Source organism: Bombina bombina, chromosome 5 (assembly GCF_027579735.1).
Source record: "Bombina bombina isolate aBomBom1 chromosome 5, aBomBom1.pri, whole genome shotgun sequence".
Lineage (NCBI taxonomy): Eukaryota > Metazoa > Chordata > Amphibia > Anura > Bombinatoridae > Bombina > Bombina bombina.
Window position 1 is genome coordinate 62,518,193 of NC_069503.1, and position 72,089 is coordinate 62,590,281.

Genomic DNA, 72,089 nt, shown 5'->3' on the forward strand with positions numbered 1-72,089 from the left:
CACAAAGGTTCTGGGTGCCCTTCTGGCGGTTCTAAGACCGCGAGGGATTTCGGTAGCTCCGTACCTAGACGACATTCTAATACAGGCTTCAAGCTTCCAAACTGCCAAGTCTCATACAGAGTTAGTTCTGGCATTTCTAAGGTCGCATGGATGGAAAGTGAACGAAAAGAAAAGTTCTCTTTTTCCTCTCACAAGAGTTCCATTCTTGGGGACTCTTATAGATTCTGTAGAAATGAAGATTTACCTGACAGAAGACAGGTTAACAAGGCTTCAGGATGCATGCCGTGTCCTTCATTCCATTCAACACCCGTCAGTGGCTCAATGCATGGAGGTGATCGGCTTAATGGTAGCGGCAATGGACATAGTACCTTTTGCACGCCTACACCTCAGACCGCTGCAATTGTGCATGCTAAGTCAGTGGAATGGGGATTACTCAGATTTGTCCCCTACCCTGAATCTGAATCAAGAGACCAGAAATTCTCTTCTATGGTGGCTTTATCGGCCACACCTGTCCAGGGGGATGCCATTCAGCAGGCCAGACTGGACAATTGTAACAACAGACGCCAGCCTACTAGGTTGGGGCGCTGTCTGGAATTCTCTGAAGGCTCAGGGATTATGGAATCAGGAGGAGAGTCTCCTTCCAATAAACATTCTGGAATTGAGAGCAGTTCTCAATGCCCTTCTGGCTTGGCCCCAATTAACAACTCAGGGGTTCATCAGGTTTCAGTCGGACAATATCACGACTGTAGCTTACATCAACCATCAGGGAGGGACAAGAAGCTCCCTAGCAATGATGGAAGTATCAAAGATAATTCGCTGGGCAGAGTCTCACTCTTGCCACCTGTCAGCAATCCACATCCCGGGAGTGGAGAACTGGGAGGCGGATTTCTTGAGTCGCCAGACTTTTCATCCGGGAGAGTGGGAACTTCATCCGGAGATTTTTGCCCAAATACTTCGACGTTGGGGCAAACCAGAGATAGATCTCATGGCGTCTCGCCAGAACGCCAAACTTCCTCACTACGGGTCCAGATCCAGGGATCCGGGAGCGGTTCTGATAGATGCTTTGACAGCACCTTGGAACTTCGGGATGGCTTATGTGTTTCCACCCTTCCCGCTGCTTCCTCGATTGATTGCGAAAATCAAACAAGAGAGAGCATCTGTGATTCTAATAGCGCCTGCATGGCCACGCAGGACTTGGTATGCAGATCTAGTGGACATGTCATCCTGTCCACCTTGGTCTCTACCTCTAAGACAGGACCTTCTGATACAGGGTCCATTCAAACATCAAAATCTAACTTCTCTGAAACTGACTGCTTGGAAATTGAACGCTTGATTTTATCAAAGCGTGGTTTTTCTGAGTCGGTTATTGATACCCTGATCCAGGCTAGGAAGCCTGTTACCAGAAAGATTTACCATAAAATATGGCGCAAATACCTATACTGGTGCGAATCCAAACGTTACTCCTGGAGTAAGGTTAGGATCCCTAGGATATTGTCTTTTCTACAAGAAGGTTTAGAAAAGGGTTTATCGGCTAGTTCATTAAAGGGACAGATTTCAGCTCTGTCCATCTTGTTACACAGGCGTCTGTCAGAAAATCCAGACGTCCAGGCTTTTTGTCAAGCTTTAGCTAGGATCAAGCCTGTGTTTAAAGCCGTTGCTCCGCCATGGAGTTTAAACTTAGTTCTTAACGTTTTACAAGGTGTTCCATTTGAACCCCTTCATTCCATTGATATAAAATTTTTATCTTGGAAAGTTCTGTTTTTAATGGCTATTTCCTCGGCTCGAAGAGTCTCTGAGTTATCAGCATTACATTGTGATTCTCCTTATCTGATTTTTCACACAGATAAGGTAGTTCTGCGTACTAAACCTGGGTTCTTACCTAAGGTAGTTACTAACAGGAATATCAATCAAGAGATTGTTGTTCCATCCTTGTGTCCAAATCCTTCTTCAAAGAAGGAACGTCTTCTACACAATCTGGATGTAGTTCGTGCCCTCAAGTTCTACTTGCAGGCAACTAAAAATTTTCGCCAAACTTCTTCCCTGTTTGTCGTTTATTCTGGACAGAGGAGAGGTCAAAAAGCTTCTGCTACCTCTCTCTCTTTTTGGCTTCGTAGCATAATACGTTTAGCCTATGAGACTGCTGGACAGCAGCCTCCTGAAAGAATTACAGCTCATTCCACTAGAGCTGTGGCTTCCACTTGGGCCTTTAAGAATGAGGCCTCTGTTGAACAGATTTGCAAGGCTGCAACTTGGTCTTCGCTTCATACTTTTTCCAAATTTTACAAATTTGACACTTTTGCTTCTTCGGAGGCTATTTTTGGGAGAAAGGTTCTTCAGGCAGTGGTTCCTTCTGTATAATGAGCCTGCCTATCCCTCCCGTCATCCGTGTACTTTTGCTTTGGTATTGGTATCCCAGAAGTAATGATGACCCGTGGACTGATCGCACATAACAGAAGAAAACATAATTTATGCTTACCTGATAAATTCCTTTCTTCTGTTGTGCGATCAGTCCACGGCCCGCCCTGTTTTTTAAGGCAGGTAAATATCTTTTAAATTATACTCCAGTCACCACTTCACCCTTGGTTACTCCTTTCTCGTTGATTCTTGGTCGAATGACTGGGACTGACGTAGAGGGGAGGAGCTATATCAGCTCTGCTGGGTGAATCCTCTTGCATTTCCTGTTGGGGAGGAGTTATATCCCAGAAGTAATGATGACCCGTGGACTGATCGCACAACAGAAGAAAGGAATTTATCAGGTAAGCATAAATTATGTTTTTTTCCACATGGCTGGCTTAAATTTTGCTTAGAAACAGTTAACTGAAGCTTCCCACTGTTGTAATATGAGTGGGAGGGGCCTAATTTAGCGCTTTTTTGCGCAGTTAAAATTACAAAATGAATTATCCAGATTCCCTCAGCAGTCCCATGAATACTACAGGACATTTCTAAAGGGCTAAAAAGACTTCCAAAATCGTTTATAGGGAAGGTAATCCACAGCTCTGCTGTGGCAGTTTTGTTGTGTCTGTTTTTAAAAACGTCTGTCGTTTTTTTTATCTGTTTTTTGCATTAAGGGGTTAATCATCCATTTGCAAGTGGGTGCAATGCTCTGTTACCTTATTACATGTACTGTAAAAATTTCGTTTGTTTTACTGCCTTTTTTCACTGTTTTTCAAATTTTGACAAAATTTGTTTCTCTTAAAGGCACAGTAACGTTTTATATATTTGCTTGTTAACTTGATTTGAAGTGTTTTCCAAGCTTATTAGTCTCATTATTAGTCTGTTCTAACATGTCTGACATAGAGGAAGCTCTGTGTTCATTATGTTTTAAAGCCATGGTAGAACCCCATCTTAGAATGTGTACCAGATGTACTGATTTCATGTTAAACAATAAAGATAATTTTTTGTCTTTAAAAACATTATCACCAGAGGATTCTGTCGTGGGGGTAGTTATGCCGACTAACTCTCCCCACGTGTCAGACCTTTTGACTCCCGCTTTAGGGACTCACGCTCAAATGGCGCCAAGTACATCAAGGGCACCCATAGCGTTTATTTTACCAGGGGATTCTGTAAAGGGGAAAGTTATGCCGATTAACTCTCCCCACGTGTCAGACCCTTCGACTCCCGCTTCAGGGACTCACGCTCAAATGGCGCCAAGTACATCAAGGGCGTCCATAGCGTTTATTTTACAAGACATGGCAAAGGTGGTGAATAATACTCTGGCAGCAGTATTAGTCAGACTACCTGAAATTAAAGGAAAGCAGATAGCTCTGGGGGTAGATACAGAGCATACAGACGCTTTAAGAACCATGTATGATACTACCTCACAATATGCTTAGTCTGTGGGTGATTTTTTTTTTGACTCAGGGAAGATGATTTAACCTGATTCTGATATTTCTACATTTAAAATTTATGCTTGAGAACCTCCACTTGTTGCTCAGGGGGGCTTTGGCTGCTCTGAATGAATGTGTACAATCGCAGGGCCAGAGAAATTGTGTAGACTGGATAAATAATATGCAGTGCCGGTGTGTACTGATGTTTTTCCAATACCTAAAGAGGTTTACTAAAAAATTTAGACCAGGTGTGCCGTTCTCTTCCCCTCCTATTTTTTAGAAGAATGTTTTCTAATAGTTACCACCACACGGGACTTCTAGCAGACAGTTCCTAAGGTGGAGAGAAGAGTTTCTACTCTAGCTAAGCGTACCACTACCTCTGGCGAGGACAGTTGTGCTTTTTAGATCCAATGGATAAAAAATGTTTATTCAACAGGGTTTTATCCTGCAGCCCCTTGCATACATTGCTTCTGTCACTGCTGCTGCGGCGTTCTGGGTTGAGTCTCTTGATGAGGCTTTACAGTTAGCGACTCCATTGGATGAATATATTTGACAAGCTTATGCTAGCCAATTCCTTTGTTTTCTGATGCCTTTGTTTATTTGACTAAACTAACGGCTAAGAATTCTGTTTTTTACTATACTGGCACGCAGAGCGCTATGGCTTATATCATGGTCAGCTGTCGTGACTTTAATAAATAAGCTACTTAACTTCCCTTCAAGGGGCAGACCCTATTCGGGCCTGGTTTGAAGGAGATTATTGCTTATATCACTGGAGGAAAAGGTCATGCCCTTCCTCAGGATAGGAATCAAGGGCCAAAAAAGGTCTATTTTTCGTGCCTTTTAAAACTTCAGGGCAGGTGTGGCATCCACTTCCTCTAAGGCAAAGCAAGAGGGAATTTTTGCTCAGTCCAAGGCGGTCTGGAGACAATTGGACCTGGAACAAAGATAAGCAGGCCAAGGAGCCTGCTGCTGCCTCTAAGGCAGCATGAAGGAACGGTCCCCTATCCGGTAACGGATCCTATAGGGGGCAGACTTTCATTCTTCGCCCGGGCGTGGGCAAGAGATGCCCAGGATCCCTAGGCATTGGAATTTATATCCCAGAGATATCTTCTGGATTTCAAAGATTCCCCCCCCAAAAAAGGGGAGATTTCGCCTTTCACAATTATCTGCAAACCAGATAAAGAAGGAGGCATTCTTACATTGTGTACGAGATCCATCCAGTTCCAAGAGAGGAACAGGGACAGAGTTTTTACTCAAATCTGTTTGTGGTTCCCAAGGTGAGGGAACCTTCAGACCTATTTTGGATCTAAAGATCTTAAACAAATTCCTCAGAATTCCGTCATTTCAGATGGAAACTATTTGTACCATCTTAACTATGATCCAGGAGAGTCAATAGAGGACTACAATGGATTTGAAGGATGCTTATCCTCACATTGTGATGCATAAAGATCACCTTCGTTTTTCAGGTTTGCCTTTCTAGACAGGCATTACCAGTTTGTAGCTCTTTCCTTTGGGATATCTACAGCCCCAAGAATCTTTATGGAGGTTCTGGGGTCGCTTTGGCGGTCCTTAGGCCGCGGGGCATAGAAGTGGCCCCTTAGTTAGACGACATCCTGATACAGGCGTCAAACATCCAAATTGCCAAGTCTCATACGGACGTAGTACTGGCATTTCTGAGATCACATGGGTGGAAAGTGAACAAGGAAAGAGTTCTCTATCCCCAATCTCAAGGGTTTCCCTCCTAGGGACCCTGATAGATTCTGTAGAAATGAAAATTTACCTGACGGAGTCCAGGTTGTCAAAGTTTCTAAATTTCTGCTGTGTTTTTCATCCCATCCGCGCCCTTCGGTGGCTCAGTACATTAATGAAATCGGCTTAATAGGTAGCGGCAAGGGACATAGTACCGTTTGCACATCTACATTTCAGACCGCTGCAACTATGCATGCTCAGTCAGAGGAACGGGGATTACACAGATTTGTCCCCCTGTTGAACCTGGACCAAGAGACCAGAGATTCTCTTCTCTGGTGACTATGTCGGGTCCATCTGTCCAAGGGTATGACCTTCCGCAGGTCAGATGGGACAATTGTTACAATGGATGCCAGCCTTTTAGGTTGGGATGCAGTCTGGAACTCCCTGAAGGCTCAGGGATAGTGGACTTAGGAGGAGACCCTCCTTCTAATAAATATTCTGGGAGTGATATTCCATGCTCTTCAGACTTGGCCTCAGTTAGCAACTCTGAGGTACATCATACTCAGTCGGACAATATACACGACTGTGGCTTACATCAGCCATCAAGGGGGAACAGAAGTTCCCTAGTGATGTTAGAAGTCTTACAATAATTCACTGGACAGAGACTCACTCTTGTCTATCAGCTATCCATATCCCAGGTGTTGAGAACTGGAAGGTGGATTTTCTAAGTCGTCAGACTTTTTTCTTCCGGGGGAGTGGGATTTCCTCCGGAGGTCAAGACCAAGCAGGAGAGGGCTTTGGTGTTTTTGACAGCGCCTGCGTAGCCACGCAGGACCTGGTATGCAGATCTGGTGGACATGTCATCCTTTCCATCACGGTCTCTGCTTCTGAGACAGGTCCCTCTACCTCAGGGTCCTTTCAACCATCTAAATAGAATAAATCTGAGATGGACTGCCTGGAGACTGAACGCTTGATGTTATCAAAGCATGGCTTCTCCGAGTCAGTCATTGATACCTTAATACAGACATGAAAGCCTGTCTCTAGGAAAATTGAACATAGATATGGTGTAAATATCTGATTGTTATGAATCCAAGGGTTACTCATGGAGTAAAGCCTGGATTCCCAGGATATTATCTTTTCTCCAAGATGTTTTTGAGAAAAGGGTTGTCAGCTAATTCCTTAAAAGGGACAGATTTTTACTCTGTCTATTTTTTTGCACCAGCGTCTGGCAGGTATTCTAGACGTTCAGGCATTTGGTCAGGCTTTGGTTAGATCCAAGCCTGTGTTTAAAACTGTTGCTCCACCATGGAGCTTAAACCTGGTTCTTAAGGCTCTTCAAGAAGTTCCGTTTGAACCTTTTTTTGTTCCATAGATATCAATCTTTATCTTGGAAAGTTCCTTTTGGGTAGCTATTTCCTCGACTCGTAGAGTCTCCAAGTTATCTGTGTTACAATGTGATTCTCCTTATCTGGTCCTTCGTACGGATAAGGTAGTCCTGCGTACCAACCTGGGTTTTTTCCTAAGGTGGTATCTAACAAGAACATCACTCAAGAGATAGTTGTTCCATGCTTGTATCCTAATCCTTCATCAAAGAAGGAACGTCTATTACACAATATTGGACGTGGTTTGTGCTTTAAAGTTTTACTTACAAGTTACTACAGTTTTCATCAAACGTTCACCTTGTTTGTTGTCTATTCTGGACAGAGGAGAGGTCAAAAGACTTCAGCAGCCTCTCTGTCTTTTTGGTTAAAAAGCATAATTCATTTAGCTTATGAGACTGCTGGACAGCAGCCTCCTGAAGGGATTGCAGCTCATTCTACTAGAGCTGTGGTTTTCACTTGGGCCTTTTTTAAATGTGGTTTCTGTTGAACAGATTTACAAGACGGAGTCTTGGTCTGCGCTTCATACTTTTTCAAATTTAACAAATTTGATACCTTGCTTCTTCGGAGGCTATTTTTGGGAGAAAGGGTTTTTTTACAGGCAGTGGTAACTTCCGTTTAAGTACCTGCCTTGTCCCTCCCATCATCCGTGTACTTTAGCTTTGGTATTGGTTTTCCATAAGTAATGGATAATCCGTGGACTGGATACACTTAACAAGAGAAAACATAATTTATGCTTACCTGATAAATTTATTTCTCTTGTGGTGTATCCAGTCCACGGCCCGCCCTGTCGCTTTAAGGCAGGTAATTTTTTCATTTGAACTACAGTCACCACTGCACCCTATGTTTTTTCCTTTCTCTGCATGTTTTCGGTCTAATTACTGAATATGGCAGTTAGGGGAGGAGCTATATGGCAGCTTTGCTGTGGGTGGACTCTTGCAACTTCCTGTTGGGAAGGAAAATATATTTCATAAGTAATGGATGATCTGTGGACTGGATACACCACAAGAGAAATAAATTTATCAGGTAAGCATAAATTATGTTTCTATCAAAGCGTGGGTTTTCAGATTCTGTGATAGATACTCTAGTTCAAGCCAGAAAACCGGTAACTAGAAAAATTTACCATAAAATATGGAAAAGATATATCTGCTGGTGTGAATCCAAGGGATTCTTATGGAATAAGATCAAAATTCCTAAGATCCTTTCCTTTCTACAAGAAGGTTTGGATAAAGGATTATCAGCGAGTTCTCTAAAGGGACAGATTTCTGCTTTATCTGTCTTATTACACAAACGACTGGCAGCTGTGCCAGATGTTCAAGCATTTGTTCAGGCTCTGGTTAGGATCAAGCCTGTTTACAGACCTTTGACTCCTCCCTGGAGTTTAAATCTAGTTCTTTCAGTTCTTCAAGGGGTTCCGTTTGAACCTCTACATTCCATAGATATTAAGTTGTTATCTTGGAAAGTTTTATTTTTGGTTGCTATTTCTTCTGCTAGAAGAGTTTCTGAGTTATCTGCTCTGCAGTGTTCTCCGCCCTATCTGATGTTCAATGCAGATAAGGTGGTTTTGCGTACTAAGCCTGGTTTTCTTCCAAAGGTTGTTTCTAACAAAAATATTAACCAGGAGATAGTTGTACCTTCTTTGTGTCCGAATCCAGTTTCAAAGAAGGAACGTTTGTTACACAATTTGGACGTAGTCCGTGCTCTAAAATCTACAAAAGATTTGAGACAAACATCTTCTCTGTTTTGTCGTCTATTCTGGTAAAATTCCTGAAAGAATCACAGCTCACTCCACTAGGGCTGTGGCTTCCACATGGGCCTTCAAGAACGAGGCTTCTGTTCAGATCTGTGATCAGATATGTAAGGCAGCGACTTGGTCTTCACTGCACACTTTTGCCAAATTTTACAAATTTGATACTTTTGCTTCTTCGGAGGCTATTTTTGGGAGAAAGGTTTTGCAAACCGTGGTGCCTTCCGTTTAGGTAACCTGATTTGCTCCCTCCCTTCATCCGTGTCCTAAAGCTTTGGTATTGGTTCCCACAAGTAAGGATGACACCGTGGACCGGACACACCAATGTTGGAGAAAACAGAATTTATGCTTACCTGATAAATTACTTTCTCCAACGGTGTGTCCGGTCCACGGCCCGCCCTGGTTTTTTAATCAGGTTTGATGAATTATTTTCTCTAACTACAGTCACCACGGCACCCTATAGTTTCTCCTGTTTTTTCCTCCTGTCCGTCGGTCGAATGACTGGGGTGGGCGGAGCCTAGGAGGGACTATATGGCCAGCTTTTGCTGGGACTCTTTGCCATTTCCTGTTGGGGAAGAGATATTTCCCACAAGTAAGGATGACGCCATGGACCAGACACACCGTTGGAGAAAGTAATTTATCAGGTAAGCATAAATTCTGTTTTCCAATAGACGCCACCACACGGGACTTATGGCAGGCGGTTCCTAAGGTGGAGGGAGCAGTTTCTACTTTAGCAAAGCGTACCACTATACCTGTCGAGGACAGTTGTGCTTTTTCAGATCCAATGGATAAAAAATTAGGTTACCTTAAGAAAATGTTTATTCAACAAGGTTTTATCCTGCAGCCCCTTGCATGCATTGCGCCTGTCACTGCTGCTGCGGCGTTCTGGTTTGAGTCTCTGGAAGAGGCCTTTCAGACAGCTACTCCATTGACTGAAATACTTGACAAGCTTAGAACACTTAAGCTAGCTAATTCTTTTGTTTCTGATGCCATTGTTCATTTGACTAAACTAACGGCTAAGAATTCTGGATTCGCCATCCAGGCGCGTAGGGCGCTATGGCTTAAATCTTGGTCAGCTGACGTGACTTCAAAGTCTAAATTACTTAACATTCCCTTCAAGGGGCAGACCCTATTCGGGCCTGGTTTGAAGGAAATTATTGCTGACATTACTGGAGGTAAGGGTCATACCCTTCCTCAGGACAGGGCCAAATCAAGGGCCAAACAGTCTAATTTTCGTGCCTTTCGAAATTTCAAGGCAGGTTCAGCATCAACTTCCTCTGCTACAAAACAAGAGGGAACTTTTGCTCAATCCAAGCCGGGCTGGAAACCTAACCAGTCCTGGAACAAAGGCAAGCAGGCCAGAAAGCCTGCTGCTGCCTCTAAGACAGCATGAAGAAACGGCCCCCTATCCGGTAATGGATCTAGTAGGGGGCAGACTTTCTCTTTTCGCCCAGGCGTGGGCAAGAGATGTTCAGGATCCCTGGGCGTTGGAGATCATATCTCAGGGATATCTTCTGGACTTCAAAGCTTCCCCTCCTCAAGGGAGATTTCACCTTTCAAGATTATCTGTAAACCAGATAAAGAAAGAGGCATTCTTACGCTGTGTGCAAGACCTCCTAGTTATGGGAGTGATCTGTCCAGTTCCACAGACGGAACAGGGACAGGGCTTTTATTCAAATCTGTTTGTGGTTCCCAAAAAAGAGGGAACCTTCAGACCCATTTTGGTTCTAAAGATCTTAAACAAATTCCTCAGAGTTCCATCGCTCAAAATGGAAACTATTCAGACCATCCTACCTATGATCCAGGAGGGTCAGTACATGACCACAGTGGATTTGAAGGATGCTTACCTTCACATACCGATTCGCAAAGATCATCATCGGTTCCTAAGGTTTGCCTTTCTGGACAGGCATTACCAATTTGTGGCTCTTCCCTTCGGGTTAGCTACAGCTCCAACAATCTTTACAAAGGTTCTGGGATCGCTTCTGGCGGTCCTAAGACCGCGAGGTATATCAGTGGCCCCTTATCTGGACGACATCCTGATACAGGCGTCAAGCTTTCAGATTGCCAAGTCACATACGGACATAGTTCTGGCATTTCTCAGGTCACATGGGTGGAAGGTGAACGAGGAAAAGATTTCTCTATCCCCACTCACAAGAGTCTCCTTCCTAGGGACTCTGATAGATTCTGTAGAAATGAAGATTTTCCTGACAGAATCCAGGTTATCAAAGCTTCTAAAATCTTGCCGTGTTCTTCATTCTATTCCGCACCCTTCGGTGGCTCAGTATATGGAAGTAATCGGCTTGATGGTAGCGGCGATGGACATAGTGCCATTTGCGCGCCTACATCTCAGACCGCTGCAACTATGCATGCTCAGTCAGTGGAATGGGGATTACACAGATTTGTCCCCTCTGCTAAATCTGGATCAAGAGACCAGAGATTCTCTTCTCTGGTGGCTTTCTCGGGTCCATCTGTCCAAGGGCATGACCTTTCGCAGGCCAGATTGGACAATTGTAACAACAGATGCCAGCCTTCTAGGTTGGGGTGCAGCCTGGAATTCCCTGAAGGCTCAGGGATTGTGGACTCAGGAGGAGAAACTCCTCCCAATAAATATTCTGGAGTTAAGAGCAATATTCAATGCTCTTCTAGCTTGGCCTCAGTTAGCAACCCTGAGGTTCATCAGATTTCAGTCGGACAACATCACGACTGTGGCTTACATCAACCATCAAGGGGGAACCAGGAGTTCCCTAGCGATGTTAGAAGTCTCCAAGATAATTCGCTGGGCAGAGACTCACTCTTGCCACCTATCAGCAATCCATATCCCAGGTGTAGAGAACTGGGAGGCGGATTTTCTAAGTCGTCAGACTTTTCATCCGGGGGAGTGGGAACTCCATCCGGAGGTGTTTGCTCAATTGGTTCATCGTTGGGGCAAACCAGAACTGGATCTCATGGCGTCTCGCCAGAATGCCAAGCTTCCTTGTTACGGATCCAGGTCCAGGGACCCAGAAGCGGCACTGATAGATGCTCTAGCAGCGCCTTGGTTCTTCAACCTGGCTTATGTGTTTCCACCGTTTCCTCTGCTCCCTCGACTGATTGCCAAAATCAAACAGGAGAGAGCATCGGTGATCTTGATAGCGCCTGCGTGGCCACGCAGGACCTGGTATGCAGACCTAGTGGACATGTCATCCTTTCCACCATGGACCCTGCCTCTGAGATAAGACCTTCTACTACAAGGTCCTTTCAATCATCCGAATATAATTTCTCTGAGACTGACTGCATGGAGATTGAACGCTTGATTTTATCAATGCGTGGCTTCTCCGAGTCAGTCATTGATACCCTTATACAGGCACGAAAGCCTGTCACCAGGAAAATATACCATAAGATATGGCGTAAATACCTTTATTGGTGTGAATCCAAGAATTACTCATGGAGTAAGGTTAGGATTCCTAGGATATTGTCCTTTCTCCAAGAGGGTTTGGAAAAAGGATTATCAGCTAGTTCTTTAAAGGGACAGATTTCTGCTCTGTCTATTCTTTTGCACAAGCGTCTGGCAGAAGTTCCAGACGTTCAAGCTTTTTGTCAGGCTTTGGTTAGAATTAAGCCTGTGTTTAAACCTGTTGCTCCCCCATGGAGCTTAAACTTGGTTCTTAAAGTTCTTCAAGGGGTTCCGTTTGAACCCCTTCATTCCATTGATATTAAACTTTTATCTTGGAAAGTTCTGTTTTTGATGGCTATTTCCTCGGCTCGGAGAGTCTCTGAGTTATCTGCCTTACAATGTGATTCTCCTTATCTGATTTTCCATTCAGATAAAGTAGTTCTGCATACAAAACCTGGGTTTTTACCTAAGGTAGTTTCTAACAAGAATATCAATCAAGAGATTGTTGTTCCATCATTGTGTCCTAATCCTTCTTCAAAGAAGGAACGTCTTTTACATAATCTGGACGTGGTCCGTGCTTTGAAGTTTTACTTACAAGCTACTAAAGATTTTCGCCAAACATCTACAATGTTTGTTGTTTACTCTGGACAGAGGAGAGGTCAAAAAGCTTCGGCAACCTCTCTTTCTTTTTGGCTTCGGAGCGTAATACGCTTAGCCTATGAGACTGCTGGACAGAAGCCCCCTGAAAGAATTACAGCTCATTCTACTAGAGCTGTGGCTTCCACCTGGGCCTTTAAGAATGAGGCTTCTGTTGAACAGATTTGCAAGGCGGTCTTCGCTTCATACCTTTTCAAAATTTTGCAAATTTTATACTTTTGCTTCTTCGGAGGCAGTGGTTCCTTCCATTTAAGCCTGCCTTGTCCCTCCCTTCATCCGTGTACTTTGGTATTGGTATCCCACAAGTAATGGATGATCCGTGGGCTGGATACACCTTACAAGAGAAAACATAATTTATGCTTACCTGATAAATTTATTTCTCTTGTGGTGTATCCAGTCCACGGCCCGCCCTGTCTTTTTAAGGCAGGTCTAAATTTTAATTTAAACTACAGTCACCACTGCACCCTATGGTTTCTCCTTTCTCAGCTTGTTTCGGTCGAATGACTGGATATGGCAGTTAGGGGAGGAGCTATATAGCAGCTCTGCTGTGGGTGATCCTCTTGCAACTTCCTGTTGGGAAGGAGAATATCCCGCAAGTAATGGATGATCCGTGGACTGGATACACCACAAGAGAAATACATTTATCAGGTAAGCATAAATTATGTTTTTTTTGGCCTACAAAGAGATAAAGTGCTTCCTAATGTGCTTCTGATTTTATTTTTTATTTTATGCGTTTCCTTTTATCCTAACTAACCCAGACAAAAAGAGGCATTTACAAATTGCTTCCTATAGTGCTATCAACACACACATATGATTCTATTATATTTGCCAATTTAATTTTTAGCTGATAAAAAAAAAAGTGCTTCCTATCATACTTCTAATTCTATTATTTGTGCTCCCTTTTGTCCTAGCTAACCCAAACAGGCAGAAGCATCAACTAAATGCTTCCTATAGTGCTCTCACCAATCAAGAAATCTTCTTTTCTTTATGCCGATATATTTATAACTAGCAAAGGAATCAAATACTTCCTATCGTGCTTCTAATTCTTGTGTTTCTTTTTATCTTAGCGAGCCAAGACAAACAGAGGCAATAACAAAGTGCTCTCTGTATCGCTGCCTAAAATCACAGAGAAAAAGTGCTTCTAATCAAGCTTATCTTTTAAACGTGTGTGCAAATTTTTACTTTATAACTTTAATGACAGTTCCGCCCTTTAAATGGGTTCTATAACAATTACTATAAGCTTTCTGCAATATTAATGACAGCTTATTTAGTGCTTTGTAGCTTAAGTATACACTACAATGTAACCTCTGTGTATTCTGTGTTAGTCAAACACCTTATATAGAAAAAAACAGTACTATAGTTATACCACAGTTCTTATGCTTCTAATAATTGTGCAAATTGTAAACCCTATCAGACTGTCAAACTATATCATACTGTGTCTCACTGTATCAAGCAGTTTCAAAAGCAGGCTTAACTATCTATATAAATATATAAATAATTACTTATAGTTTACATAGAGCTAAAAAAAAAGCACTTGCATACTCTAATAAGTTATATCTGGGCCACAGTTACTAATACACATCTCCCTATATATAACTGTTAGCTACTTATTACTACAACTGAACACAGCAATATAGTCCATATATATCTTCATACTTCTCCATTAAAGGAACCCACAGTAGCTATAGTCCATAGTCAGATCGTTGGATATGCGCTGGCTCAGGAGCAAACAGATCAGAATATTTAACTGCTCAAGTACCGTAAGGCTAACTGCAGATCGATTTCTGGTGAAACAGTCTGTTAAAGGACCATAATCTGGGGGGAACTTCCGGGAGGCGGCCATGATAGGTCGCACTTTACCATTCTGCTCCAGTCTTTTCAACATTTTCATTTAAAATAACTTTTCAGACGGCTCATCTACTTGTCACCCAGCTTGATTCCCAAAGCGCTAGAGATCCTGCATTAGATGAGCCTAAATACTCTGAGTTGGACGTAACTTTGAGCGCCCGGAGCACACTTTAAGGCAGAGGCCTTTCATTTACCCCCCGGCGAGGAGACTCGTCGTTAAGCAGCACATAGTGCTGAATACAAAGCACCAGGAACAGATTGCAAGCTGATTGTCCCCTAAAACTGAGTTAGTGGATATGGAACCTACTTGTTTATTAAGGGAAATTGGCCGTCTGCTTCTTCAATATCGGGAGGTCTTCTTGGAGCCACCCCGCGAAATATCCGATACCCCCTATATGGATGTGACCCTACACACCCCTATGGTTGAACTGAAGTGTAAATCGGGTGACGGAGGCACAGTAATTACACCTGTAGGGCGACCGGCATCTCCTCAGGCAACTGCACAGGCGGACCTCACACCTCTACCAGATGCGGAGCTTATTCCAGTGGTGGACAACACTACAGAACTTAGAAGGCCCCCTACAATACTTGCCTACCACCATGTTGGGACCATGAAACATGCGGATGTAGATTCTGGGGCCCTTACCCTACAGGCGATCAGTACAGAGACTCAACTATCCCGGGTCCCGATCATGAGAACAGCCCTGCAGAACTTGAGCGCTTCAACAAACAGTCCGGTCTCAGATACCCAGAATAGGAGTGTCTCCCTGCTGTGTATGCAGCTTCACCTGCTCCCGACACCGCTCTGTGCTAATAACCTGCATATGTCAATTCTTCCAAAGCCGCAGCTTCCTGACCTAGCTAGATTGGAGAGCAGTAGGTGGAAGGGAAAAAAGAACTTACCGAGCATAACACTTCTACGGACTGCGTTAAAACAGCAGCGTTTCGCATTGTGTTCTCATCGGCAGCTGCTGGGCTGTGTTTGCAGGGCGGCTTCTGTTGTTACCATGACTAACACCCGGCTCATGCGGACAGGGGTAGGTTGATGAGGCTTCTTGACCACAAGTACAAATCTGCAGCGGGTATGTTATAGAGCCCACTGCCTATCTATCATTAGACTGCCAAGTCCGTGGACATATTTTATTAAGCATGATTTCCCTCCCCTACAATTGTCTACGAACTGCAACCATGGCCTTATGTGAACAATAGAACTTGCAATACAGAGACACTTCATCTTGCCTTTTGAATATCTGTTTGCTAGATGTTTATGTTGTTTTTACCATTTTCAATAGGACTGCTATATTCAGTTACCTAGTAGGAGCCTGATGGGTGTTGGGCTTGATGTTTAGACGGTTTGTGTGCAATTCTATATTTTATATTCAGTTTGTCAATTGCCAATTGTAAAAATGATCCTATCACTCTATCATACAGGATTTATAATAACGCTTTGAGTTTGTGTATCATTTTACTGTGTAGCCCTTCCTTGTGGCTCTAGGTCAGTTTTAAACATAAGTATACTTGCCCTTGTGCCTTCACCCTGTTCCCATGTGGAGGTACCTATCTTGAGGAATGATGTTGTTTAACCACCCAGATACCTCATTAAGAGCCAGCACAAGACTTCATATGTACCTTCTTATGTGAATATATGTGGTAATATGATTGATGTGCTTTCAAATGTAATAACCTCGCTAATCTATTGGTAAAGTATCCCTCCCTCTCTAGTACATATAGGCTAATTGTATCGTGTAGTCAATATTGATTTTACCGAGTTCTTTGAGATGTTGGCTAGTGCTCTGACCATCATAAAATTAGTAGCATTGGGTCTGACGGAATGCTATGTCTAGGCTTGCTTTTACTAGAATTGTATTTTATTTTATTTTATTGTCTGTAGAGTCTCAGCGCCAGCATGTGGCGTTGCCAATATACATATTTTGCTTCAAGTTTACCCTAAAACAATGATCCTTGGGCTTTTTTTTTTTCTTAGTCTTTGGGGGGCGCCGCCTGCGGCCGGGGCGGTGCGCTCTAGCATTTATTGCCATCTGGGGATCCCTTTTTTACAAGCAATTGCATAATAGTATGTCTGGGTAGCTCTATATGACTGGCTTACAATATAAATCTTTGGAGCAAGGAATTAGCTCACTACAATCCACCAATATGAGTGACTTAGCATATAGGACCTTCATAGTTTATAGACTTAGCGCTTAATGACTACCACCAATGCACATTATGGAAAGTTGAGCTCAATATACTCCATAATTAGGCTATGGTTATATGTTACCTCGTCTATTGCACTCCTCTAGTCTTACTGTTTTTAATCTTCATCTTTTAATATGAGGTGTTTGCATAACATTAGTAGAGCCACTAGCTAATTATCACACGGTTGTCAAGGGGTCTGGTACTGCTTTGACACTGAAAAATGATACTCCCTTGTAATTCATACTATATATTCAGATTCCCGTATAATCTACATATCCCAGACTCCGTCTTATTTCCCTTGGTTCTAATGGGGGGTTATTGAACTAGGTCTTGTTCCACATGTCAGGCGTTTATCTCACAGTTATGGTTCCTGTTTATATTCAATTAGGGGATAGTCGGCTATCTTTCACATAAATAAATATATCATTACCATGTTATTTTTTCCATAATGTGTAAAGTGTGCATAACCTACGTTACCTATTTAAAAAAAAAAAAAAAAGAGGTTTGTTTGGGGGCCCAAAAGTGGTCTCCCTTATTTCATAGTAACCTTCTCTAACTGGCTTATATTACTTAGTTGTGAGGTCCAAGAGTGGCCTCCTGAGTTCAATAGAAGGTTCACACTTAATTTGGCAACTTAACATTATGCATCAGAGTGGTTTACTAATGCCTATTTTCTTGTCTTTGGATTACCTGTATACACTCGCTATTGTATAGTACTTGAAACCCTTTGTATTTACTAACTGTGAATGATGTACTCTCTTTTTTATCTTGTGAGTTGTCTGTTGAAACCTCAATAAAAACATATTAAAAAAAAAAAAAAAAGGACCATAATCTTGCACTCAGATATATCTTATATTTAGCACATTATCGGTCTCATGGATATCATAGCAGTAATCAGTCTTATTTACCGATCCTAAGACTCTGTTATCATCACAGTTAGTTCACATATCCACTCGAATATACTTAGAACAAAAACTTGTGCTCCATGTACATATCCCACCGGCTGTCCGTGGCCACCCTCAAACAATTCCCGCCTGCTGTACCTAGGCGCTATATGCCACTTTAAAGGGACCCCTTGTTAGACATCCAAAGGCACAGCGCACCCGGTTGTAGGATTCCCTGAAAACTGATGCCTCTTTAAGTTCTCACCTGGGGAGATGCTGCACTGCGCCTCCTTAGACCTATCCTGCAGTGGCATTTCTTTCATGTAATTAACAAGAGTCCATGAGCTAGTGACGTATGGGATATACATTCCTACCAGGAGGGGCAAAGTTTCCCAAACCTTAAAATGCCTATAAATACACCCCTCACCACACCCACAAATCAGTTTTACAAACTTTGCCTCCAAGGGAGGTGGTGAAGTAAGTTTGTGCTAGATTCTACGTTGATATGCGCTCCGCAGCAAGTTGGAGCCCGGTTTTCCTCTCAGCGTGCAGTGAATGTCAGAGGGATGTGAGGAGAGTATTGCCTATTGAATGCAGTGATCTCCTTCTACGGGGTCTATTTCATAAGGTTCTCTGTTATCGGTCGTAGAGATTCATCTCTTACCTCCCTTTTCAGATCGACGATATACTCTTATATTTACCATTTCCTCTACTGATTCTCGTTTCAGTACTGGTTTGGCTTTCTACAAACATGTAGATGAGTGTCCTGGGGTAAGTAAGTCTTATTTTCTGTGACACTCTAAGCTATGGTTGGGCACTTTATTTATAAAGTTCTAAATATATGTATTCAAACATTTATTTGCCTTGACTCAGAATGTTCAACTTTCCTTATTTCCAGACAGTCAGTTTCATATTTGGGATTATGCTTTAAATTATCATATTTTGTCTTACCTCAAAAATTTGACTTTTTTCCCTGTGGGCTGTTAGGCTCGCGGGGGCTGAAAATGCTTCATTTTATTGCGTCATTTTTGGCGCGGACTTTTTTGGCGCAAAAATTCTTTTCCGTTTCCGGCGTCATACGTGTCGCCGGAAGTTGCGTCATTTTTTGACGTTATTTTGCGCCAAAAATGTCGGCGTTCCGGATGTGGCGTCATTTTTGGCGCCAAAAGCATTTAGGCGCAAAATAATGTGGGCGTCTTATTTGGCGCCAAAAAATATGGGCGTCGCTTTTGTCTCCACATTATTTCAGTCTCATTTTTTATTTGCTTCTGGTTGCTAGAAGCTTGATGTTTGGCATTTTTTTCCCATTCCTGAAACTGTCTTATAAGGAATTTGATCTATTTTGCTTTATATGTTGTTTTTTCTCTTACATATTGCAAGATGTCTCACGTTGCATCTGAGCCAGAAGATACTACAGGAAAACCACTGCCTGCTGGATCTACCAAAGCTAAGTGTATCTGCTGTAAACTTTTGGTAGCTATTCCTCCAGCTGTTGTTTGTAATAATTGTCATGACAAACTTGTTAAAGCAGATAATATTTCCTTTAGTGATGTACCATTGCCTGTTGCAGTTCCCTCAACATCTAAGGTGCAGAATGTTCCTGATAACATAAGAGATTTTGTTTCTGAATCCATAAAGAAGGCTTTGTCTGTTATTTCTCCTTCTAGTAAACGTAAAAAGTCTTTTAAATCTTCTCTCTCTACAGATGAATTTTTAAATGAACACCATCATTCTGATTCTTTGGACTCTTCTGGTTCAGAGGATTCTGTCTCAGAGATTGATGCTGATAAATCTTCATATTTATTTAAGATGGAATTTATTCGCTCTTTACTTAAAGAAGTACTAATTGCTTTAGAAATAGAGGATTCTAGTCCTCTTGATACTAATTCTATACGTTTGGATAAGGTTTTTAAAGCTCCTGCGGTTATTCCAGAAGTCTTTCCTGTTCCTAATGCTATTTCTGCAGTAATTGCTAAGGAATGGGATAAATTGGGTAATTCATTTACTCCTTCTAAACGTTTTAAGCAATTATATCCTGTTCCGCCTGACAGGTTAGAATTTTGGGACAAAATCCCTAAAGTTGATGGGGCTATTTCTACCCTTGCTAAACGTACTACCATTCCTACGTCAGATGGTACCTCGTTTAAGGATCCTTTAGATAGAAAAATTGAATCTTTTCTAAGAAAAGCTTATCTATGTTCAGGTAATCTTCTTAGACCTGCTATATCATTGGCTGATGTTGCTGCAGCTTCAACTTTTTGGTTGGAAACTCTAGCGCAACAAGTAACAAATCGTGATTCTCATGATATTATTATTCTTCTCCAGCATGCTAATAATTTCATCTGTGATGCCATTTTTGATATTATTAGAGTTGATGTTAGATTTATGTCTCTGGCTATCTTAGCCAGAAGAGCTTTATGGCTTAAGACTTGGAATGCTGATATGGCTTCTAAATCAACTCTACTTTCCATTTCTTTCCAGGGAAACAAATTATTTGGTTCTCAGTTGGATTCTATTATTTCAACTGTTACTGGTGGGAAAGGAACTTTTTTACCACAGGATAAAAAGTCTAAAGGTAAAAACAGGGCTAACAATCGTTTTCGTTCCTTTCGTTTCAACAAAGAACAAAAGCCTGATCCTTCATCCTCAGGAGCAGTTTCAGTTTGGAAACCATCTCCAGTCTGGAATAAATCCAAGCCTGCTAGAAAGGCAAAGCCTGCTTCTAAGTTCACATGAAGGTACGGCCCTCATTCCAGTTCAGCTGGTAGGGGGCAGGTTACGTTTTTTCAAAGAAATTTGGATCAAATCTGTTCACAATCTTTGGATTCAGAACATTGTTTCAGAAGGGTACAGAATTGGTTTCAAGATGAGACCTCCTGCAAAGAGATTTTTTCTTTCCCATGTCCCAGTAAATCCAGTGAAAGCTCAAGCATTTCTGAATTGTGTTTCAGATCTAGAGTTGGCTGGAGTAATTATGTCAGTTCCAGTTCCGGAACAGGGGATGGGGTTTTATTCAAATCTCTTCATTGTACCAAAGAAGGAGAATTCCTTCAGACCAGTTCTGGATCTAAAATTATTGAATCGTTATGTAAGGATACCAACGTTCAAGATGGTAACTGTAAGGACTATATTGCCTTTTGTTCAGCAAGGGAATTATATGTCCACAATAGATTTACAGGATGCATATCTGCATATTCCGATTCATCCAGATCATTATCAGTTCCTGAGATTCTCTTTTCTAGACAAGCATTACCAATTTGTGGCTCTACCGTTTGGCCTTGCTACAGCTCCAAGAATTTTCACAAAGATTCTCGGTGCCCTTCTGTCTGTAATCAGAGAACAGGGTATTGTGGTATTTCCTTATTTGGACGATATCTTGGTACTTGCTCCGTCTTTACATTTAGCAGAGTCTCATACGAATCGACTTGTGTTGTTTCTTCAAGATCATGGTTGGAGGATCAATTTACCAAAAAGTTCTTTGATTCCTCAAACAAGGGTAACCTTTCTGGGTTTCCAGATAGATTCAGTGTCCATGACTCTGTCTTTAACAGACAAGAGACGTCTAAAATTGATTACAGCTTGTCGAAACCTTCAGTCACAATCATTCCCTTCGGTAGCCTTATGCATGGAAATTCTAGGTCTTATGACTGCTGCATCGGACGCGATCCCCTTTGCTCGTTTTCACATGCGACCTCTTCAGCTCTGTATGCTGAACCAATGGTGCAGGGATTACACGAAGATATCTCAATTAATATCTTTAAAACCGATTGTTCGACACTCTCTAACGTGGTGGACAGATCACCATCGTTTAATTCAGGGGGCTTCTTTTGTTCTTCCGACCTGGACTGTAATTTCAACAGATGCAAGTCTCACAGGTTGGGGAGCTGTGTGGGGATCTCTGACGGCACAAGGAGTTTGGGAATCTCAGGAGGTGAGATTACCGATCAATATTTTGGAACTCCGTGCAATTTTCAGAGCTCTTCAGTTTTGGCCTCTTCTGAAGAGAGAATCGTTCATTTGTTTTCAGACAGACAATGTCACAACTGTGGCATACATCAATCATCAAGGAGGGACTCACAGTCCTCTGGCTATGAAAGAAGTATCTCGAATTTTGGTTTGGGCGGAATCCAGCTCCTGTCTAATCTCTGCGGTTCATATCCCAGGTGTAGACAATTGGGAAGCGGATTATCTCAGTCGTCAAACGTTGCATCCGGGCGAATGGTCTCTTCACCCAGAGGTATTTCTTCAGATTGTTCAATTGTGGGGGCTACCAGAGATAGATCTGATGGCCTCTCATCTAAACAAGAAACTTCCCAGGTATCTGTCCAGATCCCGGGATCCTCAGGCGGAGGCAGTGGATGCATTATCACTTCCTTGGAAGTATCATCCTGCCTATATCTTTCCGCCTCTAGTTCTTCTTCCAAGAGTAATCTCCAAGATTCTGAGGGAATGCTCGTTTGTTCTGCTAATAGCTCCGGCATGGCCTCACAGGTTTTGGTATGCGGATCTTGTCCGGATGGCATCTTGCCAGCCATGGACTCTTCCGTTAAGACCAGACCTTCTGTCACAAGGTCCTTTTTTCCATCCGGATCTGAAATCCTTAAATTTAAAGGTATGGAGATTGAACGCTTGATTCTTGGTCATAGAGGTTTCTCTGACTCCGTGATTAATACTATGTTACAGGCTCGTAAATCTGTATCTCGAGAGATATATTATTGAGTCTGGAAGACTTATATTTCTTGGTGTCTTTCTCATCATTTTTCTTGGCATTCTTTTAGAATACCGAGAATTTTACAATTTCTTCAGGATGGTTTGGATAAGGGTTTGTCCGCAAGTTCTTTGAAAGGACAAATCTCTGCTCTTTCTGTTCTTTTTCACAGAAAGATTGCTATTCTTCCTGATATTCATTGTTTTGTACAAGCTTTGGTTCGTATAAAACCTGTCATTAAGTCAATTTCTCCTCCTTGGAGTTTGAATTTGGTTCTGGGAGCTCTTCAAGCTCCTCCGTTTGAACCTATGCATTCATTGGACATTAAATTACTTTCTTGGAAAGTTTTGTTCCTTTTGGCCATCTCTTCTGCTAGAAGAGTTTCTGAATTATCTGCTCTTTCGTGTGAGTCTCCTTTTCTGATTTTTCATCAGGATAAGGCGGTGTTGCGAACTTCTTTTGAATTTTTACCTAAAGTTGTGAATTCCAACAACATTAGTAGAGAAATTGTGGTTCCTTCATTATGTCCTAATCCTAAGAATTCTAAGGAGAAATCATTGCATTCTTTGGATGTTGTTAGAGCTTTGAAATATTATGTTGAAGCTACGAAATCTTTCCGTAAGACTTCTAGTCTATTTGTTATCTTTTCCGGTTCTAGGAAAGGCCAGAAAGCTTCTGCCATTTCTTTGGCATCTTGGTTGAAATCTTTAATTCATCTTGCCTATGTTGAGTCGGGTAAAACTCCGCCTCAAAGAATTACAGCTCATTCTACTAGGTCAGTATCTACTTCCTGGGCGTTTAGGAATGAAGCTTCGGTTGACCAGATCTGCAAAGCAGCAACTTGGTCTTCTTTGCATACTTTTACTAAATTCTACCATTTTGATGTATTTTCTTCTTCTGAAGCAGTTTTTGGTAGAAAAGTTCTTCAGGCAGCGGTTTCAGTTTGAATCTTCTGCTTATGTTTTTTGTTAAACTTTATTTTGGGTGTGGATTATTTTCAGCAGGAATTGGCTGTCTTTATTTTATCCCTCCCTCTCTAGTGACTCTTGTGTGGAAAGATCCACATCTTGGGTAGTCATTATCCCATACGTCACTAGCTCATGGACTCTTGTTAATTACATGAAAGAAAACATAATTTATGTAAGAACTTACCTGATAAATTCATTTCTTTCATATTAACAAGAGTCCATGAGGCCCACCCTTTTTTGTGGTGGTTATGATTTTTTTGTATAAAGCACAATTATTCCAATTCCTTATTTTATATGCTTCGCACTTTTTCTTATCACCCCACTTCTTGGCTATTCGTTAAACTGATTTGTGGGTGTGGTGAGGGGTGTATTTATAGGCATTTTAAGGTTTGGGAAACTTTGCCCCTCCTGGTAGGAATGTATATCCCATACGTCACTAGCTCATGGACTCTTGTTAATATGAAAGAAATGAATTTATCAGGTAAGTTCTTACATAAATTATGTTTTTTCGCTCCCGGCTCTCTTACCCTCTCGACCACCACAAGATCCAAAGATGTGGAAACTTGGCGTTCTGTCTGCCCCAGCGGGAGAGACGGCTGCAGCACAGGAAGTCCTCCAACCCACACGTGCCGATGCACGCAGCTCCCGGATTGGTCAGCCACGGAACCTCTGTCAGGTGGATCTCAGCAGCAGGATGACACCTCCCCGAGGCATTTGTCCGCACCTAGCGGAAAGTAGATTCTGTAGGGGCCGCCAACACCTCCGATTTATCCAAGGCACAGATTCTGCTGTTCAAACCTTAGCCCAACCAGGTAGGCTAGCAGACTGCTCTTCCTCCCGTCTTGGTGTAACCAGACACCTTTGAGTGAACGTATTGGGAATTTCAGCTAAATTAGCAGCGGGACTCCAAAAAACCTTTAGTCAACCGCGTCCTTCAAGCAGAGCAGGTTTGAAGCTCATCCAGGGCAAGCGGGAAGATAACACTGTTCTTCAGGTGGGTGTTAGAGAATCAACAGGAGAAACACCTGGATACTTCCCATGGATACTTCCCATGGAAATAGCGTGCACCAGCTACCGTGCACCGTGATGAATAGGCCTCTCGTAAAGGTGCGGAGCTCTAGTAACGCCTGCAGCTACCTGCAGTTTGCCTATAGGCCCCGCCTCCAGCCGGAAGTCCTAAGCTACTTTCTAATTTACTCCCCTGTTTTGGTTTTTAGTGTAAATATATTAGACACCACTAGGTGGGGATATAATATAAGTAACCTCTGCAAAAAGTATGAAGGAGTTAATGAAAAGGTTAATGAAATGATTAAATAAACCACCTGTGATTGTGTATAAAGGTGAGCATTTTGGGTATTACCTGTTATGACATGAATAATGGCAGACAGCCCGAAACATTGTGTCTTTCTGTTCCCTCTATGCTTTAATAAAGTTGAGTATTTGTATCTCAAGTTCACAGTGCTGTTGGTATTGTATTATTCCCATTTTAAGATGTGAGGAGCTTTGAAGTCAGAATCAGCTCTCTCCATAAGGAGATAGTGCTGAGAAATGGGCTTGCAAAGTTTCACACCTCTTCGCCACCTGGTCTCCCAGGCGGTCAAGGGACGGGGGGGGGGGCAGAATCAAAGCCCCATGCTCCTAGCATGCTCCTAAATCTGGTGTGTTCAAATTGCAGTCTGGGAGGTACAGTCAGAGAGCTAGTTGTTTGGGGCAGAAAGGGGGGGGGGGCAGTATGATGGGGAGTCAAAAAAAGTCAGAAACCTTAATGAAGCCGAGATTTAACCAGGCAATGGGTTGAGAGTCTGGGAGACCTAGAAGAAGGCCGGTGGTGGAGTGAATGGGAGACGGATGTTGGGCAACCCATAGACAGTGTCTCAATTTGTCCCAAAGATGTAAGCATTCTAATATAACAAGGTTGTCTATGTTTAACCTGCAGCAGCAGTGGGGAGGAACCCATATTAGATCTCTTAACTGGACCTGGTTGGGCAAGGATGCCTGCTCCAGAATGCTTCACTTGCTCCTTAAATCTTTAATACCCCACTGGGAGATGTGATGTGGGTCAACATGGCTGCTTCATAATATCGAACAGCAGATGCTGAGGCAACGCCCCCATACAATTTAGGATACTGAATAATTTTATGAGTTACCCTAGCTGCCTTCCCCTGCCAAAGATACTTGGTGAAGCCACTTTGGAACTGTAAAAGCAGACATTTTGGTAGCCTGATAGGAAGACATCGGAACAAGTAGGTTCATTTTGGCAAAAAATACATTTTGAGTGCAGCCCAACCACGAAACAGCCTCGAAATTCCATTTAGTCCTTAATGATCTCAGCTCCGTGAGAAGGGGAATATAATTATCTTGTATCAAACGTGTAATACTGTTGGAGATATAGAACCCTAGGTGTTTTATATTATTTTGCTTCCAGGTAAAGTTATACCTGTGGACAAGGTCTTGTAAATAATCGGAGGGGAAACCCCAGGCATATATTTCAGTCTTGGTGGGGTTCAATTTATAAAAGGATGGATTTTCAAAAAACGTTGAGAACATTGTTGTGGAATAGTCCACCAATTAGGGCCAGACATAATGGCTATTATGGGGGGGAGTTACCAAGAATGGTTTAAAGTCAGAGTAGAGCGCCTCAAGGCTAAGTGAAACACTAAAGTATTTAAAACAGAGAGTAAATATCAATAACATAGTGTCATGTGCAATATTATAAAGGATATCTTTACCAATTCAAACAAAGAATAACAAAACAAATTACGAACCTGAATGATTTAATGAGAGGTAGGTTAGGACTTTAGTAAGCATTGTCCCATAGTCTCTCCTAATGTAAGGTGCAGTGGATAGAAGCAGTTCATGCCAAACAGCGATCAAGGCACCTTGTCTCATGGGAAGGCTTGCTGTCTTATGCGTTTTGATCTTTGGTCTTTGACCTGCCACTCAGGAGCAGAAGCTCGGAGCCTCGCCTCAGGAGGTAGTTAGTTAGAGCTTGTAGGCAGGCTAAGGCCCCAATATTCAAGTAGCGAGAAGCCCTGGCTGGGACTGGTTAAAGTATAAGGTTAATTGTCTTTGGTGAGTATTAGTTTAGTTGGGAAGCCCCATCTGTATTTAATGTTCTCCCGCCTCAGGATTTTGGTTTTTGGGGAAAACAGTCTCCTTTTTTGAGAGGTGTTTCTGAATTGTCTGCTCTTTCTTGTGAATCTCCTTATCTGATATTTCATAAACCTAAAGCGGTTCTACTGACTTTGTTTAAATTTTTGCCTAAGGTTGTGAATTCCAACAACTGTGGTAGAGAAATTGTTGTTCCTTCTTTGTGTCTTAATCTGAAGATTTCTCTTGAGAGATCTCTACATTCTTTAGATGTAGTTAGAGCTTTGAAATACTATGTTGAGTCTACTAAGAATTTCAGGAAGACTTCTAGTCTATTTGTTGTTTTCGCTGGTTCTAGGAAAGGTCAGAAAACCTCTGCCATATCCTTGGCATCTTGGTTATAGCTTTTGATTCACAAAGCTTATTTGGAGGCGGGGCAGTCTCCACCTCAGAGAATTACAGCTCATTCTACTAGATCAGTTGCCACTTCTTGGGATTTTAAGAATGGAGCTTCAGTTGATCAAATTTTACCATATTGATGTGTTTGCTTCTTCAGAAACAGTCTTTGGAGGAAAAGTTCTTCAGGCAGCTGTCTCAGTTTGATCTGCTTATGATTTAAGTTTTTTGAAATGTAAGAAAACCTAATTATTATTTGGGTTTAATGTTCTCAGCAGAATTAGCTGTTTTTATTTTTTCCCTCCTTTTCTAGTGACTCTTCCGTGGTTTCCACATCTTGGGTATTATATCCCATGCGCCACTAGCTCATGGACTGTTGCCAATTACATGAAAGAAAACATAATTTAGGTAAGAACTTACCTGATAAATTAATTTCTTTCATATTGGCAGGAGTCCATGAGGCGCACCCCTTTTTATGGTGGTTATGATTTTTTTGGTATAAAAGCACATTATTTTACCAGTTCCTCTATTTATATGCTTTTTTATACCTCACTACTTGGCTATACGTTAAACTGAAGTGTGTGTGTGTGTGTGGTGGGAGGTGTATTTATAGGCATTTTGAGGTTTGGGAAACTTTGCCCCCTCCTGGTCGGAATGTATATCCCATATGTCACTAGCTCATGGACTCTTGCCAATATGAAAGAAATGAATTTATCAGGTAAATTCTTACATAAACTGTGTTTTTTAATCATGTTTGTTATGTGATCCGACCTGCTTATGTGTAGTGTTACTTAGGCTAGGAACATAATGGACTTGGAAGTGACGCAGCCTTTAGGTTGAGCGTGTTTTTTCTGGACCGCTCGGTGCACTTGGTGACCGGGCGTGGTCATGTATTGACTTTCCATCTCCGCGTTCCTGACCATGTGGCGACGGAAAATTTCTGGTCCGCTGGTGTCTGGGTCCTAGGAGGTGCTGAGTGCCCCAGCCATTGTGGGTGTCGGGTGCAGTTTACTTTTACTTTTCTGTCCATTTTTTGTATTCAATATCCCAGTTATGGAGAATTCTGATAATGTGTAGATGAACGTCTCAGACTCAGTCTATTTTTCATGAGGAATACGAATTGGCCCGGGTGATACATGCCCTTCAGTTATGTTCAGAATGCCGTTTTAGAGCGCTCAATTCCTCAGGATCGGGGAATCAAGGCGCCTCTGAGCCATTTGTCTCTGGGGGTCCTGCCCCCGAGTGGTGAGTTCCATACCACCTACTCTTACTACACATGTAGGTAACCCAGATTTTGCTTATCCTTCTCTGGAAGGTGACTTGTTCCCCCGAGGTTAATGCACGTTTTCGCATGTCCATTATTATGGCGCTGGCGCATCTGCAGCTACCAGAAGTGTGCTTACGATATTGTACGTGTTCTGTTGACCAGGGCTCTTCAGGCATGGATTGGCCTGCTCAGCTCAAGAGGAACGACTGTCCCTGAGGCATCAGGGGGTCATTCTTCGAGGTCGTCTTCTGTTCTGGCTAGGGTATGCTGTGCCTTTCGTTATAGACTGGTGCGCCTTCGTGTCCTACTGAGACACATTCTGGCATTGTTGGAGGATCCCATCCTTAACGGATATGGGAATTCTCAGTCGTCTGCTTCGAATGGCTCGCAGAATTAGCTATATGAGGATGACGTAATCTTTTTATAGCTTTGTTCATTGAGTATCTTTTCCACTCTTGAGCTGGAAGAACATGATCCTGGTCCTGCGGGTGTGTTTGTTCTTCTTGGGTGATAACCTACGGGTTGCCTTATTTTTATTTTAATCCGGTTAGGATGATTTTTTTATTTTGAGCTCATGTTATGTATTTCCTTCGGGAATTTTTCTGGAATCGGTGCTCGCAATTGTATATCGCTCTGTTTTACTTCTACGGAAATTTGGTTGTTAGAGGACATGTTAGTCCTATGTTTGTCTGCTATTTATTCTCCTTTTCTGGGGGTGACTAATTGCTGCCTTGACAGTATCGACCTTGTGTTTCAGGCTGGTCCTGATTGGGTTCAGACCCTTCTGTATTGAGGCCTATTTCAGACAACTTGTGCCTATCTGCCTGGCTGGTCTGGTTGAGGTGCCGAGTGTTTCACACTATTGTGTTTTTTCTTATTTTTTATATTGACAGGTTCAGTTAAGCTTTCTGAGAGGACCTGAGGGTCCGCGAGGCATGGGGAATTGATTCAGTCCTTGTTAGCCTTTTTAGCTGGTCGTCTGGGACTTGGTGGAGTTCTGCTGCAACACACTGTTGTTTCCGTCATTTTGTCATTTTTAGAGTGTTTCCCTCCCTGCATGGGTTGGAATTTTGAAGGACTCAGGGCCTCCTTGTTGCTGGTTCCTGGTGGTTCTTGCCTTTAGGGGCTTCTTGGACTTGTTCCTTTTGCGTTTCTCTTCCTTCGAGTCAAGATTTCTAGACCTTGTCCGTTTCTCCTTAGTGGTTTTGACCGCCTTTATAGGGAGGCTAGGCTGTGTGGTCTCCTTCCCCGAGCTTCGCTTTGGGGGTTTTCTACTGGGGTTGGGATGCTTTGCATTCTTTTTCCTTGGGTATGGTCCTCTGGTTGCATACTCTGAGGGGATATGGAGTCTAGCCTTTTGTCCTACTCGCTCTTCAGGTTACTTTGTCCTCAATGTTATCCCTTGGTTTCTAGAGTCTTGGCACGCATCATGCTGTAGCTTTTTTTTTGGAGTATTGGACTCCTGTAAAGGATGTTCTCTTCTCTTTGGGTGCGATTTCTGAGTGAGTCTTGTTCCCGTTCTCCGGCTTAGTCCGGTTATTCCTCTGTGAGGTCTAATTTTTCAGAGGGGGTATTTGTGTTCCCTGGGGTGTGGTTTGTTTTAAGCAATTCTGGGGCTCGGGCCTATAGTTTTTTTAGGGATCTTTCTGAAGGGCCGGAATCTTATGATCCTGTGGCTGCTCGGGGCAATCCAGTTTTTCCCAGGGAACATAGGCTATGGCCTAAGGAATGGCTTGTTAAACCTGCTAGCAGCTTGGCCAGGTTCTGGGCGCTCTCAGCTATCCTACTTAAGGCTTGCCTTGTTTTTTGAACGATGTATATTTCCCTTTGTGGGGAGTTCTTTCAGTGTTCTTAATGACGTCTGGATGATTTTCATTCGGCTTTTTGTTTTCATCAAACTTGACTCATGCCTTGTGAACATGTGCTCTGTTCTTATAGGTGCCCTTCCCTTTTGGGGGGTTGTTTGTCCTTCTTATGAAGGTGGGGGTTTCTCTCTCTGGAGGGTTGTTGTCCTTTCCTGTGTGCAGGAAGTTGGAACAGGTATTTTTATCCTGTATGGATGAGCAGTTTGCCTTTCTAAATCTTGTGCTGTTCCTTCTATGGAGATTGGAATCTCTATGTTGAGACTGTCAGTTACAATGGGTTTTCATAGGTATCTTCGACATTTGCGATGTTCATCTCCTATGGGGTTATCTTTGACAGTACTTATTTGGAAAATCTGGGGTTAGCACCCAAGTTCTGTTGGGGTGACAGAGTTCACCCCATTTCGTCCTTCCCCAGGGGGTTTGGTATTTGGTGTCCTTTCTGTTCCTCTGGGTTTTTTTTTCGACCTGCCTGTTGCTTGGGCTGGTCTGGTGTGGAGCAGTATCTGAGATATGTGTCCATACTCTGGTCTTTTGGTCGGTGAGCCTCCTTTTAGTTCTGCACTTTCTCTATGTTCAAGATATTTGAGAAGGACTGACGGCTTTCAGATAGCCTATGGTGTGCCCACTGTTTAGTTGATGTTTAGCAGTCTGACAATAGGGTTTGATATTTTTTTTTTTTATTATTATTCAGCTGCTCCTTACTTGGTTCGCTTGCCTGTGTTGCTGCACGTGTTTGATTTCTGAATATTTTGATATTCCGAGTTGTCTGTGACTTAAGGACTCTGTCTTCAGTTGTCTGTTAAGATGCGGTGGCATTTTGTGATTAGGAGAAGTTTTCTTCTCGGTTTCTGTTCCCGATCTTAACCCTGTGGTTTTTGTGTAATCCGGGGTCTTGGAAGCCTGCTGTTTTGGTCTAATGGTTAGATTAGTGGCTTCACTTCTTGAGGTTAAGAGTTGGCATACCCTCTGGGGGTACTGAGATTCTCGTTACCTGCCTGTTTCTCAAGACTGTTTTGGGTCTCTCTGAGTTTGGCTTGTTTCTCGGGGTTCCCTTTTTCATTTGGAATCTGTTGCACTATGTTTGGGGTCCCTTCGGGGATCCTTGGTTTTCTCCTTTTTTGGGGGAGTTTCTTTTTTGGGGTTTTGATCCTTTTCTCTAGTAAGGGGTGGATTGTTGGGGACCGACTGCTGGATGACAGTGTCTCCTGGAGGCGGGTTGGCTCAGTCATGTCCATTTCTGCAGTCTCTAGCAAGGCTTCTGGACTATCTGCTGGTCAGTGTCATTGGGGCCTTTTCCCTTTTTTCAAAGTTTTCTCGGCTTCGGACGAAGCAGGTCTTTTTTGGGTAGGGTTTGTAGGCCTGGTACCCTCAGAATGGGGCCGCCTTTTGTACCATCCCGTTTTTACATTCAGTGTCCTCTATAGCTTCGGTATTGTTTTCCCAAAAGTAATGAATGCAGCTGTGGACTCTTTCCATTTATGAAGAAAAACATAAATTATGCTTACCTGATCATTTTCTTTTCTTCAGATGGAAAGAGTCCACAGCTCCCCGCCCGTGTTTTTACTATGTGGCGTCAGGTATTTTTATTCTTCTGGCACCTTTTCACCCTGATATTTCTTCTACTCTTCCTTGTTCCTCGTCGGAATGACTGGGGCGTGAGGGAAGTGGGAGGGGTATTTAAACTTTTGGCTGGGGTGTCTTTGCCTCCTCCTGGTGGCCAGGTTCTAATTTCCCAAAAGTAATGAATGCAGCTTTGGACTCTTTCCATCTGAAGAAAAGAAAATTATCAGGTAAGCATAATTTATGTTTTTTAACATTTTTTTCAGTAGAAAATATTGTTTCATATAAATGACAGAAAACAAAGATTATTATATATTTGTAAACTTATGATATGGCCCACTTAAATAGATTTTCTACAATTATGTTGTATAGATCTGGGAAGATTCATATTTAAGGGGCAATTATAACACCCAATGAGATGACAGTACTAAATGCTTGTGGTGCCTTTAATTATCACATGCGTACAGTTAATCAGAAGCATTATTTATTATCTCTTTGAACCATGTAATATACTTTTTACAGACACGTTTAGAGCACTGAGAGATATCAGGTATTGATGTAACTGGAGTGAATAAGGGAACCTTCTTCCTGAGCACAGACATTGGAGCCTGTTATCAGCATGAACTCATATGTGTTAGGTGAGTAAAATGGATATTATGCTGACTTTAATTACTGGGAAAATAAAATAGATCGCTCATTAAACAAATATAAACTATTATATTTATATCTACATCTTTAAGAACATTTGTGTCAGTGACGTTATAAAGATGGAGCAACCTCCATTGAGCAGAGGAGGAGGGTAAAAAATACTACTCCCCCCTCTGTCCTTTTAGACAGATCATGTCCAACAACTGCCTGACCTCAACCCCTGACCTGGTTCATTACTCGGAACACCTGCAACTTTCCCCTGCCCTCACCTCCAATTTAGGAACATTATAAAACACATAAAAAATACAGTCATTATACTGGGAGATCAGAAAAGGAGTAGGATTAGTTAAGGTTGGAGATTTTATTTTTACCCAACAGCTTGTAGCGCTTCAAACTATTGTTTCCATTGTTTAAGCCTTGACTATCTAGAAAGGAGGTAGTTTATACTGAGTGGCAAAGTTGGGATTGGTATAGCGCTTCATTTCAAAACTTACTTCACTTTTGTTCCTTTGTTTCTTCCAAGAAGTGATAGCAGCAATACTAGGTAAAATGGATATATTTTCATATAGAGACAAATTATTGTCTGAGTTATCGCATAAAGAGTTACAAAAACACAATGAAGAAGATAATTTAGTGTTTGTTACGAAATTGGTAGGAGATCTAGAGAAAGCACTAAATAAAGAGTTTAGACAGAAATGATTTTTCTTGAACAATATTTAGATAAAAATATTATCCCAAGAGGTCTAAAATTTAAAAAGAATTGTACCTTTGATTTGAGTGAAAGTCTACAAGTAGAATGGGATGAGGTTCTTAGGGAAGCCTCAAAAGGATTAATCAAGGTAATTAAAAAATCTAGAAATGAAAGTTTAGAACAAATGGATAATGAAATACTTAATATTAAAAGCCAACTAGAGACTTTGAAGGAGGATCAAAAACTTAAAGAAAAGCAAAAAATGATCAATTAATTTTTAGAAACCTTAAGAAAAGAGATTATAATAACAAAATGCAAAAAAATTGAAAGAGATATTAATGAATCTACCAATATACCATTAGAAGTTGTAAAGGAAACAAATGTAAATAGAGATCCAGAAATTCAAAATATGAATAAGAAAGGATGGGAACAAGTGAATAGGAGACAGAATTATAATAACAGACAACACTATGGCCTAGATTTGGAGTTCGGCGGTAGCCGTCAAAACCAGCGTTAGAGGCTCCTAACGCTGGTTTTGGCCGCCCGCTGGTATTTGGAGTCAGTGATTAAAGGGTCTAACGCTCACTTTTCAGCCGCGACTTTTCCATACCGCAGATCCCCCTACGCCATTTGCGTAGCCTATCTTTTCAATGGGATCTTTCTAACGCTGGTATTTAGAGTCGTTTCTGAAGTGAGCGTTAGAGCTCTAACGACAAGATTCCAGCCGCCTGAAAATAGCAGGAGTTAAGAGCTTTCTGGCTAACGCCGGTTCATAAAGCTCTTAACTACTGTACCCTAAAGTACACTAACACCCATAAACTACCTATGTACCCCTAAACCGAGGTCCCCCCACATCGCCGCCACTCAATTTAAATTTTTAACCCCTAATCTGCCGACCGCCACCTACGTTATACTTATGTACCCCTAATCTGCTGCCCCTAACCCCGCCGACCCCTATATTATATTTCTTAACCCCTAACTTGCCCCCCACAACGTCGCCGCCAGCTACTTAAAATAATTAACCCCTAATCTTCCGACCGCAAATCGCTGCCACCTACCTTATCCCTATGTACCCCTAATCTGCTGCCCCTAACATCGCCGACCCCTATATTATATTTATTAACCCCTAATCTGCCCCCCTCAACGTCGCCGACACCTGCCTACACTTATTAACCCCTAATCTGCCGAGCGGACCTGAGCGCTACTATAATAAATTTATGAACCCCTAACCCGCCTCACTAACCCTATCATAAATAGTATTAACCCCTAATCTGCCCTCCCTAACATCGCCGACACCTAACTTCAATTATTAACCCCTAATCTGCCGACCGGAGCTCACCGCTATTCTAATAAATGTATTAACCCCTAAAGCTAAGTCTAACCCTAACACTAACACCCCCCTAAGTTAAATTCTATCAGCCAATCGGAATTAAGGTAGGAATTTTCTGATTGGCTGATGGAATCAGCCAATCAGAATCAAGTTCAATCTGATTGGCTGATCCAATCAGCCAATCAGATTGAGCTCGCATTCTATTGGCTGTTCCGATCAGCCAATAGAATGCGAGCTCAATCTGATTGGATCGGCCAATCGGATTGAACTAGATTCTGATTGGCTGATTCCATCAGCCAATCAGAAAATTCCTACCTTAATTCCGATTGGCTGATAGAATCCTATCAGCCAATCGGAATTCGAGGGACGCCATCTTGGATGACGTCCCTTAAAGGAACAGTCATTCGTCGTTCAGTCGTCGGTCCGGATGGATGTTCCGCGCTGGAGGTCTTCAGGATCCTGCCGCTTCGCTCCGGATGGAAGACCATAGAAGATGCCGCCTGGATGATGACTTCAATCGGATGGAAGATCCTCTTCTGCCCCGCTTGGATGAAGACTTTGACCGGATCATGGACCTCTTCAGCCCCCGCTTGGGCTTGGATCAGGACATCGGAGGAGCTCTTCAGGACGGATCGGTGAACCTGGTATGGTGAAGACAAGGTAGGAAGATCTTCAGGGGCTTAGTGTTAGGTTTATTTAAGGGGGGTTTGGGTTAGATTAGGGGTATGTGGGTGGTGGGTTGTAATGTTGGGGGGGGGGTATTGTATTTATTCTTTTACAGGCAAAAGAGCTGAAATTCTTGGGGCATGCCCCGCAAAGGGCCCTGTTCAGGGCTGGTAAGGTAAAAGAGCTTGTAACTTTTTTAATTTAGAATAGGGTAGGGAATTTTTTATTTTGGGGGGCTTTGTTATTTTATTAGGGGGCTTAGAGTAGGTGTAATTAGTTTAAAATTGTTGTAATATTTTTATTATGTTTGTAAATATTTTTTTATTTTCTGTAACTTAGTTCTTTTTTATTTTTTGTACTTTAGCTAGTTTATTTAATTGTATTTATTTGTAGGAATTGTGTTTAATTAATTTATTGATAGTGTAGTGTTAGGTTAATTGTAGGTAATTGTAGGTAGTTTATTTAATTATTTTATTGATAGTCTAGTGTTAGGTTTAATTATATCTTAGGTTAGGATTTATTTCTTCTGTTAAGTGTGATCAGTCCACGGGTCATCATTACTTCTGGGATATTACTCCTCCCCAACAGGAAGTGCAAGAGGATTCACCCAGCAGAGCTGCATATAGCTCCTCCCCTCTACGTCACTCCCAGTCATTCTCTTGCACCCAACGACTAGATAGGATGTGTGAGAGGACTATGGTGATTATACTTAGTTTTATATCTTCAATCAAAAGTTTGTTATTTTAAAATAGCACCGGAGTGTGTTATTATCTCTCTGGCAGAGTTTGAAGAAGAATCTACCAGAGTTTTTGTTATGATTTTAGCCGGAGTAGTTAAGATCATATTGCTGTTTCTCGGCCATCTGAGGAGAGGTAAACTTCAGATCAGGGGACAGCGGGCAGATGAATCTGCATAGAGGTATGTAGCAGTTTTTATTTTCTGACAATGGAATTGATGAGAAAATCCTGCCATACCGATATAATGTCATGTATGTATACTTTACACTTCAGTATTCTGGGGAATGGTACTTCACTAGAATTACACTGTAAGAAATACATAAAGCTGTTTAATAACTAGAGATTATGTTTAACGTTTTTGCTGGAATGTAAAATCGTTTTCATTTACTGAGGTACTGAGTGAATAAATGTTTGGGCACTATTTTTCCACTTGGCAGTTACTTAATCTGTTTTTCTGACAGTTTCTGTTCTCCCTCACTGCTGTGTGTGAGGGGGAGGGGCCGTTTTTTTGGCGCTTTTACTGCATCAAATATTTCAGTCAGCAACTCATTGTATTCCCTGCATGATCCGGTTCATCTCTACAGAGCTCAGGGGTCTTCAAAACTTATTTTGAGGGAGGTAATTTCTCTCAGCAGAGCTGTGAGAATTATAGTTTGACTGAGATAAAAAACGTTTATTCTGTAATTTGTTTCCTGCTTTCAGAATTTGTTATCTTTGCTAATGGGATTAAACCTTTGCTAAAGTTGTGTTGTTTACAAGGATTGAGGCTATAACTGTTTCAATTTATTAATTTTCAACTGTCATAGATCTTCTGTGCTTCTTAAAGGCACAGTACATTTTAATATTATTCTAATTGAATTGTATTTCCAAGTTGCAAGTTTATTTGCTAGTGTGTTAAACATGTCTGATTCAGAGGATGATACCTGTGTCATTTGTTGCAATGCCAAAGTGGAGCCCAATAGAAATTTATGTACTAACTGTATTGATGCTACTTTAAATAAAAGTCAATCTGTACAAATTGAACAAATTTCACCTAACAACGAGGGGAGAGTTATGCCGACTAACTCGCCTCACGTGTCAGTACCTACATCTCCCGCTCAGAGGGAGGTGCGTGATATTGTAGCGCCGAGTACATCTGGGCGGCCATTACAAATCACATTACAGGATATGGCTACTGTTATGACTGAGGTTTTGGCTAAATTACCAGAACTAAGAGGTAAGCGTGATCACTCTGGGGTGAGAACAGAGTGCGCTGATAATATTAGGGCCATGTCAGACACTGCGTCACAGGTGGCAGAACATGAGGACGGAGAACTTCATTCTGTGGGTGACGGTTCTGATCCAAACAGACTGGATTCAGATATTTCAAATTTTAAATTTAAACTGGAAAACCTCCGTGTATTACTAGGGGAGGTGTTAGCGGCTCTGAATGATTGTAACACAGTTGCAATACCAGAGAAAATGTGTAGGTTGGATAAATATTTTGGGGTACCGACGAGTACTGAGGTTTTTCCTATACCTAAGAGACTTACTGAAATTGTTACTAAGGAGTGGGATAGACCCGGTGTGCCGTTCTCACCCCCTCCGATATTTAGAAAAATGTTTCCAATAGACGCCACCACAAGGGACTTATGGCAAACGGTCCCTAAGGTGGAGGGAGCAGTTTCTACCTTAGCTAAGCGTACCACTATCCCGGTGGAGGATAGCTGTGCTTTTTCAGATCCAATGGATAAAAAGTTAGAGGGTTACCTTAAGAAAATGTTTGTTCAACAAGGTTTTATATTGCAACCCCTTGCATGCATTGCGCCGATCACGGCTGCAGCGGCATTCTGGATTGAGTCTCTGGAAGAGAACATTGGTTCAGCTACTCTGGACGACATTACGGACAGGCTTAGAGTCCTTAAACTAGCTAATTCATTCATTTCGGAGGCCGTAGTACATCTTACTAAACTTACGGCGAAGAATTCAGGATTCGCCATTCAGGCACGCAGGGCGCTGTGGCTAAAATCCTGGTCAGCTGATGTTACTTCTAAGTCTAAATTGCTTAATATACCTTTCAAAGGGCAGACCTTATTCGGGCCCGGGTTGAAAGAGATTATCGCTGACATTACAGGAGGTAAAGGCCATGCCCTGCCTCAGGACAAAGCCAAAGCCAAGACTAGACAGTCTAATTTTCGTTCCTTTCGTAATTTCAAAGCAGGAGCAGCATCAACTTCCTCTGCACCAAAACAGGAAGGAGCTGTTGCTCGCTACAGACAAGGCTGGAAACCTAACCAGTCCTGGAACAAGGGCAAGCAGACTAGGAAACCTGCTGCTGCCCCTAAGACAGCATGAATTGAGGGCCCCCGATCCGGGATCTAGTGGGGGGCAGACTTTCTCTCTTCGCCCAGGCTTGGGCAAGAGATGTTCAGGATCCCTGGGCGCTAGAGATAATATCTCAGGGATACCTTCTGGACTTCAAATACTCTCCTCCAAGAGAGAGATTTCATCTGTCAAGATTGTCAACAATCCAGACAAAGAAAGAGGCGTTTCTACGCTGCGTACAAGAGCTCTTGTTAATGGGAGTAATCCATCCAGTTCCACGATCGGAACAGGGACAGGGGTTTTACTCAAATCTGTTTGTGGTTCCCAAAAAAGAGGGAACTTTCAGACCAATCCTGGACTTAAAGATCCTAAACAAATTCCTAAGAGTTCCATCGTTCAAGATGGAGACTATTCGGACAATTTTACCTATGATCCAAGAGGGTCAGTACATGACCACTGTAGATTTAAAAGATACTTACCTTCACATACCGATTCACAAAGATCATTATCGGTACCTAAGGTTTGCCTTCCTAGACAGGCATTACCAGTTTGTGGCTCTTCCATTCGGATTGGCTACAGCTCCAAGAATCTTCACAAAGGTTCTGGGTGCTCTTCTGGCGGTACTAAGACCGCGGGGAATCTCGGTAGCTCCATACCTAGACGACATTCTGATACAAGCTTCAAGCTTTCAAACTGCCAAGTCTCATACAGAGTTAGTGCTGGCATTTCTAAGTTCACATGGATGGAAGGTGAACGAAAAGAAAAGTTCACTCGTTCCACTCACAAGAGTTCCCTTCCTGGGGACTCTTATAGATTCTGTAGAAATGAAGATTTACCTGACAGAGGACAGGCTAACAAGACTTCAAAGTGCTTGCCGCACCCTTCATTCCATTCAGCACCCGTCAGTGGCTCAATGCATGGAGGGAATCGGCTTAATGGTAGCGGCAATGGACATAGTACCCTTTGCATGCTTACACCTCAGACCACTGCAACTGTGCATGCTAAGTCAGTGGAATGGGGATTACTCAGACTTATCCCCTTCTCTGAATCTGGATCAAGAGACCAGAAATTCTCTTCTATGGTGGCTTTCTCGGCCACATCTGTCCAGGGGGATGCCATTCAGCAGACCAGACTGGACAATTGTAACAACAGACGCCAGCCTTCTAGGTTGGGGTGCCGTCTGGAATTCTCTGAAGGCTCAGGGACAATGGAGTCAGGAGGAGAGTCTCCTGCCAATAAACATTCTGGAATTGAGAGCAGTTCTCAATGCCCTCCTGGCTTGGCCCCAGTTGACAACTCGGGGGTTCATCAGGTTTCAGTCGGACAACATCACGACTGTAGCTTACATCAACCATCAGGGAGGGACAAGAAGCTCCCTAGCTATGATGGAAGTATCAAATATAATTCTCTGGGCAGAGTCTCACTCTTGCCACCTGTCAGCAATCCACATCCCGGGAGTGGAGAACTGGGAGGCGGATTTCTTAAGTCGTCAGACTTTTCATCCGGGGGAGTGGGAACTTCATCCGGAGGTCTTTGCCCAAATACTTCGACGTTGGGGCAAACCAGAGATAGATCTCATGGCGTCTCGACAGAACGCCAAGCTTCCTCGTTACGGGTCCAGATCCAGGGATCCAGGAGCAGTCCTGATAGATGCTCTGACAGCACCTTGGGACTTCAGGATGGCTTACGTGTTTCCACCCTTCCCGTTGCTTCCGCGATTGATTGCCAGAATCAAACAAGAGAGAGCATCAGTGATTCTAATAGCACCTGCGTGGCCACGCAGGACTTGGTATGCAGACCTGGTGGACATGTCATCCTGTCCACCTTGGTCTCTACCTCTGAAACAGGACCTTCTGATACAGGGTCCCTTCAAACATCAAAATCTAACTTCTCTGAAGCTGACTGCTTGGAAATTGAACGCTTGATTTTATCAAGACGTGGGTTTTCTGAGTCAGTTATTGATACCTTAATACAGGCTAGGAAACCTGTTACCAGAAAGATTTACCATAAGATATGGCGTAAATACCTATATTGATGTGAATCCAAAGGTTACTCTTGGAGTAAGGTTAGGATTCCTAGGATATTGTCTTTTCTACAAGAAGGTTTAGAAAAGGGTTTATCTGCTAGTTCATTAAAGGGACAGATCTCAGCTCTGTCCATTCTGTTACACAAACGTCTGTCAGAAGTTCCTGACGTCCAGGCTTTTTGTCAGGCTTTGACCAGGATTAAGCCTGTGTTTAAAACTGTTGCTCCACCATGGAGTCTAAACCTTGTTCTTAATGTTTTTCAGGGCGTTCCGTTTGAACCCCTTCATTCCATTGATATAAAGTTGTTATCTTGGAAAGTTCTATTTTTAATGGCTATTTCCTCGGCTCGAAGAGTCTCTGAATTATCAGCCTTACATTGTGATTCTCCTTATTTGATTTTTCATTCGGATAAGGTAGTCCTGCGTTCTAAACCTGGGTTCTTACCTAAGGTAGTTACTAACAGGAATATCAATCAAGAGATTGTTGTTCCTTCTTTATGCCCAAATCCTTCTTCAAAGAAGGAACGTCTACTGCACAACCTGGATGTAGTCCGTGCTCTAAAATTTTACTTACAGGCAACTAAGGAATTTCGACAAACGTCTTCTCTGTTTGTCATTTACTCTGGGCAGAGGAGAGGTCAAAAAGCTTCCGCTACCTCTCTTTCTTTTTGGCTTCGTAGCATAATTCGTTTAGCTTATGAGACTGCTGGACAGCAGCCTCCTGAAAGAATTACAGCTCATTCTACTAGAGCTGTGGCTTCCACTTGGGCCTTCAAGAATGAGGCCTCTGTTGAACAGATTTGCAAGGCTGCAACTTGGTCTTCGCTTCATACTTTTTCCAAATTTTACAAATTTGACACTTTTGCTTCATCGGAGGCTATTTTTGGGAGAAAGGTTCTTCAGGCAGTGGTTCCTTCTGTATAAAGAGCCTGCCTATCCCTCCCGTCATCCGTGTACTTTTGCTTTGGTATTGGTATCCCAGAAGTAATGATGACCCGTGGACTGATCACACTTAACAGAAGAAAACATAATTTATGCTTACCTGATAAATTCCTTTCTTCTGTAGTGTGATCAGTCCACGGCCCGCCCTGTTTTTAAGGCAGGTAAATATTTTTTAATTTATACTCCAGTCACCACTTCACCCTTGGCTTTTCCTTTCTCGTTGGTCCTTGGTCGAATGACTGGGAGTGACGTAGAGGGGAGGAGCTATATGCAGCTCTGCTGGGTGAATCCTCTTGCACTTCCTGTTGGGGAGGAGTAATATCCCAGAAGTAATGATGACCCGTGGACTGATCACACTACAGAAGAAAGGAATTTATCAGGTAAGCATAAATTATGTTTTTACAGGTAAATTTGTTATTATTTTAACTAGGTAACTATTAAATATTTCTTAACTATTTAATAGCTATTGTACCTGGTTAAAATAATTACAAAGTTGCCTGTAAAATAAATATTAATCCTAAAATAGCTATAATATAATTATAATTTATATTGTAGCTATATTAGGATTTATTTTACAGGTAAGTATTTAGCTTTAAATAGGAATCATTTATTTAATAAGAGTTAATTTATTTCGTTAGATAAAAATTATATTTAACTTAGGGGGGTGTTAGTGTTAGGGTTAGACTTAGCTTTAGGGGTTAATACATTTATTAGAATAGCGGTGAGCTCCGGTCGGCAGATTAGGGGTTAATAATTGAAGTTAGGTGTCGGCGATGTTAGGGAGGGCAGATTAGGGGTTAATACTATTTATGATAGGGTTAGTGAGGCGGGTTAGGGGTTCATAACTTTATTATAGTAACGCTCAGGTCCGCTCGGCAGATTAGGGGTTAATAAGTGTAGGCAGGTGTCGGCGACGTTGTGGGGGGCAGATTAGGGGTTAATAAATATAATATAGGGGTCGGCGATGTTAGGGCAGCAGATTAGGGGTACATAGGGATAACGTAGGTGGCGGCGGTTTACGGAGCGGCAGATTAGGGGTTAAAAAAAATATGCAGGGGTCAGCGATAGCGGGGGCGGCAGATTAGGGGTTAATAAGTGTAAGGTTAGGGGTGTTTAGACTCGGGGTACATGTTAGAGTGTTAGGTGCAGACGTAGGAAGTGTTTCCCCATAGGAAACAATGGGGCTGCGTTAGGAGCTGAACGCTGCTTTTTTGCAGGTGTTAGGTTTTTTTCCAGCTCAAACAGCCCCATTGTTTCCTATGGGAGAATCGTGCACGAGCACGTTTTTGAGGCCGGCCGCATCCGTAAGCAACTCTGGTATCGAGAGTTGCATTTGCGGAAAAAATGCTCTACGCTCCTTTTTTGGAGCCTAACGCAGCATTTGATTAAACTCTCGATACCAGAGTTAAATTTATGGTGCGGCCAGAAAAAAGCCCGCGGAGCGTTAACAGCCCTTTTACCGCCGAACTCCAAATCTAGGCCTTTGAAAGGGAAAATAGAAGTAGATATTATCCTAGAAATAATTATTGGAACCAAAACCAAAGGTGGGGATACCCCAACCGGGATATAGACTATCAACATAATGGGAGGAGGGAGAATAATCAATGGAGAGGCAACCAGAAGTATAATGGATATAGAAATGATTATGAAAGAAATTATACAAGAGAAGATAGAGAGAATCCACAATATGAGAGAAGTTACCACCAATATAAATGGGAAGATAAAAGGTGTGAAAACAGACAATGGGATGCCCCCACCCATAATAGATTTAACCCCCTCAATAGTGTAAATGAAGGGAGATTGAATTAACTAAAGAAGAGAAGGCTTTTTTTAGAACAAAACCCTCCAAGAGAGGGCACATCAAAAAAACTAAGAGAACAGATAAGAGAAGAAAGAACACCAAGATTAAGTAAAAGACCAATAGAGGAGTCAGAGAAGGAAGGAGACAAAATGGAAGCAAAAAGACAGAAATAGGGCCAAGTAATAAAGGGATTTTTAATTTAAGTGAGAGAGATCTAAACAAGGAAGAAGAAAAAGTCCTAGGATTAGGACTATCTGTTGCACCATCAAAACCCATGAACAAATTTAAGACACACATTAATGTTAGGACATATGTAGGAATCTCACCTATTTTTTCTTAAAAATCCTGTAGATAAATATATACAAAGAAATCAAGATATACAGGTTGAGGCAAAATATAAACATACCACACTAAAACCATGATCTACCTATGATAGGGGGAGTAACCTTGAAACTTTTGAAAAATTGGTTCTAGCTGATTTACAGAAAAGCAACCAATCAAGAATTCAAGTTAAGAGAAATTTAAATAAAAAAGAAAGATATACTAAAAGAACTTCAGAATGATGATAAGATTACTATAAAAATGGCGGATAAGGGAGGAGTCGTAGTTATGGATAGTGTAAAATATAGGTTAGAAGCAGAGAGGCTATTGAAGGACAGAAAAACCTACAAGAAATTGGAATTAGATCCAACAAAGAAATACGTAGAGAAATTAATTTGGATTCTAGATAAAGGGAAAGGTATCTTGAAGGAGAAAGAATATGCTTATATTAAACTTAGATTATTACAAAATATAAAGTGGGAAGAAGGATTCATAATGGCCACATGTGACGTAATGTCACTATATACTAACATAAACCATAATTTGGGCTATAGAAGCAGTGGAAAGTTTTATATCAAGGGATGAAGATATACCTGTAGAACAAAAAGAGTTCCTACTAGAGAGCATCCGTTTTATCCTTGAACATAATTATTTCTCTTTTGATAATAAATTTTATCTACAGATAGAGAGGACCGCTATGGGTGCAAGATTCGCACCGAGCTATACGAACCTGTTTATGGGAGATTGGGAACAGAGGTTCCGCCATTTTGCAGAGCTCGGTGCGAATCTTGTACTTTTCAAGTGGTACATAGATGATATTATCATAATTTGGAGAGGCAATAACAAATCTTTAGAAGACTTTTTTCGGATAATGAACAGTAACGATAGAGATGTTACCTTTACGTACAATATAAGCAGAGAAATGATAACATTTTTAGATTTAGACATAATAGGCGATAAAGAAGGGCCAATAACCAAAACACACTTTAAACCCACTAATTCTAACAATTACATCGATGCATCCAGTTGTCAATACCACAAATGGAAAGAAAATATACATGTAGGGCAGTGTCTTAGAATTAGGAAGAATTGCACTAGGTTAAGTAATTTTGAGGAACAAATTACAGTATTAGAAAATAAATGTAAACAAAGAGGATATAATGGAAATAATATCAGTAATGCCATTATAAGAGCAAGGAACACCAAAAGAGAGTCCCTACTAGAATATAAAAGAAAGAACGATCCAGAAGGTGACCAGTGTAATGTCCCGTTTGTGACTGAGTATAGTGAAAATCATGGTGAGATAAGTAAAATTATAAAAAAGACATTGGCATTTACTAAAAAATGATCCTATAATTGTAGATAAATTACCCCATATCCTAGAATAGTTTTTAAAAGAACAAATCATTTTAAGACACTAATAGCTCCAAGTGAGTTTAAAAGAAAGAAAGGAAATAGAAAGAACAAAGACAGAGATTTATGGGGAGACGATATGAAAGGTTTTTTTCCATGTGTGACTTGTAAAGCCTGTAGGTATAGCACTAAAAAGGAAAAGGTTCCAATTCCAGGCACAGATAAAGAATATGAGATAAGAGTTACAATCAGCTGTAGTAATAAAGGAGTAGTGTACATGTTACAATGTACATGTAATTTAATCTATGTGGGGGAAACAACAAGTATTCTCAGGGATAGGATAAGAGAGCATCTATGGAATATAGAGAAAGGTAAGCTAGAGACTCACTTGTATCAACAATTTAGAGACAAACAATAATAACACAAAAGATCTAAAATATTGGGGCTTATGCAAAGTGCAAGGGAATTGGAGGGGGGTGACTTTGAAAATAAATTACTGAGAAGAGAAGCAGAGGTTATTTATAATTTTAATACACTGTACCCCAATGGGTTAAATTCAGAACTGGATATAAGTCCATTTCTAATATAAAAAGCATGAATTAGAATAATGACTTTAACAATAAATTAATGGAATATTTTTAAATAGAAGGGCAACATAATGACTCAACTTATGGGCAATGACTCAACCGTTTTTTATGATCCTAAATTTTATTTTTTAATAACACCCGCTTTTTTATATAATAGTTGTGAAAATATTTTGAATATAACTTTATAAATACATGAATTCAATGATCCTAGCTTGGAAGAATAATAAAACAATTAAGAAATGAAGATTTTGGGACAATATAGAAGAGCAAAAAATCCGAGAAACTTTGTGGGGATATATCCCTTTAAATACAAGGGTCCAATCAGAAGAGAGAGCGGGGGATTTAAAGAGAGTCTACCAAACACACAGTTTCTTGACAAAGCCCTATAGAAGGGTGAAACGCGTAGAACTGTGAGTGAGAGATGCAAAAGTTAGCAACAAGGCACTGGAAACCTTCCGTAACAGAGAACCTGACAAGGGGCAAAAATATCTGGATAACAGTTATAGCTCTGCGTACAGAGTACTCAAGAGCAGAGTGATATCCGCTATGAGAACGGGAGACCGACCAGAGGAGGAGAAAATGAGGAATACTTGCGCAAGTATATCAGGTGCTGATATAGAGTGATGTCACGCTAACAAACAACAGCGGGGAAACTCCTAGAGGAAATCGTCTTTACGGAAGCCCAGTACGACAAGGGAAAGAGTAACAAGGTTAGACTCACTATCCCAAACACACAAGGAGGAGAGGTAAGAAAGCCTCTCTGTTTACACCAAAGTACGAAACAAATTGGAATTACAAAAAGGTATAATACTTTAAAGAATATGGCTTATAAAAGACTAAAGGTTAATAACATAACCATTTTGGGACACTTTAAGAACAGTGATATTATAGTACCGCTACACTTTAGCGGGAAACATATATTGTAACAAGATATAATTGTATGATAGATATATACAGTTTACGCCGGGGTTAGGTTCCAGAAGGAATGGTTGTAAATTGAAACCCAGTTTATAATGTAAGTCAATGGGAAGTGAGGGAGATAGGTTCCAGGCCCCTCTCAAAATTGTCAAAAGTAACACCTAATACATTATATTTAAAGCTTTGAAATGAAGACTTTAAATGTTAAACAGCATTATAAACCTAATAAAATAATCACACAACATGTATGGTTGTTGTTTTTCTGTTACTATTTCAGGTACATATGTGATGTATAATATGTATTGCACATTTGGAAAATTAAGAAACAATAAAAAATAATCACACAACACAGACTTCACTTGCATTTTTCTGCAAATAGTTATTTATATGCATTCCAATCTGGACTGATTTATAGACAGGAAGATCTTGTTCCTTTGAAATCTGCTCCATAGCTCAGGTCTGGTTAAACTGATTAATTTCAGCTTGCTTGGCTTTGCTGCAACACAAGCGGACAGCTCCACCTACTGGCTATTTTAATAAATGCACTGCTTAATGCTTTTCAATAGCAGTCACGTGACTGGAAAAAAAGGTTGTTATTCTGAAACGGTGTAAATTGAACCGTTGTAAAACGAGGGCCACCTGTGTGTGTATATATATATATATATATATATATATATATATATATATATATATATATATATATATATATATATATATATATATATATATATACCAAAAAGGGTACAGGACAAATGGCTACTATAAATGTGTCTTTTTCCCAAAAATTTTTTTATCAAACTTTAGAAAACATTAATTTTATGCTAGATTATAATTTTAATGTGGTGCAGACCCTATAAAAAAATTATTCTTCAACAAACTACAAGAGGAGAACAAGGACCATCAAAAATTTCTTAAGGCCCTGTATAGATAGGGAATCAAGCTCTCTTTTTTTTTTATAAAAAATAGCTCAAAAGTGTAGCTAAATTAAACAAATGGAATGAATCTCTGACCAGTACAATCACTGAGAACAAAAAATAATTTATTAATAGTACAGAAAGAAGTAAATCCTAACTGTCCAAACATAGCAATAGGCCAGTTGTGCGCTGGCCTCGGGTATATGTTAGCAACACAAAGTGAAGTATGTTGAACAAACAATATAGTACATGTGGCCAATTAAAACCCTGAAGATGTGCACATCATAATCATAATATTGGCAAAAATACAATCCAAAGACACCTAGTACACTGCTACACCCAAGCTGTACACGGTACCCAAGTCAATACAAGGGATAATTACCGGACAGGTAAATTTATAGGGATCTAAGCAGTGATAGGTGCTTTGTAAAGATTTCAGGAACAACAATAATGGCAGTATAGCAACAATTACAAAGAATTACATACAAGTATGAAGAATAGCTATTGCAATGGTTATTAGCAATAGGATAGATAGTGAGTTACATGCAAGTATGAAGAATAACTATTGCAATGGTTATTAGCAATAAGATAGATAGTGGAACATAGTAATACATCCTCCATAATGAATTGCCTCAGTACAGCAGTTACATAGAAACACAGCAGTTTACATAGAGATGCCTGCATATATTGAGATAGAATTCTCACAAGAGTGTATTGCTGAAGAAAACAACCAAATCACACCAGGATGATTTTCCACATATAGCGGTATTGTCTTCAGCCAGACTTAGCATAAGTCCAAGGTATGCAAAATGGGATAAGTGCTGCCAAAGCTGCATGCGTGTTAGTAAAGCATAGCACTTCTTATTGCTGAAGATGTTGTGTGAAAACAGCAAACAAGCCAAATGAGCAGTGGGAGTCAGTCCAGGCTAACCCCCCATATTGCAAGTGAAAGCAGATATATTCCTATGTTAAACCATAAGCATGCACTTATCTGATTCTGGAGGTGTCCACAATTGAGGTCCGAGGTTTTTATAAAAAAAGAGTGCTTGATTCCCTATCTATACAGGGCCTTAAGAAATTTTTGATGATCCTTGTTCTCCTCTTGTAGTTTGTTGAAGAATATATATATATATATATATATATATATATATATATATATATATATATATATATAATATATATATATATATATATTCATATTTTCATTCTGGAGTATTTTTCAAAGTTTTTTTTATATAATTTTATTTTTATATTTTTAAAGTTGTCATTAGCCCAAATATAAATAATTTTGTAAAGTTTTTTTTATAGAGATTTGGAGTAAACTGTGGCCAAAGAGTGTGTGTGAATGGTGTGAACATATGAATTAAAATTTTAGAAAGCTTGACATTGCGAGGTTTGAAACCATTAGAAGTCAAAGTGTAACTGTAGTACGTTAGCTGTCCAAAGGGAATATAAAAAACAAATTTAAACTCTCTTATATGCATAGACGAAAAATAAAATGTTTTTGGGACAAATTCACATGTTTGATGTTTAATTGATTGAATATTATATATTAAATTTTATATGAGGATAACAAATTGTAAGTATATTATTTAAAGATATCCAATTTATGAACATTATAAAACACATAAAAAATGCAGTCATTATATAAATACATAAACCAAAATGAAAGGAATACATCAAATATTTACAGCATATCTGATTAGTGTTGTACATTAGTGTTCGTATTCCTCATTTTTAATCTCCTATTTCAGCTATATAGGTCTCTCTTGGACCCTTTATGTTGTTTTAGACAGAGACCAGGCGTTAGTGTTGAACATAAAGAAACATAGATACTCAAAGGAAAATTGCATAATCCAAAACCGGGTGCACTTACAATACTTAACTCATAGAAATGTAATTATATAAAAGGATCATATAATCCATCAAGGTCTGATGTGGTATTCTTACATATTTATCCTCACCAAATTATCATGTATAGTTGTACATTGTCAGTTCAAGTAAAACTGTTTTATATGCCTTATAAGAGTTAGACATATATAAGTAGTTTTGCGTGAGATTATATTATAAAGAATAAACAGTCTTATTTTCTTTATTCCATTTCTTTTTATGTAGACAAACATGTGAATAGTTCATATCCCTCCTTCACTACAGGAAGCATCAGAATGATACCGCAAACTCCAATAGTCTTAGACACCAATGACTATTCACAAACATTGGGGATATCACAGCACATATATAAAAGAGATGTTGAATTGGCAGGAACTGGGCAGCAATCATTATGTACAGAGAGTAATTTAGTCATCAAACAAGAGGACAACATTTATGCCTTATCTAGTAAAATTATTATCCCCGAGGATAAACCACACACATTCATTCAGTTTTCAAAACATATTAAAGAAGGGAAAAGTCTACAGTCTAGCCAAATGATTCATACAAAGGATAAACCTTTCAAATCTACAGAATGTGAGGAAAGCTTTAGATGGAAGTCTCATCTACTAGAACACTACAAAATTCACACAGGTGAGAAACCACACACATGTCCTGAGTGTGGCAATTGGTTTAAAAAAATGGATCATCTGAAAACGCATGAAAGGATTCACACAGGAGAAAAGCCTTTCACATGTACAGAGTGTGGAAAAAGTTTTACACAAAAGAGTGATATGAAAAAGCATGAAAGGATTCACACAGGAGAAAAGCTTTTCACATGTACAAAGTGTGGAAAAAGTTTTACACAAAAGAGTGATCTGAGACGACATGAAAGGATTCACACAGGAGAAAAGCCGTTCACATGTACAGAGTGTGGAAAAAGTTTTAAACAAATGGTTTGTCTGAAATATCATGAAAGGAGTCACACAGGGGAAAAGCCGTTCACATGTACAGAGTGTGGAAAAAGTTTTACACAAAAGAGTGATATGAAAAAGCATGAAAGGATTCACACAGGAGAAAAGCTTTTCACATGTACAAAGTGTGGAAAAAGTTTTACACAAAAGAGTGATCTGAGACGACATGAAAGGATTCACACAGGAGAAAAGCCGTTCACATGTACAGAGTGTGGAAAAAGTTTTACACAAATGGTTTGTCTGAAATATCATGAAAGGAGTCACACAGGGGAAAAGCCGTTCACATGTACAGAGTGTGGAAAAAGTTTTACACAAAAGAGTGATATGAAAAAGCATGAAAGGATTCACACAGGAGAAAAGCTTTTCACATGTACAAAGTGTGGAAAAAGTTTTACACAAAAGAGTGATCTGAGACGACATGAAAGGATTCACACAGGAGAAAAGCCGTTCACATGTACAGAGTGTGGAAAAAGTCATATACAAAAGAGTGATCTGAAAAAGCATGAAAGGATTCACACAGGAGAAAAGCCTTTCACATGTACAGAGTGTGGAAAAAGTTTTACACAAAAGAGTGATATGAAAAAGCATGAAAGGATTCACACAGGAGAAAAGCTTTTCACATGTACAAAGTGTGGAAAATGTTTTACACAAAAGAGTGATCTGAGAAGACATGAAAGGATTCACACAGGAGAAAAGCCGTTCACATGTACAGAGTGTGGAAAATGTTTTACAGAAAAGGGTGCTCTAAAAAAACATGAAAGGATTCACACAGGAGAAAAGTCATTCACATGTACAGAGTGTGGAAAAAGTTTTACACAAATGGTTTGTCTGAAATATCATGAAAGGAGTCACACAGGAGAAAAGCCGTTCACATGTACAGAGTGTGGAAAAAGTTATATACAAAAGAGTGATCTGAAAAAACATGAAAGGATTCACACAGGAGAAAAGCCGTTCACATGTACAGAGTGTGGGAAAAGTTTTACACGAATGGATTGTCTGAAAAATCATGAAAGGAGTCACACAGGGGAAAAGCCTTTCCCTTGTACAGAGTGTGGAAAAAGTTTTACACAAATGAGTAATCTGAAATATCATGAAAGGATTCACACAGGGGAAAAGCCGTTCCCTTGTACAGAGTGTGGAAAAAGTTTTACACAAATGAGTAATCTGAAATATCATGAAAGGATTCACACAGGGGAAAAGCCGTTCCCTTGTACAGAGTGTGGAAAAAGTTTTACACAAATGAGTAATCTGAAATATCATGAAAGGATTCACACAGGGGAAAAGCCGTTCCCTTGTACAGAGTGCGGAAAAAGTTTTACACATATGAGTAATCTGAAAACTCATGAAAGGATCCACAAGGGAAGAAACCTTTCACATGTGTAGAAAGTAGAAAAAATGTTTTTATTAAAGTCAGGTTTCACAAAACACCACATATTTATACACAAATAAACTTTATATACACAGTGTACAAACCTTTTTTACAATTATTCTAAAGAGGACAAACTCTATAAATAGAAGCATCAAAAAGGATGTTATTGTAACTAATATTTACTAAATCCCAGTTATAAAAGCCCCAGATTGGAAGTGCTCTCCTGCTGTCCTTTTTTCCTCTATATATGTGCACCTCAGTTTCTGTCATATCAATGTGATAGAATTCAAACACCACACAGGAATATACAGATCTATCCCCATACTGACCAGTTTACATAACCATTCACCACCAAAGCACCCCCAGTGTTGCATATTAATATGCCAGTGTTTGGAGTTGTATGTTTGATTTACATAGGGGAGAAAATAATTACATTTACAGAATAAAGGAGTCTTTATATGAATAATGTGTTAGAAAATTATATAAACGAGACCATCAGTCTCAAATGATTGACATCTGTGAGATATATTTAATTGTAGAAAGCAAAGAATTGCACAAGCACCAAGGGTATAAATCAGCTTGTTTGCAGGTGTGCCAACTATTGGACCTGCACCAAGGTCCCAAGAAGTCAGTCCAAAAATAATGATATAGCTACACCACCAACTGTATTAAAACATCATTATTTTATTTTGCCACTTAAAACAGACAACGTTTCGGACCCATGTCCTTATTCATGTCTAACATACAACTCTAAAAACAAACCTTATAAAGGCTGCGGCTCCACCCACCACACCTGTTCTCACCTGTGTTCAATTAATACAAACTTTTTTGTTTTGCTTAATGCCATCTAGTGGCCATTATTTACATCTCTAATTACATTTATCATAGTTTTTCAACAAAGGACATAAAGAGAACAAAAAACTTTTTCATCATTGTTAATCATACATCAAGTTAATCTACTCAGTACACAAAATAATTGAATATACACTTATTGTCAATAGTTATTGTATGGCAATGTATTATTTTAAAAAAATAACATACAAAACATAAAAAAGGGGATTTTTTCTTTTCTTAATTCTTTTTCAACATTGCTAATTCAAATATCTTTTGAAGAAAAGCCAATTTTAATTGTTGCCCTTCCAATTAGATCTTATTAAATGGTCATCTTGAAAAAAAAAATACTTTTTGGAGCTCTTAAACAATTGCCAAGAACGTCCTTCAACAAAGGATAAAAAACTAAAAGGTCAACCTAAAAAAATTCTTTTTTTATAAAATTTATGCCAGTTCTTAAATCGTTTTACATGTTCAGCATTAAATTTAAAAAGGTATTAGCTAAATGAATTTAAATTCCAATCTATCAAAAAAAAAAGACTTTCAACAAAATATATCAAAAGAACTGAGTAAATGTAACTATCCGTATCCCTGAAGTTTTAAACCCAAATTTTTTTTAGAACAACCTGCCAGTTAAACTACTATCAAGTACCTAATCATCCATATTTACTGACATACACTCCAATCCATTTCCCTATTCATCCCATTGGGTATAATAGTCCCCAGTTCATGAATCCAGTATAATTCTCTATACTTTAACAACCTAACCCTATTACCACCCCTCCTAGGAAGACTAATATGTTCTAACACCTGGAATCTAAGCTGATTAATCTGGTGTCCAGCAGTTATAAAATGGTGGGATACAGGAGCATCCAATTTTCCTGTCCTGATATTACTTTTGTGTTGGTTAATACGCTCCCATACCCTCTTGGTGGTCTCGCCCACATACCCTAAACCACATGGGCACTTAATTAGATACACCACGAACTTAGAGTTACAAGTATAGTAATCCTTAAGTTTATATTTCTTACCCGCCGAGGGATGGATAAAAATTGGGGCTAAGGACTATACACATTCCACCTCTTATATCGGGGACACAGGAGATTTCATCAATAAATTACAGAATATAGTCCTTGAAAACAATAAAGGTATACTTTATAGTCTTGATGTTACTAGCCTTTACACCTCAATCACTCATGAGGCGGGTGTAGGGGCAGTGAATAGGTGTTTGGATCAGGATATAACTATCAATAATGACCAGCGAAACTTTGTTCTTGATCTTTTGAATATTGTATTGAGATGTAATTTCTTTCTTTTTCAAGATAACTTTTATCTGCAATTACAGGGTACGGCCATGGGTTCCAATGTTGCCCCAACCTATGCAAATATTTATATGAACACATTTGAAGAGTATTTTGTTTATAACCATCAATTGTTTCATCTATATGGCGCCACCTGGTGGTGATATATAGATGATATTTTTGGCATTTGGTTGGGGGACATTGGAACGCTGGAACAGTTTGTTAATGATCTCAACAGTGCTACACAGCATATAAAGTTCAAACTCACCATAAGTGAGGAAAGGATTGATTTCCTGGATACCTCTGTGTACAAACAAGATGGGCTGTTAGCTGTAGATCTTTTTAAAAAAACAGACAGATTATAATAATCTACTGCACTATAAGAGTGCGCATTCTCCTGCTCTGTTAAAGAGTTTACCCAAAAGCCAATTTATGCGAGTAAGACGAATTGTCTCAGATGAAAATTTGGTAAAAGAAAGATTATTGGAAATGGGTGAACACTTTAAACAGAGGGGATACCCAAGTAACTTAATTGAACAGGGCATTAAAGATGTACTGCAGATCCCTAGGACAGAATTACTTAACCCCTTAACGACACGAGTCGTACAGGGTACGTCGCACACAACCTGGTCTTTAAAGACCAGCGACGTACCCTGTACGACTTTGGGGATTAAAGCGGCTGGAAGCAATCCTGATCGCTTCCAGCCGCTTTACGGTTATTGCAGTAATGCCTCGATATCGAGGCATCCTGCAATAACCTTTTTCCCCCATCCGATGCAGAGAGAGCCACTCTGTGGCCCTCTCTGCACCGGCATCGATGGCCGCAATCGTTGGTGGGTGGGAGCTGACCGTGGGAGGCGGGTGGGCGGCCATCGGTGACAAATTGAAGAGAGAGGGGGGCGGGATCGGGGGCGGGGTTGTTGGGCGCGCGCACGGGGGCCGGTGGGTGGGCGCGTGCACGGGGAGGGAGCGGGTGGGAACCGCTACACTACAGCAAATTAATTATATAAAACTGGCAGTAAGGGGGGATACAATCCCCAACAAAAATAAATCTAAGGGATCTGGGAGTGGGTGAGGGATTTGTCTGTGGGGGGGGAAGCTACACTACAGAAAAAATGGATTTAAAAAAAAAAAAAAAAAAACATTTGTATTTGCAAACAGGGTACTGGCAGACAGCTGCCAGTACCCAAGATGGCTCCCAGTAAGGTAGAGGTGGAGGGTTAGAGAGCTGTTGGGGGGGGATCAGGGAGGTTGGGTGCTAAGGGGGGATCCTACACAGCTGCATATGTAAATATGCTTTACAATTTTTTTTTAAATATACCTTTTATTTTAGTACTGGCAGACTTTCTGCCAGTACTTAAGATGGCGGGGACAATTGTGGGATGGGGGAGGGAAGAGAGCTATTTGGGAGGGATCCTGGGGTGTGATGTGTCAGGTGGGAGGCTGATCTCTACGCTAAAGCTAAAATGAACCCTGCAAGCTCCCTACAAATGACCTAATTAACCCCTGCACTGCTGGGCATAATACACGTGTGGTGCGCAGCGGCATTTAGCGGCCTTATAATTACCAAAAAGCAACGCCAAAGCCATATATGTCTGCTATTTTTGAACAAAGGGGATCCCAGAGAAGCATTTACAATCATTTATGCCATACTTGCAAAAGTTGTTTGTAAATAATTTCAGTGAGAAACCTAAAATTGTGAAAAATTTTACGTTTTTTTTTAATTTGATCGCATTTAGCGGTGAAATGGTAGCATGAAATATACCAAGATGGGCCTAGATCAATACTTGGGGTTGTCTACTACACTACACTAAAGCTAAAATTAACCCTAGATGCTCCCTACATGCTCCCTAATTAACCCCTTCACTGCTGGGCATAATACACGTGTGATGCGCAGTGGCATTTAGCGGCCTTCTAATTACCAAAAAGCAACGCCAAAGTCCTATATTTCTGCTATTTTTGAACAAAGGGGATCCCAGAGAAGCATTTACAACCATTTATGCCATAATTGCACAAGTTGTTTGTAAATAATTTCAGTGAGAAACCTAAAGTTTGTGAAAATATTTGGGAAAAAGTGAACAATTTTTTTTATTTGATTGCATTTGGTGGTGAAATGGTGGCATGAAATATACCAAAATGGACCTAGATCAATACTTTGGGATGTCTTCTAAAAAAAAATATATACATGTCAAGGGTTAATCAGGGATTCCTGACAGATATCAGTGTCCCAATGTAACTAGCGCTAATTTTGAAAAAAAATGGTTTGGAAATAGCAAAGTGCTACTTGTATTTATGGCCCTATAACTTGCAAAAAAAAACAAAGAACATGTAAACATTGGGTATTTCTAAACTCAGGACAACATTTAGAAACTATTTAGCATGGGTGTTTTTTGGTGGTTGTAGATGTGTAACAGATTGTGGGGGTTAAAGTTAGAAAAAGTGTGTTTTTTTCCATTTTTTCCCTAATATTTTATAATTTTTTTTAAAGTAAATGATAAGATATGATGAAAATAATGGTATCTTTAGAAAGTCCATTTAATGGCGAGAAAAACGGTATATAATATGTATGGGTACAGTAAATGAGTAAGAGGAAAATTACAGCTAAACACAAACACCGCAGAAATTTAAAAATAGCCCTGGTCCTTCAGGGAAAGAAATTGAAAAATGGCCGTGTCCTTAAGGGGTTAAGGACAAAATGAGAAATAAGAAGGATAAAAGAATGATCTTTGTTAATGAATATTCTCCTTGGAGTAACCAAATACAAAAAGTACTAAAAAAACATTGGCACATTTTACAAATTTCTAATCCAAATGTTGAAGAATTCTCTAGTCCCCCCATGGCTGCCTTTAAAAGGGGCAAGAACCTTAAAGATACATTGGTTAAAGCTGAAGTGGGCCCAAGGGGTAGAATTACCCAGGGACACATTGGGCATAAAAACTTGGGATGTTTTCCATGCCTTAATTGTCAAAACTGCAATAGTATCATTAAAGGCCCCATTTTTACCCATCCCTCGTCGGGTAAGAAATATAAACTTCAGGATTACTATACTTGTAACTCTAAGTTTGTGGTGTATCTAATTAAGTGCCCATGTGGTTTAGGGTATGTGGGCGAGACCACCAAGAGGGTACGGGAGCGTATTAACCAGCACAAAAGTAATATCAGGACAGGAAAATTGGATGCTCCTGTATCCCACCATTTTATAACTGCTGGACACCAGATTAATCATCTTAGATTCCAGGTGTTAGAACATATTAGTCTTCCTAGGAGGGGTGGTAATAGGGTTAGGTTGTTAAAGTATAGAGAATTATACTGGATTCATGAACTGGGGACTATTATACCCAATGGGATGAATAGGGAAATGGATTGGAGTGTATGTCAGTAAATATGGATAATTAGGTACATGATAGTAGTTTAACCCCTTAATGACAACTGATGTACCAGGTACGTCATGCATTAACAATCAGTTAATGACAATGGACGTACCTGGTACGTCAGTTGTCTAACAGAGTGCTGGAAGTGATCACAATCACTTCCAGCAGCTCTGAGGGTATTGCAGTGATGCCTCGATATGGAGGCATCCTGCAATACCCCTTTACAAGACTCCGATGCAGAGAGAGCCACTCTGTGGCCCTCTCTGCACCGGTAGTGATGGTGCCTCTGACCGATGCACGTGCGCACATTAGCCACACTGACACCAATGAAAAAGTAAGGGGAAAAAAAGTTATTTTATTTTTTTTATATTTAAAAGGATCTGTGAGGGGGAGGGGGTGGGGGTATTGTGGGGGGGCTGCTACACTACAGAAATAATTAAACACAAATAACCGTTATAAATACAATTAAAATAAGTTTGGTTTGTGGGGCCAAACTGGGTACTGGCAGACAGCTGCCAGTACCCAAGATGGCGGTAATTAGGTAGGGGAGAGGGTTAGAGAGCTGGAGGGGGGGATCAGGGAGGTTGGTGCTAAGGCAGGGGTCCATCACAACTAAAATATTTTATAATTTTTATTTAAAAAAAAAACAAACTCTTATTTAGTATTGGCAGACTTTCTGCCAGTACTTAAGATGGCGGTAACAATTGTGGGGTGGGGGAGGGAAGAGAGCTGTTTGGGAGGGATCAGGGGGTGGGATGTGTCAGGTGGGAGGCTGATCTCTAAAATTAACCCTGCAAGCTCCCTACAAGCTACCTAATTTAACCCCTTCACTGCTGGGCATAATTCACGTGTGGTGCGCAGCATCATTTATCGGCCTTCTAATTACCAAAAAGCAACGCCAAAGCCATATAAATCTGCTATTTCTGAACAAAGGGGATCCCAGAGAAGCTTTTACAACAATTTCTGCCATAATTGCACAAGCTGTTTGTAAATAATTTCAGTGAGAAACCTAAAATTGTGAAAAATGTAAAGTTTTTTTTTTTTATTTGCTCGCATTTGGCGGTGAAATGGTGGCATAAAATATACCAAAATGGGCCTAGATCAATACTTGGGGTTGTCTACTACACTACACTAAAGCTAAAATTAACCCTACAAGCTCCCTACAAGCTCCCTAATTAACCCCTTCACTCCTGGGCATAAAACACGTGGGGTGCGCAGTGGCATTTAGCGGCCTTCTAATTACCAAAAAGCAACCACAAAGCCATATAAGTCTGTTATTTCTGAAAAAGGGGATCCCAGAGAAGCATTTACAACCATTTGTGCCATAATTGCAGAAGCTGTTTGTAAATAATTTCAGTGGGAAACCTAAAGTTTGTGACAAAATTTGTGAAAAAGTGAACTTTTTTTTTTTTTTATCGCATTTGGCGGTGAAATGGTGGCATGAAATATACCAAAATGGGCCTAGATCAATACTTTGGGATGTCTTCTAAAACAAAATATATACATGTCAAGGGATATTCAGATATTCCTGACAGATATCAGTGTCCCAATGTAACTAGCGCTAATTTTGAAAAAAAGTGGTTTGGAAATAGCAAAGTGCTACTTGTGTTTATTGCCCTATAAATTGCAAAAAAAGCTAAGAACATGTAAACATTGGGTATTTCTAAACTCAGGACAAAATTTAGAAACTATTTAGCATGGGTGTATTTTGGTGATTGTAGATGTGTAACAGATTTTGGGGGTCAAAGTTAGAAAAAGTGTGTTTTTTTCCATTTTTTCCTCATATTTTATCATTTTTTTTTTTAGTAAATTATAAGATATGATGAAAATAATGGTATCTTTAGAAAGTCCATTTAATGACGAGAAAAACGGTATATAATATGTGTGGGTACAGTAAACGAGTAAGAGGAAAATTACAGCTAAACGCAAACAGTGCAGAAATGTAAAAATAGCCATTGTCATTAAGGGTAAGAAAATTGAAAAATGGTCCGGTCATTAAGGGGTTAACTGGCAGGTTTTTCTAAAAAAAATTTGGGTTTAAAACTTCAGGGATACGGATAGTTACATTTACTCAGTTCTTTTGATATCTTTTGTTGAAAGTCTTTTTTTTTGATAGATTGGAATTCAAATTCATTTAGCTAATACCTTTTTAAATTTAATGCTGAACATGTAAAAAGATTTAAGAACTGGCATAAATTTTATTAAAAAAGAATTTTTTTAGGTTGACCTTTTAGTTTTTTATCCTTTGTTGAAGGACGTTCTTGGTAATTGTTTAAGAGCTCCAAAAAGTATTCTTTTTTCAAGATGACCATTTAATAAGATCTAATTGGAAGGGCAACAATTAAAATTGGCTTTTCTTCAAAAGATATTTGAATTAGCAATGTTGAAAAAGAATTAAGAAAAGAAAAAAATCCCCTTTTTTATGTTTTGTATGTTATTTTTTGAAAATAATACATTGCAATACAATAACTAATGACAATAAGTGTATATTCAATTATTTTGTGTACTGAGTAGATTAACTTGATGTATGATTAACAATAATGAAAAAAGTTTTTTGTTCTCTTTATGTCCTTTGTTGAAAAACTATGATAAATGTAATTAGAGATGTAAATAATGACCACTAGATGGCATTAAGCAAAACAAAAAAGTTTGTATTAATTGAACACAGGTGAGAACAGGTGTGGTGGGTGGAACCGCAGCCTTTATAAGGTTTGTTTTTAGAGTTGTATGTTAGACATGAATAAGGACATGGGTCCGAAACGTTGTCTGTTTTAAGTGGCACAATAAAATAATGATGTTTTAATACAGTTGGTGGTGCAGCTATATCATTATTTTTGGACTGAGATATATTTAATGTGCACATCATGTGGATAAACCTTTTCTTATAGCATATATGCTTAGCATTGTACATGTTATATACCAGAGGGATTACTGAGAGGAAACTGATTTTATTTAATGAGACACAATATCAGTAACTGGTATATAGGTGATCATAATCCATTTAATTTAAATGGCTACTATAACCTACATGTATATGTATGTCATGTTCTTTAACTTGATATTATGTTTGTTAGATGTTTTCATGTTAGTTAGAAGCCACAATAACTGATAATAGCACATACTGTATATATAAAGGGAACATTATATGTCTGATAAATCCCTTTGTATCAAGAGCACAATTGTTAGGTATATTTATACCTTTGTGCGCATATATCATGTAATGCAGCTTTTTACTATATAATGTCAGTATATACCAGTTTATAAATATAATTTATTTATTATTATTATTCTTTAAAATAACCTCCAAATACAATGTATATATGAAACAATTGAAATTAATATTCATTCCTAAATTCTTGAGATTAGTTAAATTTATTAACACATTGAAATATATTTATATAGAAAATAGAATAGATTATGAATCAACTATACACGCTTATGCTGTTATAATAATTCTTTACAAAGTAAATAAAAAATATATCTCTAAAATGGACCTTACTTACAATGAATCACCTAAATATATCACAATAAAATACCAGTATCTTCTATAATTAGCCAATAACTCTAATTCAATGCCCAATATGGATTACAAACTTACTCTGCTTAATTTACCATAATCAGAGATTTAAATACAATAACCAATTTTGAAATATGTCACAATAGCTGCAAATAACTTGATAAACACCCGAGCCTGACTTAGAGATATGAAATACAAAAAACCTTTATCTAGCAAATAAGATTACTTAGCATCAATATGACTAGTTTTAAACTACACAGAATTATGGACATGAACTTAAAGTACAAAGTGCCCTTTTAAATCACAAGCTTTAATTAAACTATAGCTATAGAATACCTTTTGATTTAAAGGGTCACTAAACCCAAAAGCTTTCTTTCAGGATTCAGATGGAGAATAGAAATGTAAACAACATTACAATTTACTTGTATTATTTATTTTGCTTCATTTTTTAGATATCCTTAGTTGAAGAAAAAACAATGCACATGGTGAGCCCATCACACAAGGCTTCTATGTGCAGCAACCAATCAGCAGCTGCTGAGCATATCTAGATATGCTTTTCAGCAAAGAATATCAAGATAATTAAACAAATTAGATAATATAAGTAAATTAGAAAGATGTTTAAAATTGCATTCTCTTTCTAAATCATGAAAGAAAAAATGTGGGTGTCATGTTCCTTTAAATATAAAAGTATTAAACATCCTTTATACGTTATCAGTTAAAACAAATTGAAGTTTCAGCTTTCAGGATTTCTTATGGGTCATCTAAGAAGAATTTAGTCTACTATTGTAAGGATATAGGCCTCAAAATTGTTATTTTCCTTTGTCCAAGAAAGTTTCCCAAAATGGTAGAGAATATACTTGGCACAAAACCTGTGTATTTTTCTCTCCAAAAGTTATGCTTCTTTGAGTCTGTGCTGTCTTAGTGTGTGTGTGTGGGTTCTTATGCAAGATAAAGAATCCCTCCTTATTTTCTTTAATCATTCCCACAAACGTTTGATAGGCCCTCTGAGTTTGTCTCTTTGATAGGCCCTTAACGGAGCTTGCCCCTGATTGGTTCTGTTAATGTAAACATCTCATAGGCTATTTGGGAAATGTATAGGCTCCAACAGTCAATTTGTTTGGCTGTCATACCAGTTTTAGTCCTGTAGGGGGCGGCAGACAACCAGAAATGCAGTTTCATCATCAATACTGCTACAGCTTAATATCTCACCTTAAAATGTTTATTCAATATACTATAATTTCTTGTATCGGCAAACAATGTGTCTGATGCACATGGGACTATATAGTGCTATTTTATCTAAGTATTTTAATATTAAACATGTATATTTCTCATGATATTTTAGAAGATGCCTTTAAAGTCGCATTTGATTATTATCCCATATTAATACAAATACAGTTATTTGAGTATGTTAAATAGATTTGAAAATTATAGACAAATCCATTTATATGATTTTTTAAGTATACATTCTGCTATTTAAAATCTAAGTTGTCACCAAGTCTGGTAAACAGGAGATCCTGTGTATCCAACTCAGCAGGGGATAATCAACCTCTTGTATGTAAAGTGGTTCCCCCTCATGAAACACCTGTTTATTTTGCATAGGCTTCAAAGAGTTCAGTTCCAGACCTAGCGACTGTTATCCACAGGGGTTAGTTATCTGATAACTTTTATTACATAGAGGAAAGAACCTCTGTTAAAATGACATATTTAGTTTTACAAGTTTTTGTTAACTTACAAACATCCTGGGATTCGGAGCATATCTTCCACCAGAACATATAATATTGTCTCTATCACCCCAGGGGTCTGTGCTGAACTAATAAGACAAATGTTCTCTTTTGAACCCTTTAGATGTGTAAGGTAGAGAGAGGGGGGCTCTGCTGTAGTTACAGCCAAATCAATTTATATCAGGTAGATATTAGCTCAATGGAATTATATTATGTGACACATGCACAGTTTATCTAATGTCACTCAGCAATACCTTGACAATAATTATATGTAATGTTTTTTCATACAAATAAAAAGTGATTGTAATCCAGAACAGTATTGTATGTTTTTTGGTATAATTAAAAATGCAATATCACAGAATAATTGGGAAAACATCATCAAAGACAGAAGCCAAATCTGACAGTCAAAGTTAAACGCTAATAATTCAGATAGAGCAGTAATTTTACCCAACTTTCCAATTTACTTCTATTATCTAATTTGCTTTGTTCTTTTGGTATCTTTTGTTATAGAGTAAACCTAGGAGACTGATATTATATGAGCTTAGGGGCATGCACGTGTATTTAACACTCTGCAGCAGTGTTTGTAACTATATATATCATTGCTGTAAATGTTTTTGCAATCTCTGCTGTCTGAAGATACGTGCGCACTCCTGAGTTCACCTAGGATTACTCTTTAACAAAGATTACTAAGAGAACTAAGCACAATGGATAATATAAGCAAATTGGAAAGTTTATTTTTGAAATGTCATGTTCTATCCAATCCATTTAAGCTTAATTTTGATGTTATCCCTCCCGACCTACACCAACCCAGATTATTAATCAGCAGCAATGCCTTATACACAGACATTTTCTGTTACTTAAATCATACTTAAAGGTATAGGAAATTACACTTTCATGATTCAGATAGAATGTGTCTTTTTATGACACTTAATTTCACTTCTGTTAACAAACGTATGTACTTCTGAGAGCTGACTGGTGGCTACACACACGTGCCTCTTGTCATTGGCACACCAGATATGCTCAGCTAGCTCCTAGTAGTTAATTGCTGCTCTATAGCTGACTTTGCAGGAGTTAAAGGGACAGTCTACACCTTGCTCATCTTTAAGTCTTACCCTAGATTAAGCTACAAATAGCCTCCTGCACCTTTTCTATATCATGCAGCAGGAACACTAAAACAGTTATTGTAAAATGAATATTGTCTCTGGCCACTTTGAAATGGCTGCCAAGCTCAGCCCACCGATGACATGATCCGGGCTGCATCTAGGCACTCTGCTGAATAGCAATGACAGTCTGTTAAATCCAAATAGTGAGCCTTTTGTGATTTGATGCCTTATGCAGCCCAGATCATGATGTCATCAGTGGACTGAGCTTGGCAGCCATTTCAAAGTGGCCAGAAACAATATTTTTTTTACTATTCCTGCTGCATGATATAGAAAAGTTGCAGGAGGCTATTTGCAGCTTAATCTAATGTAAGACTTTAGTCTGTCCCTTTAAATACATGGTTATATACAATCAGTGGTACAATAATAAACAGATCTAACATATTAAACATCATTGCACCTTTATATCTATTTAATTAATAACATAAATAATTAATACAAATTGTATTCTAGATAATTAATATCTTGTTAGATTTGTCACAATGTTATATTCATTAAACAAGGACTCACAACAAGATAGCACAAAGCTAGCTCTGATTAAAGGGACAGTAAACACCTTGAGACTGTAATATAAACTGACTAATTATTCCTAGTAAAGCAACTTTATAGTATTGTTATATCAGGTGTGTGCTGGGATATTATCTGTGTGTCACAAACGTACAGTGACTAATAATGCAATTAAAGGGATAGTAAACCCAAATATGGTCTTTCATGATTCAGAAAGAGCTGCAATTTTAATCCACTTTCTAATTTACTCCGATTATCAAATTTTCTTTGTTTTTTTGTTGGTATCTTTATTTGAAAAAAAGCAGGAATGAAAGCTTTGAAGCGGCCCATTTTTGGTTTAGTACCCTGGATAGGGCTTGATTGGTGACTACATTTAGCCATCCAATCAGCAAGCACAACCCAGGTTCTCAACATAAAATGGGCTGGATCCAAAGCTTTTATTTCTGCTTTTTCAAATACAGATACCAAGAGAATGAAGAAAAAATGATAATAGGAGTAAATTAGAGAGTTGCTTAAAGGGATACTCAAGTCAAAATTAAACTTTCATTATTCAGATAGAGCATGTCATTTTAAACAACTTTCTAATTTACTTTGACCAACAACTGTGATTTGTTCTCTTGTTATTCTTAGTTGAAAGGTATACCTAGGTAGGCTCATATGCTAATTTCTAAGCCCTTGAAGGCTGTCTCTTATCTGAATGCATTTGACAGTTTTTCAGAGCTGAAGGGTGTTAATTCACGTGTTTCATATAAATAACTGTGCTCATGCATGTGGAGTTATTTAAGAGTCAGTACTAATTGCCTGAAATGCAAGTTTGTCAAAAGAGTTGAGTGATCTGTCAAAAAAACACATAAAAATTTGTATTTATAAATACAAAATACAAAACAGAATTGTTGTGGTGTTTTCTTGTACAATAACCTGAACATGGGCATTCCATGAGCGTGTATGGAATCTTCTCTCAAATCCCAACGTAATTATCTTGTCAGTATATACTAGGTTACAAATATACATTTTTACTATCTCAGTGGTAGCCTCCAGTTATTATGTCAGTATATATACCAGGGTTATAAACAATTTACTTAATAATTTATTCTTTGAAATAACTTCCAATTAAAATGCATATACGATACAATTAAACAATATTTATTTCTAAGTTCTTTGCGATAAGTTAAAATTATAGATGCATTGAATTATATTTATAGATCAGATTATGAATCAAATGATACACACTTATATTATTACAATATTCTTTACAAAGCAAACCAAATTTACCTTATAATTAACTTTACTAACTGTAATCTCCCAAATCAGAGTTGAATTAAAATACCACAATGAAATACCAAGATATGAGCCACTAACTTTTAGACCAGTACAATTAAATTACTTAGCCACAATTGTTCTTATATACCTTGAAAACACCAGAAATTATATATATATTATTAATGCAAACAGCCAACTCCTATGCCAATTTATCTAAGCTAAATTAGATTCTTAATTAGCTGCCATTAAGACAAATTCTAAAGTATATTTATTTGGCTGCAACTATAAATTACTTGGCAAACAAAAGATTAGTTTTAAACTATACAGGATTATGAATGCAAGCTAAAAATATGAATATATTTGCTTTAGAATAATAAAATCTAGTACAGCCATACACACCACATGAACCAATTCAGTATTCCAATCCTTCACCTCATATGGAGGAAGGTTATTGCAAATAAATCAAGAAGTGGTATCAGATTCTTGCTCAAAATGACTGTTTTCCCAAGCAGCAGTGTGTCAGTCCAAGTTTCAGCAGAGAAAAAGTAAGCCCCTTTCTCTCATCTTGCATGGGTTTATATATCCTGTGATATACCCCATCCTATCCTTATTCTTAATCATCTGTGATCATTTTGGTTGGCCCATCGGATGCTTGGCATTGATTGGTTATTTGGGAGACGCCTCCCTGATTGGTTCACCTGGCTCTGCATGTGTTCCAATAGTTAATTTATTTGGCTGTCATACCAGTTCCAATCCCCTAGAGGGCAGCAGACAACCAGAAATATAGTCTTCCCATCCATTTTTGCTACAATTAATACAGATCCTTATAAAGTGATTATCTAACATACTAAAACTTTTTGTACTAATAAGTCACATATTCGAATATTATGGGTCACACAGCACTATTTTTCCTGTTCATTTTAAGACCAAACGTGAATATATTCCATTTGTGATATTATTTAAAAATACCAATTCTATATGTACTTATTAGATGCCTGAAAAATATAAAGAAATATGTTAGTAATTCTTGAAATAACTTGGACATTTTAAATCTATAGTTATACATGTTCCTTTTTAATGTTATACAAATAGACAACCTTATATCCATTAATGTTCTTCCTGTCATTTTCCATTAGCTTCCTGAAACACAGAGAAATTGTATTTATTTTGAAATAACGTAAATATTTTATGTATACTAATGAAGTTATTCATTTAATTTATTTCAAATCTGAATTGCATTTCTCCAGATCTATATATAGACATTTAATACCGTATTTAAAAATTATACAGGCTGTATTTTAAGATGAATTTCAGTTGCAATGCCACATGTGTCTCTGATTAGCTATTTTCAGCTATACGTCATGTCTAGAATTCGTGTATTCAAAGCTCAATGGTACTCAACTTCTGCATCTAATTAGGCTTCAAAAAGGAAATTCAGTCAGTCATGGTGTTGAATCATCACATGTATCAGACTTTTCGACTCTTGTAAGAAGTAGGAATTCTTAGTACACATTTCCAGGAAGTGACCAAAAGGTCTTTTGAAGTGATCTTTCTAAGATAATTTGAAAACAATTCCTTTGATGAATGAGAGAGGGGGGCTGATCTGTTAAAGTGACCTCTGGATTTATACAGATAAAATTAATTATTTTGTTTTACACAAAATATAGATGACCATCTCTTTGGAATAAATTGCCTGACTTAATGACAAAATGTTTCAGAGCAAGGAGGAGGGGGGTTGTTTCCAAAACAGTTACACAAAAAAATGAATCATTTGGTGTACACTATCATATATTTATTAAATTATATATATATATATATATATATATATATATTATTTAATACTACTCATAGATACCTTGACATAAATCCCCCTTCCAGTTTTAAATAGATGTAGGACACATGTATTGGAATTGTCTTACAGTCAGTAGTATTTGGTGAGTGTATTGACAGTCTTCTATGAAGAGAGTCCATTTTTTTTAGACAGTCTTCTATGAAGAGAGTCCATTATTTTTAAGCCCCTATGCTCATTAGTTAGGCATCTTTAAACTACAATATTTCTTTAGTGCATTTGGTGATATGACTTCATTCTCCCTCTATGGCTTGAAGTTGGGATCTAGGATGGCATGCTCGCAACTGATTAATATGGACCCATTTATCCATAAAAGTATCATTTTTAGGTATCCTAATTTTATAGGCAACTGGAGATATTTTGTCAGTAACGACAAAGGACCCTTCCATGATGGAAGAAATTTTTTCTCCTTAACCTGATCTCTTCCAAAGTTATAAAGATAAACTTTATCATTTATTTCATATTCCTTTTTGGATGTTTTGAGATCATAATAGGTTTTAGTGGTAGTTGCAGCTTTCTCTAAGTTCCTTTGAGCAAATGCAAAGGCATAGTGCAGGTGCTTCCTTAGGTTCTTCACATATTGATGCGTATTGGTAGAATTTATCAAGTTCTGGTCTGACGTACGGTACAGTAGATGCTGAGGTAGAACCATTCTTCTACCAGTCATCCGTTCAAAAGGTGACATCTTAGTAGCACTACTTGGAGTTGTTCTTAATGCCATTAGTACTAGAGGTAATTTTACATCCCAGTCTTTACTTGTTTTACTCACAAACTTTTTGAGGATCTTCACAATGGACTGGTTGTAACGCTCTACACCACCACTTGAGGAAGCTCTATGGGCAATATGGAGCTTTCTTTTAACCCCTAGTAATTTCCACATTTTGGTCATCACTTCGCTAGTGAAATGGGTCCCTGATCAGATTTGATTTGCTGGGGTAAACCAAATCTGGAAAACACGTGGTTAATGAGCAATGCTGCGCATGTTTCAGCACTATTGTTAGGCACACTGATGCACTCTACTTATTTAGTGAACAGGCATGTTACTGTTAACATGTATTTGTTACTTCTATATGACCTAGTTACTGGACCAATAAAATAAATCTGTATATCTGACCATGGCATTACCATCCTCCTTTTCTGCAATGGTGCTATGCGTTGGTGCAGTGGGTTGGAACTGTGGACAGATTAGGCAACCTTGACAGTAGGTTTGAACATCCTTCAAAATATGTGGCCAACAGGCGTAGTCACGCAATATTTCGTAAGTGAGTTTGGCACCACAATGGCCAGATGTGGGTGCATCATGGGCATGTTGAAGCATGAGACCTCTGAACTTTGTAGGTACCACCCATTGCTGGATGTCAGTTTTGGAGGTTCTGATTAACAAACCATCCTGTAACTTGAATTGTGACTTGGATTTCATTAAGATTCTAAGATCTTCCTTGCCAATACCATCCTCTTTTGAGATGGGGTTGCTTTCAGGATCTTCTATGTGTTTATAGAAGATGCCTACAATGGGGTCTTCTTTTTGACTAGTGATCAGGTCCTCACTCAGAGAATCCTGACTATTGTACCAGGTTAGGCTCACTTTGTTGTTTAGCCTCGTTTCTGGTAATGGCTTCTACCTGAATTGCACCCATTAAGTGGTCAATATTAAGGAGTTCTCTAGTTATGGCTCCTTTTTTGGCTAATGAATCCGCAAGATCATTGCCTTCCTTTATCCGAACCTAGAACCCTGGAATGACACTTGGTCTTTTTCCAGTGTATGGTTAACCCATTGGATACCACTAGGTTATCAATCTCGAAGAACAACTTGCCATGCTTGACTGGTTTGTTGTTAGTTTTCTGCATGCCATTTCTTTTCCAAGTTGGCAGGTATTCAACAAAACTGTCACGCACATAATTTGAATCAGTAATAATCACAAATTCATGAATATTTTGTTCAATAGCCATTTCAATGGTTTTAAGAACAGCAGTTAGTTCTGCAACTTGACTGGATCTTGGTCCAATGTTGAAACCTATGGAAATATTTAGGAATCCATTTGTCCAAATCATACCAATGCCAGCGACTATCCTGAGCTCATTATCAATAGTGGTATGGTAAGAGCAACCATCACCAAGGTAATGTTTGGCACTGGTCCTCATTGTACATTTTATATGGGGATAGCAATTGTTCCTCCAGGAAGTCATCTTCTAATAACTCTTCAACATGATACTTAGCAGTGCAGTCGTGGAGCTCAGCAAGCTCCTGTGCAACTGAATTCTTTTTGTTTTGCTTATAGCGAATTTCTAAAGGCCAGCCTTGTAAGGAAAGATTCCAAGCTGTTATGCGGCTATTAGACAAATTCCCATCTCTTATTCTCTCACTTTGTAGATATAGCAAAGGCTGGTGGGCCATTTCTAGAATAATTTCCTCACCCTGTATATAGCTGCAGATATTTTGTAGAGCCCATACAGTAGATAAAAGGGCTTTTACGCAATCGCTAAATTTTATTTCTACTGGGGATAGAGCTTTGCTCGCATAAGCAATGACTTTGCCTAAATTATCATGCTTTTGGTATAAAACAGCACTCATGCTTATATCTGTGTAACCTGTTTCTAAGTAGAAAGGTTTACCACCTTCAGGGTACGCTAAGCAAGGTGCTTGAGTGAGTTTTCTCTTCAGCTCTCTGATGACTGTCTCTTGAGTCTCACTCCAGTGCCATTTCACATACTTCTGTAGAAGCAGTAGCAGTGGTTTAGCTAATTCTGCATAATTATCAATACATTTGCGAGAATAATTTGTCATACCCAGGAATGATCTCAATTCCTTTGTTAGTTTGTGTTTTTAGAATTTATGATAGCTTCATCTTTTTCTCTTGTTAAGTGTATTCAGTCCACGGGTCATCCATTACTTATGGGATATATTCCCCTCCCAACAGGAAGTTGCAAGAGGATCACCCAAAGCAGAGCTGCCACAGAGCTCCTCCCCTCACATGTCATATCCAGTCATTCTCTTGCAACTCTCAACATAGATGGAGGTCGGGAGAGGAGAGTGGTGTTTTATACTTAATTATTTCTTCAATCAAAAGTTTGTTATTTTTAAATGGCACCGGAGTGTGCTGTTTTTTTCTCAGGCAGTATTTGGAAGAAGAATCTGCCTATGTTTTCTATGATCTTAGCAGAAGTAACTGAGATCCACTGGCTGTTCTCGCACATTCTGAGGAGTGGGGTAACTTCAGAAAGGGAATAGCGTGCGGGTTCCCCTGCAAATAAGGTATGTGCAGTAAAATATTTTTCTAAGGAATGGAATTGACTAAGAAAATACTGCTGATACAGATGTTATGTTAGTACAGCCTTAAATGCAGTGGAAGTGACTGGTATCAGGCTGATTAATGTATATACAGTACAGTAATTTTCTAGGAATGGAATTTGACTAAGAAAATGCTGCTATTACTGAAGTAATGTAATAAGTCTTAAATGCGGTAGAAGGACTGGTATCAGGCTTATCAATAGAGATACATACTCTTTAAAAAAGAAAAGAATAAGATGTTTAAAACGGTTGCTGGCATGTTTAATCGTTTTTGTGAGGTACTTTGGTGATAAAATTTATTGGGGCATGAATTTTCCACATGGCTGACTTATATTTCTGCATGCAAACAGTTAACTGAGGCTTCCCACTGTTGTAATATGAGTGGAAGGGGCCTATTTTAGCGCTTTTTTGTGCAGTAAAAATTCAGTCTCTGTCTTCCTGTTTCTTCCTGCATGACACAGGACGTCTCTAGAGAGCTCAGGGGACTTCAAAAGTCATTTTGAGGGAGGTAATCAGTCACAGCAGACCTGTGACAGTGTGTTTGACTGTGTTAAAAAATGTTTTTGTTTTTTTTTCTATATTATTATCCGTTTTGGGTATTAAGGGGTTAATCATCCATTTGCAAGTGGGTGCAATGCTCTGCTAACTTAATACATTTATTGTGAAAATTTGGTTGCTATAACTGATTTGGTTCATTGTTATTTCAACTGTGGCAATTTTTTGTGCTTCTTAAAGGCGCAGTAGCGTTTTATTTAGTGCTTGTAAACTTATTTCAAAGTGTTTTCCAAGCTTGCTAGTCTCATTGCTAGTCTGTTTAAACATGTCTGACACAGATGAATCTGTTTGTTCATTATGTTTGAAGGCCAGTGTGGAGCCCCATAGAAATATGTGTACTAAATGTATTGATTTCACTTTAAATAATAAAGGTCAGTCTTTATCTATAAAAGAATTATCACCAGACGACGAGGGGGAAGTTATGCCGACTAACTCTCCTCACGTGTCAGTACCTTCGCCTCCCGCTCAGGAGGCGCGTGATATTGTGGCGCGAAGTACATCAGACACGCCCATACAAATCACTTTACAAGACATGGCCACTATTATGAATAATACCCTGACAGAAGTATTATCTAAATTGCCAGAATTAAGAGGCAAGCGCGATAGCTCTGGGATAAGGACAGAGCGCGCTGGTGCTGTGAGAGCCATGTCTGATACTGCGTCACAGTTTGCAGAACATGAGGACAGAGAGCTTCATTCTGTGGGTGACGGATCTGATCCAGGGAAACCGGATTCAGAGATTTCTAATTTTAAATTTAAGCTTGAGAACCTCCGTGTATTGCTAGGATAGGTTTTAGCGGCTCTGAATGACTGTAATACAGTTGCAATTCCAGAGAAATTATGTAGGCTGGATAGATACTATGCGGTGCCGGTGTGTACTGACGTTTTTCCTATACCTAAAAGGCTTACAGAAATTATTAGCAAGGAGTGGGATAGACCTCGTGTGCCCTTTTCCCCACCTCCTATATTTAGGAAAATGTTTCCAATAGACGCCACTACACGGGACTTATGGCAAACGGTCCCCAAGGTGGAGGGAGCAGTTTCTACTTTAGCTAAGCATACCACTATCCCGGTGGAGGATAGTTGTGCTTTTTCGGATCCAATGGATAAAAAGTTAGAAGGTTACCTTAAGAAAATGTTTGTTCAACAAGGTTTTATCTTACAGCCCCTTGCATGCATTGCGCCTGTCACTGCTGCTGCGGCATTCTGGTTTGAGTCTCTAGAAGAGGCCATTCACTCAGCTCCATTGGATGAAATTATGGACAAGCTTAAAGCACTTAAGCTAGCTAATGCATTTGTTTCTGATGCCATTGTACATTTAACCAAACTAACGGCTAAGAACTCCGGATTCGCCATCCAGGCGCGCAGAGCGCTATGGCTTAAATCCTGGTCAGCTGACGTGACTTCTAAATCTAAATTGCTTAATATTCCTTTCAAGGGGCAAACCTTATTCGGGCCCGGCTTGAAAGAAATTATCGCTGACATTACTGGAGGTAAGGGTCATACCCTTCCTCAGGACAGGGCCAAATCAAAGGCCAAACAGTCTAATTTTTGTGCCTTTCGAAACTTCAAGGCAGGAGCAGCATCAACTTCCTCCGCTCCAAAACAGGAAGGAACTGTTGCTCGTTACAGACAGGCCTGGAAAACTAACCAGTCCTGGAACAAGGGCAAGCAGGCCAGAAAACCTACTACTGCCCCTAAGAAAGCATGAAGGGATTGCCCCCTATCCGGAAACGGATCTAGTGGGGGGCAGACTTTCTCTCTTAGCCCAGGCGTGGGCAAGAGATGTCCAGGATCCCTGGACATTGGAGATCATATCCCAAG

At 39.5% G+C, this 72,089-nt stretch overlaps 1 protein-coding gene across 1 annotated transcript; it reads left to right on the top strand.

Moving 5' to 3' along the window:
- Positions 1-31,875: 31,875 nt before the first annotated feature.
- Positions 31,876-51,370, top strand: LOC128659858 (oocyte zinc finger protein XlCOF6-like). Its single transcript, XM_053713433.1, has 2 exons — positions 31,876-32,092; positions 48,808-51,370. The coding sequence occupies exons 1-2, from the start codon at positions 32,074-32,076 to the stop codon at positions 50,916-50,918; spliced, it is 2,130 nt and encodes a 709-aa protein (XP_053569408.1). The 5' UTR covers positions 31,876-32,073; the 3' UTR covers positions 50,919-51,370.
- The last annotated feature ends 20,719 nt before the right edge of the window (positions 51,371-72,089 follow it).